Below are 70,468 nucleotides of genomic sequence, written 5' to 3'. Positions count from 1 at the left end.
CCAGGTAATGGGTGGAGAGAGAGCCAACTTCCTATCCTGGGCATGGACTGGACAATAATCCAATGGCAGGGCCGTGACCACTGGCTGGTGATGACTCTGGCAAAGTGTCCTCACTGGTCCTTCTCACTGTCCACTCACCAGCCCTTCCTGACTCAGGAAGAGGCCTTGTGAACCATCTCACCTCATCTGTCCCCAGTTCCAGCACCCCCTTGCTTACTCATCTTCCCCTTATTCTCCACTGAGGTCCCACCCCACACCCTCCTGGCCAGCCACATTTCTGTGTCTTTCTCAGTATATCTTGATGACCCATTAAAAGCCAAATGCAAATCATTAGCAGCAGATAACTGCCCTTCCCTAAAAGCTGGGGAGTGGGGCCGGGGTGGGGGCTGGTCTTCAAACCGTCCCTGGGAGGTGAGATTTGTACCCTATCCTGTTGGAGTCATGCCCTCCCAACCCCCACCACCCCCAGAATAAGCAGCAAATAAAAGAAAGAACACAAGAACAGACCAGTGTCCATAATAAAACAGAGGATGACTCCTGACCGCCCCCAGAAGGCCTACCGCCTCAGGAAGTATTAGTAACACACCAGCTGCCTCACATCAACATTTGCTTATTATTTGACCTTTATAAGGAGCCTTCTGGGACTTCATCTCTTTCACAGCCAACACGTGAGATGGATATTATTCATAACTGCCATTAAAAATCACCTACTGTGTGCTAGGTGCTTTCCATATGTTCTACGTAATCTGCAGGCTGACCCTGAAAAGGTGCAACTATTATTCCCACTTCACAGGTAGGACTCTGAGAGGCCAATTAGCTTGCCCCAGGTCATGCAGCTAAAAGGGGACCATGGTCCAGGTGGGTCCTCACTCCCGTGGTGTAGGTGCTGCTCCCTGGTTCCTGCCGTGTTTGCCCACAGACGAAGGCCCAGCGGGGCTGCAGGTCTAGGCTCGGCCGACAGAGGGCGATCAGGGGCTATGGACGGCCGTGGGGCCCGGAGTCGACCCACTCGCCCTGAAGGTGGCTTTGCCTGGAGCCGGGACCCCTGGGACCCGGGGCTCCTCTCTCGGAGGCCACCCTGAGGCCAGTCTGTGGGCAGGTGGGGGCCAAACCCTGCCAGGGCGTTTCTCTTGCATCCAGAAACTGGACGTGCCCTGGACAGCACCGCCTGCAGCCCCTGGGCATATCACGCCAGCCGCAGCAACAGGGAGGTGCCTTTCCGCGGGCTTGGCTCCCATTCTGGTCGGTGATGGAAAGGCTGAGGATTTCTCGGGGCGTCTGCTGAAATCGCAGGGTTAGGGTGCCCCAGATCCCTGAGTCCCTGCAGGCGGTATGTGTGGAGGAGAGGAAGGGGTGTCCTCTGCCATTTCAGAAAACCCAAGGGAAGGGACACATCTACCCTCTAGAAGTCTGCGGGGAGTAACTGAGGGACCAAAAGGGCCTCTGAGCCTCCCGCGGGAGCTGCCTGGGACTCTGGCTCACCCCAGGGTACCAGGAGCAGCATGGCTATTATAACCTTTCACCTTGACCTTTCACTGACCCCGCTGAGATAAGCGCACAGAAGCACAAGGGACAAGGTCTCTATCAGAGGAGAAAAGCTTTGTTGTTGTTATTTTTAAGATTTTATTTATTTATTTGACAGAGAGAGCACAAGCAGGGGGAGCAGCAGAGGGAGAGGGAGAAACAGGCTCCCCGCTGAGCAAGGAGCGGACAAGGGGCTCCATCCCAGGCTCCATCCCAGGCTCAGTCCCAGGACCCCGGGATCATGACCTGAGCCGAAGACAGACGCTTAACCGACTGAGCCTCCCAGGCGCCCCGAGGAAAGGTTTCTAAGCAAGGAGCTAAAGAGCTCTGGAGCGTGGTAACAGCTCTCTTGGATTCTGCAGCGAGGTGGGCTTCAGCATGTCCTCCAGCCCCAGCCAGTGGGGCTCGGGAAGTCAGGAGGCTCCATGCCCTGGTCACACAGCCGGTGATGGGCAAAGCCAGGCTTTGAACTTTCTTTGCTGATTCCCAAGTCAAGAAAGAAGGAGGGAGGGAGATAGTGAAAAAAGAAAAGCAAACGTGTTAGTGGCCAGAGGACTGCGAGCTGCGCCTTTGTGAGTCTTTCATCTCATGCTGGGCGCCAGGTGTGTGTGTGTGTGTGTGTGTGTGTTTGTGTGACTCTGCCCTCCGGCCCCTCCTTCTGCCTGGATTTGATTGCTCTGCAAGTTCGATGTGCTCTTCAGTGACTCCGTTCAGGGCAGGCCGGACTGCTCTGGTCCAAACACAGGTGCCCCCCCACCCTGAATTTATATGAAACCCCGAGACCTAGAGAATCCAGGTCTGGTGGTAATTTAAGGAGCTTGCTGCCAGCCCAGGGACATTCCAGTGCCAAATCCTAGAGACCTGTTGAACCCATAGCCATTTCTCCAGGGAGCATGAAAAGACAGAGTGCTCCAAGCCTCCTTCAGAGTCCTCTGAGCCCCTCGAGTCCCCCGCTGCCTTCTTCTCCCCACCTGCAGCAGCCCACCTCAGGCCATTTCTCGCCCTGATTCCCCAACGGCCTCCTCGCCTGCGAGGCTCCTCTTCCCCTGCCCCCCTGCAGGTCCTGCCTCCCCTAGCCCACTCTGGGGCAGCCCAGTGCCCGGTGCAAACACTCACCCCCCCACCCTCCCCACCACCTCAGCCCCTTCCATTGCCCTCCAGACTCCTTCTCCAAATTCTCCATCCTGCACTCTGGCTCTCGGGGACCCTGAACCTTCCCTTCCGGTTTTGTTCCTGTTCCGCACTGCCCGACTTTAGGCTGCCCCGTGCGCATTCTTGCTTTGTTCTTTCCCATCCCTCCTGACACACCCCTACCACCTAGAGCTCACACACTTTCCTCCCTCCTCTGGGCCTCCCGGGTCCTACCCCTCCTTCCTGGCCCTGCTCCAGCCCCACCCTCCCTGGACCTTCCCAGGCCAGCGCTGCCCAGGGAAGGTAGTCACTGGAGCCTTTCAGACTCTGAGTTTAGTTGGGCCCTGAAACTTCTACACCCTGATGCATGGAAACATTCTTGTTTCTACCAGATTTTTCCAACTTGGAGATCGGATCATGCTACACCCATCCCGACAGCCCTCCAGGAGGGCCCTGACCCCCACACCCCACGCAGGCCACACGACTGCTCATTCATCCCCTGCCTTCAGGGAGGAAGGCTCTCAGTGAGGGGCTGTGGAACCAAGGAAGGAGGAGTCAGAGAATCTCAAACAGTTCGCATGGATCAGGGGCTCCTTGGCCAAGCCAACCCTGTACCCAGGGAAGACTTCCTCCAGCCCAAGAGTCACACCACAAGATTCGGGGGGAAGATGTGGCCACCCTTTGATGGTCTACCTAAGAAAGCAGAGATTACCCCCAAGCTCCTTTGGTCACATCGCAGCATTTGAAAACAGAAAAATACATCATCATGTTTAATTCTCAAACCTGGTCCTTGAATTTAGTGGGACAGGAATTCCTTTTTCCACATTAGAGATGCCTGCTTACCGTAGGTGCTGTTGCAGGTGATTTCCTGGGCCTGCGTGGGCATGAACAGGGCAAAGGCAGGTTCTGCTAGCATCTGCCTTCCAGCTGTGCCACTGGGTCTCACTGGCAGGGGAAGATCAAAGGCCTGTAGTGAGGACAGCCAGTCCAGCCCACGAACTTTCACATGTCTTCCATTTAAAATCCAGAAAAGAGAAATAGGGGCAGACAGAAGTCTGAGGCTGTGTTGGAGGGGAGGGGTTCGGTAACCTGCAGGTAACTGTCTCCCCGCCCTCCAGGTCTTCATGCAGCTGAGGCCACAAGGGCCATAGAAGCTTGACACCCCGTCCTTTCCATACCATCTAGGGTCAGGAGCAGGTCCTCCCACTCTGGAAGAGGCAGAAGCTTAGGCCTGGGCCCATTGCAGAGTGTGCTGCCATTCAGCTTCAGCCCACCAGGTGGCGCCCCAGGGCTCATCGTTTTGTTCCTAGCGCTAAAATGTTTCAGCCTTAAACCCTGGAACCAGTTTTTCTTCCTCTTCCTCGCAGCGTAGGTGAAGGCTCTTCCAGAGGCTGTAAGGCAAGACCTTTGGATCAGGGTGTGAGAAGCTTCAAAGGTCCAAGAAGTGGGACATTGACTGGGCACCAAATGTGGGAGCTGTGATGTGAGTTAAGCGAACAAATACTGTTGCTGCTGGAAAATGTAACCTCATATCGGCACTCAGACTAAGCCAAGGCTGAGGACGTGCATCGGTGTATGCACGTGTGTGTGTGTGTGTGTGTGTGTGTGCCCGCGCGCATGCGCGTGTGAGAGACAAGAGAGCCTGTGACATCAGTGGCTCAGAGCTCATCTTTGTGTCCCACTGTCTGAGCGTTTGGACTGATGAAACGGTACTCCATGGCACCTGGTGACAGCAGACCTTCCCTTGTGTAGAAGGAGAAGGATGCGGGGACACTTCTGTCCTGCTGTGCCTCCTAGCACGTCTAGCTGTGTGTGCGTGTGGTTGGGAGGACCCTGATGGAGCATTTGTAGCTGCGCTGGGTGTGTGTGTGTGTGTGTGTGTGTCTGTCTGTCTGTCTGTCTGTCCCAGCCCCTGCAGGGGTCTTTCTGCCCAGATGACAGGGGCGCTGCCATCAGGGTGAGCAAGTACACTTAGTACCATCTCCCAGAGCATCTGTCATGGACTCACGGACACACATGCGGGCGCTGGTGCCCTGAGCCTTTCTGTATTCGGATTTTGTGTGACATGTGGCCCGACTATCTGGGCTCAATATAGGGACTCTCAGGGCCCAGGCAGGAGGTGTGTGCGTGTGTACACGTGCTTAGGTGTGTGGCGTACCCCTTGTGACCTGCTTGTCCTGGGGCTCAGGCAAAGCCAGCTTGCTCTCTATTTCCTCCTCCGTGACTAGAGTCCTGCCAGGCTGCTGCCCTCCTTGGCGACATTGCACCTGCCTTTCTCCGCGGCCAAGTGCGCCTTAGGGGGCATTGTTTATTTCTTCAATTAAAAAAAGAGAGGCCCTGGGAGGCTGCACAATTGAAATTACCACATTTTAAAATGCTCTGACATTCATGAAACCATAAACCTCATGGTGGGTTCGCCTCCTCTCTGGACTAGAGCAGCCCCTCTCCTGAGGTCTGGGGTGCTCTGACCTTCGCCTCTCTGTGGCCAGAGAGCTCCCAGGCATCTCTGTTTGCATCTGTCACCATGTTAATCTTTCCGTTCCCATAGGTCTCTTCGGCCTCGGCTTGCTGTTCGGGAAAGTCTAGGAAGTCGAAAACCGACATTCTAGCAGTGACCTTGGACAAGACCCTCACTTCTCTGGGCCTCAGCCTCCTCCGCAGTAAAATAAAGCTAGTACACACTATGATGGGAAGCTCCTTCCCACTCTGCTGCGAGAGATCAGAGCCCCTTTGTTAGGTAGAAGCTTGTACGGTGAGTACAGGAGGAAGTCAGCATTAGCCCCGTTGTACGGGAGAAGAAGAGGAAGGTTGGCAAGATCCGGGCTGGGACACGGCGCTTGCCCTGAAACAAACAAAGACGGAGCCAGCCGCGTAAAACAGACATGTGCTCTCCGTGCTCTCCGCCCCAAACAGCCAGGGGGGATGGATGAGAGCTTGTCTCCCAGCCCTACACAGTAATTATTGGTGTTCATAACGATGCCCTGAGGCATTACATTCCGTCAGAATCATCAAAGAAAGATTAAACCATGCCTCGTATAATTGCTCTTTGAAATACCTTCTATTCTCTTGCTTGGAAAATTGATAACCTATGGATTTTCAATTAACTTCAAGTTACGAAGAATATTCCGTTTACCCAAGTACCCCATCCATTTTCTGTTCCTTGTAGGAGGAGTTTATTATCCAGCTCAGGCCGTATCCCCCAAGGATGACAGGGTTTGGGGCTGGAAAATTGTAGATCTGGAATTGGAAACTCTGGTTCCTTCCTGACAGGATGACTCTGCCAGCCCCCTAGGTTCTCTAGCCTCGGTTTCCTCATCCGTAAAAAATGGAATTAATGCCAGACCTGCTCCCTCATCGTCATTGCCAGAATCAAGTAGGTTATGGGTGTGTTTGTAAATGGCATGTCTATACAAATGAGGGGTGTTCAGGAAGCACTTGAGAACTGCTTGGGAAGACTGCGGGCTCGGCCAGCAAAGAGCACTGGACAGGTTTCCTGGACCCACAGTTTTCCCAACGGCAACTGATTCAGCCCTGGACCTCAGCTTTATCATCTGTAAAATGGGGAGCAGGCCGACTTGGAGAAGACCAGAGCCTGGCAGTTCGAGAACTAAATCGTGCCCAAAGGCCTTTCTTAATTGACCAGTAGGGTTTGAAAGTCATTAGCAACATTTAAAAATTGAAAGATTACCTGTAAAAATCGAGAATCATGGCTCTTTTTTTTTTAATGGCAAAAATAGGACTACGTTCTTGCCGGGCAAAATTGGCAGTGCCCATGAGCTGCGGCGGCCCCTCCATCTCTCATTGCACCCCTCTCCCTCCCCCCTTGGCTGGCTTCCCTAGCTTGTGTTTACTTGCCTGGCCCCATGTGGGTTCGTGACCCTTAGACCGCGTGATCCGTAAGGCCCTTGACCCGTCCCAGCTGCCCCGGGGATGCCGGCCTTCATCCCAGGGAACGGAGAGCCGTCAGGGACCTGGCCAGAGCCACCTTCCCACCTGGACCCTGGCTGGGGAGAGGCACATTCCTTCAGCAACCTCCAGGCCCATGCAGAGCAGAGCACTGTGGAGGGGACCCCCCCCACCCACGCAGCCCTCACAGCCAGAGCCAACAACTCACAGCTGGGGTTACCCGCGTGCTGATTTCTGTTTTAAAAAATACTGCTGGATAAACAGTGAGGGAAACCTGAGCTGTTCCCACACCACATAAATCCCCAGTTTGCTGTCCTATCTGGTTAGCTGCTTCCCCCCCCCAATAATGGCACCGCTGCCTCACAAGCGAGGGCTGGAAAAGTGCACCCCGGGAAGTGGGCGGCTCTGGAGTCTCGCAGGCTGGCACCCTGCCCAGCCCCACGGCGGCCCTCCTTCTCTCTTTCAGCGCTTCCTGCCCAGGGGCGCTCACCTTTGTCCTCACGCCCTCCACCTGCACGCCCTTCCTCCTCCCTGCTGCTTTGTCTCACTCCTCCAAGGGAAACCTTCCTGGGGGACCCTGGGCTCCTCCAGCAGCTAGATAGCTGCCGCCAAAGGCAGACCTACCTGAAGGCCCGCTGCCCCTCCCCCTGGCAGGCTCCCTGTAACGCTCCTTCCAGAGCCTTCGGTTAAAGTGCATGTATCTTGGCTCCGAAGGTAAGGCCAGAGCCCTCACCAGCCCAAAGATGAGTTTGACCTTAGATGAGGGTTGCCAGATTTGGGCGGGGCAGGGAGGGGGCGCGGGAAGGATGCCCAGTTAAATTCGAATTTCGGGTAAGCAACAAACAATGTTTAGCCTAAGTGTGTCCCAAATGTTGCATGGGATATACTCACTGGGCGCCCTGTATTTTCTCCAGCTGCTCTACCTTAGCTCCTTTCTCCGAGGAAGGAGGGGCTCTGCCGGGGAAGAAGAGGCCAGGGTTGGGGGGCCAGCCTACCTTGAGGCTACAGGTGGCCAAGTGACGGGTGCTGGCCAATGGGGCTGAAGGGCAGTTGTTGACCAGGACTTCCAGAAAGCCCCCTTGAATGGGGCAGAGAGACGAGGCACTCTCATTGGTCCTCCCTCCTTCCTGCCACTTGAAATGCCAACATGACAGCTGAGCGTGAACCTCCAGCTGCATGAGGGGGCCCGTGGGGGCAGGAGGCAGAAAGAGTGACGGCGCGTGGGCCCCTGATGACTTGGAGGAGTGGCCATCCCTGGCTGGACTGCCACCTCAGTCTCCGTGCGTTTCCCCTCCTGTTATTCTGATAAAGCAGACTCTGCTCCCTGCCGGAGCCCCGTCCTACACCTGTACAAGTCAACAGGCCCCCGGACTCCTTCAGAAAGGGGTCTGTTTCCTGAGCACCTCCTGAATGTCCTCCTGTACATCCTCTATTTGCTGAGCTGCCGCTTTTCAGTTGGGGAAACTGAGGTCACCAAGAGCCAGGGCTCCGAGACAGGCTGCCGTGGGTACTATTGTGTTTTCCAGTCCTCCACCCACATTGCTGGTAGCAGACAAGTGACGGGCAGCACCACAGGTTGAAAGGATATGCACACAAGAGAAAACTCTCATCTGAAGTAGCTGGCTCTATTAAACTCAGTGTTATCGGGGACGTAGGGAAAGGCCCCATCGTTGGTTCCCGGGGGGGGGGATGTCTTGGTCCCACCTGGCAGGCTTCACGGGGGCATCTGTGACAGTCGTGAGAACTGTACTCTGTGCTTTATTCACTTCTCTCCCGACCATCCTATTATCCGAGTCTCACAAAGGTCCCATAGGGCAGTGGTAACCGTGCTGTCTCAAACCTTCTGAGAAGCGGGGCGCCTGGCTGGCCCAGTCGGTTAAGCGTCTGCCTCTTGAGCTCAGGTCATGATCTCGGGGTTGTCTCTGCGCTCAGCTGGGAGTCTGCTTGAGATTCTCTCTCTTCCCCTCCCTCTGCTCTTCCACCCCACTCGCATGCACTCTCTCTCAAATAAAATAAATAAAATCTTTTTTAAAAAGCCTTCTGAGAAGCAAAGGGCATCTACATTCCAGATAAATCCCAGGCCTGGGAGTAAACATCCTTATTCAGAATGATTGCTGCCATATTCAGAACTTGTCTGTCTCCTGTCCCATCCCTCGAGGTCTTGCTCAGGAACAGCTGCCTTGTCCAATATACATGTTCTACTATGTGAGTGAAGGCTAATGGCTTCATCTTGTCCCCTGGGGTGGCGTATAAATATTTCCCAAGGTCTTCTGGAATTGTCTTTAAGACAATAACCACAGGGTCATCATCGTCAACATCATTATGATCCAGATACTACCACTAAAAACTGTAAGCCAGACAATGGCGAGAGCTTTCCTAGGTCACCTCAAACACTTCTCTCATCAACTTAATGGAGAAGGAAGGAAAAGTTTATTCCCACTTTACAGATGAAGAGACTGAGGCTCAAGTGATAAAGTGAGTTGCTCAAAGCCATTCTGCTTATTTACGGCTGAGCTGGGATTTGAACCCAGACTCTCCTGGTTCCCAAGGCCAAGATCATGACCCTCCGTTGTGTTGCCATAGAAAAAGGTATTGAGGGGTGCCTGGGTGGCCCAGTCAGTTGAGCCTCTGACTCTTGGTTTCAGCTCAGGTCATGATCTCAGGTGCCCTGCGTTGGGCTCCAGGCTCAGTGGGGAGTCTGCTTGGGGACTTTTCTCCCTCTTCCTCTGCCCCTCCCCCTGCTCTCTTTCTATCTCTCAAAATAAATAAAATAAATCTAAAAATAAGAAGGAGGAGGAGGAGAAGAAGGTGGTATTGAGGGGCTAGGCTGGGCCGTCTTCATCCTCCAAGGAGACGTGACCTGCCCAGTGTTCCAGCAGAGTAAGGAAAGAGAAGGCATAATGATCCTCACATGCGCCACCGTTTCTGTCAGCCAGCTCTGGTCACAGCATCCGTTCATTTATCCCCACAACAGCCACACGAGGCTGGAACTGTCCTCTCCCTCTTGCCAGTGAGGAAACTGAGGCTCACAAGAGGGATGTGACTTGCCTGAGACCACAGAGCTGATGGAGGGCCAGGCCCCTCCTCGTGCCCAGGCTCGTGCCCCCAGGCCCCAGGCTCCCCTCGGACACCTGGGTGGGGTGGCCTAGCACGCACCGGAAGCAGGTCCATGGCGCCAAGGACAAGCCTGCTTGTCACACACAATGGGGAAATTCCAAAAGTTCCTTGGGGTGGCTCAGGTGTGGCCCGGCCGACCATCCTCCTGACGCACGCTTTTCCTCTTCCTCCTCCTGCCACCCCAACAACAACCAGAAGCGGGGTCCCCTCCCTTCCTGAAAACCCTGCTCCCCTTGGCCGTGCAGCCTCAGGGCTTTTTTTCCACAAACAGCCACTTCCATCCATCTCTGTCTGGGGGCCTGCGGGGCCTGGAGGGGGAAATGCTGACTTTGAGGAGGTTAAAGGTGCTGGTGCCCGGCCTTCAGCTAACAAATGGGCTGCCGTGAGGGGAGGGACTGTTGTTTTTTCCTGGCCTCCGAAGAGGGGCCTGTCAGGAAGATGTAGAGGCCAGCGGGCCCCCGGCCGCGCCCCGCGGGGCGGCTGACAGACGCAGGCAGCTGCGCAGGCGCGGGGGGGGGGGTGCAGGGGGGTGCTGGGCCCAGAGGAGCGCACCGCACCCCTGCCGCGCCCCTCTCACTGCCCCCCTGACCCCTCGGCCCACCCCTTCCAGGGGCCGCGGCTGGGCCTCCCCGAGCCGGGCCTCCCCGCGGCCGGGCTCCCCCAGGCCAGCTGCAGAGGAGGCCAGAGCAGGAGTCCGATTACAGCCGCGGGGCCAGGCCCCCCGGGAAGGTTTTCCTGGGGAAGCTGACAAGCCAGGGCTTCCTCCCAGCCTCCTGTGGATTCTTCTAGAGCTCCCACAGCCTGGAGCCCCTCGAGGGACAGCACGAGGCTGTGCAGTAGAATTTCCTCAGCGCTCCTCCCTCGCAGTCTCTTTTGGGAATCCTTCAGTTAAGGAGAACGAGATAGGCGAGGAAGGGACCGTGTTTATCTGTCACCCACTCGGAGCTCCATGTCCCAGAAATGACTCCTTTAGATGCTCAGATGTCTGTGGGGTGGGCATTCCGATGCAGCGGGGCCAGGCTGCTCGGGGTTTAGAATCCTGGGTCCTCCACCTCCTGGCTGTGTGTCCCTGGGCAGGTTACCCAGCCTGTCTGTGCTTCTGAGTCCTCTTCGGAAACACGGGGCTGATGAGAAAAGCGCCTGCCTCACAGTGCTTTTGTGGGGATCCCTTGGGGGAATGTGTGTGAGGTGCTGAGGTCACTGGGCGAATGTCAGCGAGGACTATCATCCCAGAGGAGGAAACAGAAGCTCAGAGAGATGGGGTGACGTGTCTCAGGGCATGGAGCTGGGAAGTGGCAGAGCCAGGATTCAAACCCGCACCTGTCGAACCCCACAGTCCACGCTCCTTCCTCTGTGTCAAGCTGCCCCAGAGGGGATGCCTGAGGGCGACTCCTCGTTCTGCCTTTTCTTAGCTGTGTCCTTCTGAGCTAAGCCTCATTTTCATTTGTAAAATATAGAACATAATTCTTAATTTACCCATAATAAGAGAGTCATGAGATCCAGAGGAGAAATGTGCGTGTGACAGCTAAGTCCCGGGCAAAGCAGAGAGATGAGTCTGGTTCTAGGCAGTGATGCCGTCTCCTCTCCTGGCCTCCAACACCCTGCCCGTTCCAGAAGCCCGATGCCAGTTTCATGGAGAGTGTGCGTGCGGCCTCCAGGCTGCAGGGCTGAGGCCCGTGGGCCCTCCTGGCGTCTTTGGAACTAGCCAGCACACAGTTATGTCCGTGCCCATTTCGGCCCTGATCCCGTGGCTCTGGGCCGTGGAAAGATTCAGTGGGAGGGGAGCTCTGGCCCGTGTGCTTGGAATGTCATCCTCCCAGAAATTATATTAACCCTCCTGAGAGACCAGCAGGGCGTGGGGATCGAGTAGCCTGATGGACCGATTGAAATGGCAGTTGGCCCTTCTGTGACAGGCAGTGGCCTGGAAGACCATGTAATCGTTTGCCAAAGAGAACTCCTTTGGGAACGAGAATCCCCCTGATCCCTATTTCCACGCCCCAGATTTCACAGAAGCCGTGGCCTCGGGGGCTGGGGTAGGGGAAGCAGGTGGGTGGAGGTGAGGGGGCCTGGAGAAACTTCAAGAACCTTATCTAAGAGCCTTCCCTTTGCCGTGGAGGAAAACGACTTGAAACCCCCCTAGAGAAGAGTGTGGCTAATTGGCATGTAAGTCGGGGTTAAAGAACGGAAGGAAGAATCTGATTGTTTTTTTAAGTTACTGAGAAAGTGAGAATGTCGCTTTGGGTGGAGAGAAATAATTTTTTTCTGGAGTGTGTCTTTCTTTATGCTGCAGACCCTAGTGGGCCGCTGAGACTTGCAAAAAAAAAAGATTTCTTTTAATCCACCTTCCTCTTTGCAAGCAGCAGTAGAAGGGCCTTTAAATCAAATGCAATCAGCAAACTTGTCTCTTGCACTTATTCCCCGCTTCACTCCCTGGAATTTGGCACTTGACGGATCCTGGATCTGACTTAAGGCTTTTTCCAAATCCAAGACTTGGGGAATTTTGTTAACAGTGCAATAAAATAACTTCATAGCGTACAGGAGGCACATTAAAGAAGTGGTGTGCGTGCACTGCTCTCTCTCCTTAAAATTAAAAAAAAAAGAAATACAGACCATGTTTCTTTAAAAGTCTCCATCTGCAAATCCCATTAGATGTGCATATAAGGTTTCTGATGATTAATAGTTGCCTGCTCGGGTTTTGGTTGGAGGGGACCGTGTGTGTGCTGGTTAACCCCTCCCTCTCCTCTCTCACGTTTCACTTCAGAAATTTGTCACTCTCTCCCCACCGCAGGATTTAAAAGTGTGTCTCACAGCCCCGGGCCAGCCCTCTGCAGGCATTCACCGCGGGCTCCAACACAAGCTCTCGTCAGCTGGCGCGTCTGGGCGGCGACAGTGAAAATGTCTAGTGTCATCGGCGACAAATACACGTCCAGGGGACCCCAATAGGCAGGCTGGTGTGTCGGGGGCGGGGGGACAGGCAGGAAGCCAGGAGTGAAGTCTGACATAGGTGTGTGCACGTACATCCGTGCAGCTGGCCACACGTGTGCGTATTTGAAGGAGACTTTAGTTTTGGTTTTTGTTTTGGTTCCTGGGGTGAATTTTCTGCTGAACATTTCCCCCTCTTATTTATTTATTTATTTACCTTTTTTTTTTTTTTGCATTTAAAAAAATCTGAATATAAACAAAGTGTAAGAATCCAAACTTTGAAAAGACTGAGGCGCGAGCAGCAGTAGACGGCAGATGGATCCGGTGGCCAGCAGCTGCATGAGGAGCCCTCACCCCCCGGCCCCGGGCTGGGGCTGCCTTCGAAATCCCCACGCTGAAGGCACTGGGGGCTCAGGGCTGCCCCACTACCCGCCAACACCGTTCTCCTTCCACCAGAAACCAGACTTCCCGGCGACAGCAGCGGCAGCGTACCCCGACTTCTCGGCCTCCTGCCTGGCAGCCACCCCACACAGCCTTCCCCGGGAGGAGCGCCTCTTCACTGAGCAGCACCCCGCTTTCCCACAGCCCCCCGACTGGAACTTCCCCGTCTCCGAGGCCCAGCGCAGGCTCAACCCGGGCCCAGCTCGGGGCTCTGGGGAGATGGGGGCCAGCAGCCCGGGCCTGGTGGACACCACGGGAGGCCCAGGTGAGGATTACGAGGTCCTCGGGAGCACTGCTCATGAGACAGAGAAGAAGTCAACCAGACGGAAAAAGGAGAGTCCAGGTATGTGACCGAGGAGCAGCTGAGCGTTCCTTTGCTAGGTCACTTGCCCTCTCTGAGTCGAGCTGACCATGAATTGCAAACAATATTATCTAATCTACCCAAAGGCAGGAGTTGCCTTTGGGGTTTCTTCTACTCAGAGTTCTAGGATTCTCTGGTCATGGGGGCTGTATCTGTGCCCCCAGCACTCCTGGACCCCAAGAAGGTTATGCCCGCAAGGGAATGAAATAAGATCCACAGAGATTGGGAGGGTACATGGGATGGAGGCTCGGTGCGGGCTGGCAAGGGCTAGAGAGGGGCTTTCTTGAATCGGGGCTGCCTCCGGGTCATGCTTCTCCCCACCGAGCCCCAGCAGGCTCCAAATGGTCCCGGAGCCAAAGGGTTTGCTCACCGGGGGAGTCAGCTGAGATGGGAACTTGGAGGGCTAGGACGGAGGCTGGGACCCCGGGGCATCAAGCAGAGCCAGGACCCTCTGTCTCTAGGATCCTAGAGGCAGAGAAGCAGAGGGCTGGGATGCGGAGGGGCAAGGGGCGAGGAGGAGATGGATTGCAGAGATTTGGCCCCCAAGGTGTCTATCATTCTGCCCATGTCTGAGCCAAGAGGGCAGCTCAGGGTACTAAGGTCTGGGCGACCCCAGGGAAGGCATTCCCTCCCCCCCACCCAGGGGTCCTCCTGAGGGATCACCAGCCTTGGGAAAGTCAGGGAAGCAGGCAGCCAAGGAGACCCAGAGGCCAGAAGATGGAGTGGCCTGCTTATTAAGATCCCAGCTCCTGTCCATCTCCTCCCTGTGGTGGGGACTGGTTTCCTCATCTCTCCATGGGGCCCTCCTGGCTTCTCGTGCTGCCCATTCACCTTCTGTCTGGTTCCCTGTCCCCACCTTGCCGCCCGTGTCCTCCTGAACCCATAGAGGACTTTTTTCCCAGGGCTAACCAGGGGCGGGCAGAAAACGAGAGTGTCAACCAACCAACGAGAACACTCTGTGCTTTGATTTTGCAGAGCACTTTCCATGTAGCACAACTTTCCCGAGCATCTTCTCTTTGCGGAGCACTGGCCAAGGCCTGGGGGGGGGTGCAGAGATGAATATGGAGGTCTCACCCCCAGAGGGCTCAGACTGAGAGGGAGGAGAGGCCTGCAGATGCTTGTCTGGCAGTGGATGTGCTATGACCAGAGAGGGGTTCAAGGTGCTGCAGGAAACACACGTTAGCTCTTTGGGGTCCCACCAGTGTGTGAAGTAAGCACAGCGGGTCTTACCAGTATCTCTGTGCTGTACGTGTGGAAAAGGAGAGACAGAGAGTTTGAGGAGGACCCTGCCAGAATGGGGTACAGAGAGCGCCCCCCTCATCTGGATTGGCCCAGGACTTTTCTGGGTTTAGCGTTGAAAGTCCAGTGTCCCAGGAAACCCCTCGGCCCCAGGGCCAATCAGGACACTTGGTAACCCCAGGATCAAGCTCAAACCCTGGACCTCAGACCCCAAATCCCACACCCTTCAGCAGATTTCAAGCATAATCCTCATTTTGAAATATTTGCTCTCCACGCTTAAAGAAGCCCCTCCCCGTGCTCACATGGATGGCCACAGCCTAATAGGAGGGCCCTTTAAGTCCCCGGCTGGTTAAATCCTCAACTCTTCCTAGCCCCGGCTGGAGATGTGCTGAGATGGGGCACTTTCTGCTTCTCCTCGCCGAGGGGCTCTCAGCGACTTGGCTCTGCGCCTGGCTGAAGAGCTCTCCCTGCCGGGGCCGCCTGCCCCTGTAGCTCCTCCATCTCTGCCCGCACCTCCCTGGGCCACATCCAGCCACTTTCCGGGGACCTGGGAGCTGAGGCACTGGAAGGCACAGGCAAAGGGCTGGGCTTAGGCGCAAGCATTCTGCGGTCCAGCAAGCCCCACATGTGCCTTCTTTCCTTTGGGTCGGTGGCCTGTGGCACTGCATTAGGGAGCGAGCCTACGTGCCAAGCAGCTGGCCGTCCCAAGAGCACGTGGACTCCCTCCACTGAATGTCCTGCAACTCTTCGGGGCGGGGGAGGGGCGGGTAGTTCTTATCCAGGAGCAGCCCTGGGATCCCCCCCTGTGTCCCCCCAGGAGCAGCGGCAACAGCAGCAGTCAGGCAGGGCACAGCAGGCTGAGTTTCATTCATTCTCTGGGGTTCCAGACCCGCTCTCTGTTCCGCATGAGAATCTTTCTGTCCCAGCTAGTTGCCTGAGCCTTCCTTTGGAATTGAACTGGAGGGGGAGGAGGCAGGAAAGATTAGCTTCGTAAGAGCCTGAAGGAAGGGAAAAGCAGAGGAGCAAGGCCCCCAACCAACTCTAGGAATCTGGAATCCAAGAGACAAACCCACAAAGAACCCCCATCCCACTCCACCAATTCCGAGCCACCGCGTGGAGTCTCTATTTAAACTTTTGATGTTTTGTTCATCTTGGACTTTTTGCATCAACTGTGATTTCTTAAAACATTGCATTAAAAATATTATTCCTCTTGATGACTGAGGGGTTCGGCACCACTTGCATCTTGCGCCCAACGTGGGCGCCTCACATGCCTCACCCCGGCCCGTGCTAAGCTGTCTCTGAAGCTTAACCAGCCATCCATCAGAAATGTGTTTTCCATAGTTCTTCATGGGCAGGCGGGCAGGTTGGCGTGTCGGCACCACAACCTTGGGCTGTGGGACTTTGGAAAACGTCTTAATTTCTTGGAGCCTCCATTTTCCCAGCTGTAAAATGGGATCGGAACCAAAGTACCTTCCCTACAGTCACTGTGAAGGTTAAAGGCAGTGATCCGTGAGATCAGCACGTGGGTTCAATAAATGGCAGCTGTGAGTGTTATTAGGCCCGTATTTCCAGAACCAGACTTCAGAACATGGTGGGGGAGGTGGTCCATGGAGTTGAATATTTAAATTACGCTGACTCAGAAATTCCTGAATCTGGGGTATAAGACCTGGGAACTCCTTGCAATTATTGTTGGTCCTCAAATCCAGTTGTCATCAGTTAGGAGCTTGGAACCAAGAGACCTGCTGGAGAGGTTGGGGGGTGAGGTGTACTTGGCGAAAGGGTCCCTTACTGGCTGGCCGAGGAGGCTCCAGCAACAGAAAGTTACTGAAAGTTCTTCTCAAGAGGAATGTTCTCTATTCTCCCCTCTCCTTCCGCCAGCCCCAGCTCCTCCCCTGTCATTCCCACTGGAAGTGGAGCTGATTTGCTCAAGTAAATGATGAGGAAAGCAGGGGCTCCCACTCAGAGACCTTCTGTTGGTTCACAGCACAGAACTGATTTAGGAGACCAGTGTGATGTTATCTCACCGCAAACACTCTCAGCCCCTGGCCCATGGGTGTCAAAGAGCCCTGCTGGCAGGGACAGCTGCGAGGCCACTGTTGCTTGCCCCCGATCTGTCCATCTGTCTGGCTACCGTGGTCGTCTTTAATTTATGGGAATGAGGGATTTCGCGGTGATTTCCTGGCGGGGTTCAAGGGAAGGTCGCGAGTGATCCGCCTGGCTGTAGGTGAATCCAATCGCCCGCCAGGGAGAGCCCCCCGTGCTTGGGCTCAGCCCTGCTCGCTGGTGCTCTCACGTGCTCCCTCTGCCTTCCTCAGACTCGCTCTGTCCGTCTCCTGAGGTTTATAAACCCTCCCCAGATCGGCCCCTTTCTCCCACCTGCTCTCTGCCCATAGCGCCCCCCTGCCCTCCACCCAGGCTTCCCACCTCTACCTTCCCTGCTGCAAGCTACACCGGTTCACTTGCCCCACAAACACACCCCGCTTTTTTCTCCCCCCAACCCCATTCGCCGAGGTACTTTCCCTTCCTTTCCTTCCCCCACTCCTCTGCCTATGGAAGTCCTTATTTTAACATCCAGCTCAAAAGCCACCCTCTCCAAGAATCTTTCCTCTCTTTTTTTAAATGTATGGCTCCTCTTGTCCGTAGCATCACTTCGGTGGAAGCCGTTGAAAAAGTTGCAAGTTTTAGTATCCACTAGAACCTGTGCTGATTTTCTAAATAGATAGCTCGTAACTTCATAAAGGAGTTCTTCTGAGATTTCTTTTTTTTTTTTTTAAGATTTTATTTATTTATTTGAGAGAGAGAGAATGAGAGAGAGCACATGAGAGGGGGGAGGGTCAGAGGGAGAAGCAGACTCCCTGCCGAGCAGGGAGCCCGATGCGGGACTCGATCCAGGGACTCCCGTATCATGACCTGAGCCGAAGGCAGTCGCTTAACCAACTGAGCCACCCAGGCACCCTCTTCTGAGATTTCTTACCATGGGACATCTTGTATTTGAAATCTCCTCTTTAAAAATGATGATCAGGGGCGCCTCACTGGCTCAGTCAGTGTCGTGTGTGACTCTTGATCTCAGGGTCTTGAGTTTGAGCCCAACGTTGGGTTTAGACATTATTGAGAAATAAAATCTTTGAAAAAAGTAAACGAGTAAATAAAAATTATGATAAAAAAATACATAACACAAAATTTACCATCATGATCATTTAAAAAAAATTTTTTTAAGTTTTATTTATTTAAGTAATCTCTACACCCACATGGGGCTTGAACTCATGACCCCGAGGTCAAGAGTCATGTGCTCCTCTGGCTGAGGCAGCCAGGTGTCCCAAATCGTGATCATTTTTAAGCGTACAGTACAATAGCGTTAACTATATGCACATTGTCCTGCAACAGATCTCTAGAACCTTTTCATCTTAAAAACTGAAACCCTATATCCATTGGAAGACAACTCACCTTTTCCCACTCCCCCAGGCCTGACGAATAGCGATCTACGTTCTGTTTCTTAGAATTAGACTACTTTAGGTTGCCAGTCCGCCTCAGGCTTCGCAGGGGTGGTGGCCAGAGCAGGGCTAATGTGGGACTGTACCATTATATTGGATGAGGAGTAAATCTAAACAGAACACGGAGTAACTTTAGGCCAAAGATAAACCCATCTCACTTTGTCTTTTAATAGCAAGTATTATTAAAGACTGATCTAAAAAAAGTTAGACTACTTTAGATATTTCAGATAAGTGGAATCATGCAATATTTGTCTTCCTGTGATTGATTTATTTTACTTAGCATAATATCCTCCAGGTTCATCTGTGCTGCAGCAGAGAACAGATTTTCCTTTTTTAAGGATGAATATTATTCCATGGTTGGCATAGACCACATTTTATTTATCCATTCATCTGTTGATGGACAGACACTTGGGTTGCTTCCAAGTGGGCTATTATGAATAATTCTGCAATGAACATGGGTGTACAAATATCTCTTCACAATTCTGCTTTTGAATTCTTTTGGATATATACCCAGAAGTGGAATTTCTGGATCCTACAGTAATTCTATTTGTAATTTTTTGAGAAACTCCCCTACTCTTTTCATATGAGACGATATCTCATCATGGTTTTGATTTGCATTTCCCTAAGGCTTGGAGATGTTGAGCATCTTTGCGTACACTTGCTGGCCAGTTGTAGCTATTCTTTGGAGAAATGTCTATTCAAGTCCTTTGCCCATGTTTCAGTTGAATTGTTTGACTTTTGTTGTTGACTTGTAGGAGTTCTTTATATATTCTGGATATTAATCCCTTATCAGCATATGGGTTGCAAATATTTGTAGGTTGCCTTTGCATTCTGCTGTTGGTCCCTTTGCTGCATAGATGTCTTTAAGTTTAATGTAGTCCCATTTCTCTGTTTTTGCTTTTGTTGCCTGTGCTTCTGGTGTTATATTCATGAAATCATTGCCAAACCTAATGTCATGAAGATTATCCCCCATGTTTTCCTCTAGGAGCTTTATAGTTTTAGATCTTACGTTTAAGTCTTTTTTTTTTTAAGATTTTATTTATTTATTTGAGAGAGAGAGAATGAGAGAGAGCACATGAGAGGGGGGAGGGTCAGAGGGAGAAGCAGACTCCTCGCTGAGCAGGGAGCCCAACGTGGGACTCAATCCCGGGACTCCAGGATCATGACCTGAGCCAAAGGCAGTCGCTTAACCAACTGAGCCACCCAGGCGCCCTTAAGTCTTTGAACTCTTATGTTTATTTATTTTTTTAGAGAGAGAGAGAATGTGTGTGGTGGGGGGAGGGGCAGAGGGAGAGGGAGAGAGAGAATCTTAAGCAGACTCCATGCCCAGCGTGGAGCCCAATACGGGGCTCGATCTCACGACCCTGAGATAATGATCTGAGCCAAAATCAAGTCTGATGCTTAACCGACTGAGCCACCCTGGTTCCCTTTAAACTATTTTGAGTTAATTTTTTTATATGCTGTAAGGTGAGGGTCCAGCTTTATTCATTTGCATGTAGATATCCAGTTTTCCCCACATCATTTATTGAAGGTTGTCCTTTCCCCTCTGTGTAGCCTTAGCACCTTTGTTGAAGATCCTTTGACCATATATGTGAGGGTTTACTTCATAAGTATTCTGTTCCATCGTTCTCTATGTCTGACTTTATGCCAATGCCATACTGTTGTGATTATTGCAGCTTTGTAATATGTTTTAAAATCAGAAAGTGTGAGGCCTCCACCTTTGTTTCTCTTTCTCGGGATTGTTTTGGCTGCACAGGGTCCTCCGAGATTTTTTCTATTTTTGCAAAAAATGCCATTGGGATTTTGATAGGAATTGCACTGAATCTGTAGATCACTTTGAGTCATAAGGACATTTTAACAATATTAAGTCTTCTAATCTAGAAACATAGGATGTCTTCCCATTGTGTTGTGTCGTCTTTCATTTCTTTCAAAATGTTTTGGAGTTTTTAGTGTATACATCTTTTACCTCCTTAGTTAAGTTTATTCCTAAGTGGGCTTTTTTTTTTCTTTTTGATGCCATTGTCAATGTAAATTATTTCCGTAATTTCCCTTTCAGATTGTTCATTGTTCATGGATAGAAACGCCACTGATCTTTGTGTGTTGATGTTCTATACTGCAACTTTGCTGAATTCATTCATTAGCTCCGAGAGGTATTTTTGTGGAATCTTCGGGGGTTTCCATATACAGGACCATGTCATTTGCAAACAGAGATCATTTTACTCCTTCCTTTCCAATTTAGATGCCTTTTATTTACTTTATTTTATTTTTTATTTTTTCACCTGATTGCTCTGGCTAGGACCTACAGTATTATGTTGACTAGAAGTAGCAACAATGAGCATCCTTGCTTGTTCCTGATCTTAGAGGAAAAGCTTTCAGTCTCTCATCATTGAGTATGAGTTTACCTTTCATCCAGAGTTATAGCATATGACTGCCTTTCTCCCTAAAACTGAAGTGTCTGGAGGGCCAGGATGGTATCTGATTCACCTATGTAATCTCCCTCGCGCCTGCTGGAGCATTTACCCCAGGAGGAGCTCATTCACTGTGTGATCGGTAGTCTCCATTACAGCCTGGTGTTCATTCATTCATTTTCTCCCGTTCTTTCTGAGAGGGCCTCCACTGGCTGGCCTGAGGGTTTCCACCATGTGTGATATCCTTCTGTAAAATGCATCAGGACTTTTATAGTCTCACTCATGAAACAGTGTGCAGAGAGCCCGACTTCGATCATAAAACCAGCCCGGGTCAGGGCTAGTGCTGGGGTCAGAAAGACACATAAACAGCCACATATGGAGGCTGGGCTGACTCTGCATGATTCCCCATGGGGTACTCAGGTCAGCTCCTAAGTACCAGGGCCACCATGGCTGCTGTGGCTGAGCAATGAGGTGGACCCCATGGCAGGACAGTTAAGGGGGGCGGCTGTGGCTGGGCAGCTGGAGGGCGCAGCTGTCCTAGGGACACGTGGCTATGTTTCCGGTCTAGAGGAAAGGGCAGCTTTTTCTAATTTGCAGAGAGGTCTCCTGTGGACTAGCATCAGCCTTGCCAAGCACCCCTCCTGGCCTTGCTCCCTCTCCTTAGTGGTGAGCACCGGCTATGAGGATCTGGGGGTGGGCAGGGCATGTGTCTTAGCCCACCCGGGTTGCCAAAACAAAAGACCATAGACTGGGCGGCTTAAACAACAGACATTTATTTTCTCACAATTCTGGAAACTAGAAGTCAAAGCTCAAGATGTCAGCCAGTTTTAGTTTCTCTGTAGGCTTCTCTCCTTGGCTGGCAAACGGTCATCTTCTTGGCATGTCCTCACTCGGTCTTTCCTCTGTGTGTGGGCATCCCCGGTGTCTCCCTATGTGTCCTAATCTCCTCTCCTTATAAAGACACCAGTCAGATCGGATCAGGGCCCACCCTAACCAGCGCTTCATTTTAACCTAATCATCCCTTGGGCGATACTATCTCCAGATACAGTCACATTCTGAGGTTCTGGGGGTTAGGACTTCAACATATTCACAGGGGAGGCAATTCAGCCCATAAACGAGAGGCACAGGGACAAGGACAAGGTTTTAGCAGTGGCACCAATGCTCCAGTCAAAAACCTTTAGTGAAAAGCAACATCTCACAGGGGTGCGCGACCTCAGAGTTTTCCTGGCCCCAGGTCTCTTTGGCCACTCCAGCTTTCCCACTCAAAGCATCGTTTCTGGCTACAAATAGATCCCTGCATGCTTATCTTATACCTATAGGGAGAGACACTTTTATTATTTATTTATTTATTTTAAAGATTTTATTTATTTATTTGACAGAGAGAGACAGAGAGAGAGACAGAGAGAGAGCACAAGTAGGCAGAGTGACAGGCCGATGGAGAGGGAGAAACAGGCTCTCCGCTGAGCAGGGAGCCGGATGTGGACCCCAGGATCATGACCTGAGCCGAAAGGAGCCGCTTAACGGACTGAGCCACCCAGGCGCCCCAGGGAGAGACACTTTTAGGAATGTATCTAAAGAAGTGGGCTGTTTGGCAGAGGAAGGAAAGGAGGTGATAATGAAATACACGGACAACGTCCGTGTCACTTGGGTCAGCAGAGGGACACTGAGTACCATGCTGGGTGATCTCCTATCCATGCCCACCCTCCTTGCTGGGCTGCAGCCTCGTAAAGGGGGGCGGGGCAGGGGGGCGGGGTTCAGGGGCTAATGTCAAGTGCACTGACAGGGCAGACCCAGACTGAGTCCCCATCCACAGCTTCCGTTCTGCGTGAGCTCGGGTGAGTCCCACACCTCAGAGTACTACTCTCTGAAAAATGATCGCGGTATCTACCCCATAGGGTTGCTATGGGATAAGATGGGATCACAGATGTAAAGACACAGCCAACACTTGGTAGCCCCTCAATCCATTGTTCCCAAACCCACAAAGGAGCCCTCCTCTTTTCAAAATCTTCCCTGATCCTGGCTGCATCCCAGGTGGCCTGTGCTCAAAGCCTGGCAAAGCAGTGACCCGAGGACAGAGGGGGCCTCGGAAGCCTGCTACCAGCTGGGCCGGCCTTTGTCTGCCGTCTCACTGGTCCAGGGTCACTGCAGTGCTGGGCAGGGTGTGGTCTGAGGGGCCACAGCGGCAGCAGCCTCTCTCGTTCCAACTCAACCCCAGAACCCCCAGCGAGGAAGAAGCCTTAGGAGCCAGAGTGGCCAGTGTGGAAGGAGAGACAGGAACTCCACGTTCCTCTTGCCTCCTGCCTCCTGGTCAGAGCTCCTGCCCCCTGTCAGGCAGAGGTTGGGGCCCCCATCAAGACCCTTAGCCACTGTCTGAACTCAGAGGCATCAGCACAAAACCCGTGACCGAGCCCGCTCAGGCCCCACCCAGATCAGTCTGGAAGTTCTGCAGAAAATCAGTATCCACCAAAGCAACAAAATTCTGACCAGCACCTAAGACATAAGGGCCCAAAGAGCCGTTGGGCTCTAAGAAGGTCAGTGGAGAGGTAGCCTCGGCCCTGCCTACCGCTGGCCAGGCTAGGGGCTCAGGAGTCCTGCCCTACTCGACTTTTTCTCTGGCTTGAGCAAGTCAGGGTGTCTGGGCCCAGGGAGGTGGGGATGAGCCCAGAGGCAGAGCAGCTCTTTCTGACAGCAGGACTCGAGGTCCCTGCAGGCCCCGGGAGGCAACCCCTTCCCCCCAGTGCCCTTTCTGCTCACTGAGCTGGGCTTCCTGGCCTCTGGCCAGGATTCCTCCCCCGCCCCCCAACCCAGCCTTTTCTAGTTCATGTTTTCCCTGTTTTCCTTGAACACAGTGGTGGAGGAACAGTGTGAGCAGTGGGGCCTGGTCCTAAAGCCCACACTTCCTTTGGTCACAGCTGAGGGCGACATCTGGAACGTATAAACACAAACAAAGTCCACACCTGCCCATGCCTCCCCCCAACCCATCTCAGAGGCTTGCTGCAGCTCCCCACCCTCATTTCCACTGCCTCCCTTCGCCTTCACCTCTCTGCTCCCCTCTTCCACGGTCCCCCACACCCTATCTCATCGCCCATCCATTCCACTCTCCCTTGTACCTCATAGCCTCACTGCCCCCACCCCACAGGGGTCCCTCAGCAAAGACTACTGTAGCACCAGGCGTTTCCATTCCAGAAGAATCTGCTTCTCTCCCAGAAAACATACTTCGAATTCCCCAGCCCCGCTGCTGGGCTCCTCAAAGAGGCTGGGAGCCCTCCCCATGTCTCTTCGGTCACCTACCGGAGACACAAAGGGCCCAGACATTGAGGTGGGTGGGCCTCACTGGGACCCAATGAGAAAGGAAGCCAGGGAGGTCCTGGATGCAAATACCCAACTGGTCTCGGGCTGGTTCCATCTGGGTCCTATCTATTTTGATGGGCTTTGACTCCTCCTGAAGTTGAAAGTATCAGAACTAACAAGGATGTCAAAGGCCAGCACTGTGACAGCCCAGGAAGCCCCAGACACCGTTTTCAGAAGGTTTGCCAAGGTCTCCCCTGCTGACATTATGCCCCAGGGATTCCCCCCCCCTCCCCGCCCCTGACCTGCACAGGGACACGTCCCTGGGGCGAGCACAGCCTCCATGCTGGCCACGCCCCTCCCAGGGCAGCCCCAGAGTGGTCCCGGGGAATTCCAGCAAGCCTTTTAGTCCCTGGGTCTTCATTTCCTCCTCTGTTCCATGGGCTGATGTGTACCTTATCTACCCTACAGTATACGTAAGGGGACGCAACAGGAAGCAGCCTAATGTGTGAAAATAGCTTCCGGTCACGGAAATCTGGGTTTGCGGTCCAGCCCTGCCTTGAGGCCCTCTCTCGCCTACTCTAGGCTCCCCTGTAAAATGGAAAGGTGCCCAGAGATCAGCTCTAAGCCTCTTCCGGCACTACGGTTCTATGATTCCGTAGTACATATGCAAGCCCCAGAGACGTTTACCTCTGGGGAAAAGAGATCCATTGTCAACTGCGGAAGTGTTATTTGAATGTACCGCATGTGACTTTCTATCTGGTCTTGGATAGGAATTTGTGTAAAACGCTGTGACCATTGGGGAGTAGGGATACAGGCCTCCAAAAAGGCGTGCTCCCCAGAGTCTGTCTGAACTTCCTTGCAGTCCGATAAAGCTGTCTGCTAACTTTAGGAAGGCCTGCCAAAACTGACAGCTTTTTGTGAAATAATTTACCTGGGATGGTGTAAAAGCTCACGGTGCGGACCGCAATCACACATACATCCTGTTTGCGTTGCTCTGGGCACGACGGCCCCATCACGGCCCGGCTGGCCGGCTCTGGCTCGGAGGGTCCCGCGCAGGGGCTGGGGCAGGACGGAGCTGCTCCTCCTGAGCCCCGGAAGGCAGCCTGCTGAGCACCAGCCTCCTCCCTCTGCACCCCTGCCCCTGAGAGAGAAGCAGGGCCAGGATGCCTGAGATGGGACTCTGGTCCGTGCTAGGGACTGTGCCTGGAACCACGCCTCCACTGGAAGGCTGACATAACAGTGACCAGACACAGACCCAAGCAGAGACGCAGAGAAGTAGCACCACCGTGCTCGGGGTTAACACGCGTGACCCGCGACATTTTACCTTCTCGGCAGCCTTCCGAGCATGGTGCATGGAGCTGTTCTTGTTTTGCAAAGGAAGAAACTGAAGTTCAGAGAACTTGAGACGCTTGCCCAAGGTCAGAGAGCTCTTTCTTGGAGCCTGCTCAGGCCCAGATTCTCCAAGGGCTCCTCAGACACATCTCCATTCAGCTCGGGGCGGGGAGCTTTGCACATCAGCAGGAGACAGAAACTCCCTGGCAGAGCCCTGACCTGTGAGCTGAGGACCTTGGGAAGGCCGGGGAGGGCCTGGGGACAGAGCACCCAGCAAGACTCCAGATCTGACAGAAGGGAGGAACTAGGAGCCCAGATAAAAATATTTGCAACCGGAGGGGCCTCAAATTCAAGGCCAGGGGTTCTTAACAGAAGAGAGAGTAGGGGGGCGCCTGGGTGGCTCAGTTGTTAAGCATCTGCCTTTGGCTCAGGTCATGATCCCAGGGTCCTGGGATCGAGCCCCACATTGGGCTCCCTGCTCCGTGGGGAGCCTGCTTCTCCCTCTCCCACTCTCCCTGCTTGTGTTCCCTCTCTCGCTATGTCTCTGTCAAATAAATAAATAAAATCTTAAAAAAAAAAGAAGAGAGAGTAGGGAGAGGAGAAGAGGATGTCAGGGCTGCATACTGGGCAAGGACTCTGACACCAGTCCAATCCCGTGCCCCTCCCCATGAGGGAACTGAGGCCCAGAGTAGGAGGCAGGCACCTCAACGAAGGTGTACTCCCCTGGGATCAAACTATCCTGAGGGTAGTGTGCATGTGAGCGGGCAGACTAACCCCCACCCCGCTCCCAGCCTGAAATGGCTCCTGGTTTGTCTCCATCCTTCTTTTTCTATGTTGATGACAATGTTGCAGAACAAAGAGAACCAGAACTTCCACTTCGATTGTCATAGCTAGCCTCCCATACTTCAGGCCCTCTTGTCATTTCTAACGGTGATGAGAGGCCTCTTCCCTGAGAGGCTGATGAGGAGCAGCTGTCCTCTGGGTGCCCCTCTCCCACCCCCCCCACCCCTTCGCGGGTGTTGCCCCAGGTTCATTGACTTCCCAGCCCCAGCTCCTCTGTCCCATTTCCTCTTCTTTCCCACCCTGAGGCCCAGCGCCCACCTCGGGACAGTAAGAGGAGTGGGGAGGTGGGCAGGGAGGGGCCCAGTAACCAGTCCAAGATCAGCTCAAAGGGGTCCTCTCCCTACCTCCCCTCATCTCTCTTGGGAGGCTAACGTGCAGGACTGGAGAGAGTGGGCTGTTTTCCGGGATTTCATAGGCACCCGTGTGCACCTAAGCAGGCCTGGGAGAAGGGGAGTGTGGGTGAGGGCATCAACCCAGGACAGGGCCTCCAGGAGCACTGGGTGTGGAGACTCCAGGTCCAGCCCTGAGCCTGCAGATGCAGATGAGAAACTGAGGTCAGCATTGACCACTGCACCTCTAGTCAGATGAATCTGGGTCCCAATGTCAGTTCTGCACCCCGCCCCCCCCCAAACTGCTGGACACACCAGGCAAGTTCCTGGGCCTTTCTGAGGCTGCTTCCTCCTCTGTATACTGAGTAGGATCTAGCAAATGTTTAGCAAGTACTGTACCAGGTACAGTAACAAGTGAGAAAAAGCAGTTTCATCCCTGGGGGGAGAAAGAGAGCGCTATTAAATTATCACACAACTCCACAGGACGATGCTAAAGGGGACAATAATAGTACCTTCTCCTAGGGGTGTTTGGTGGGAAGGACGAAATGGATCTGAGAACATAGAAGCCTTCAAGAAACCACAGCTGGTACTCTCCCAGCCCCTCAGATGGCATCTCTCAGAGTGGAAGAATTGGAAGAATATGTTTTTGTTTAAGCACTTTAAAGTTTTAAAAGCATTTTCCCCACACAAGAGCTGGTCCAGGCTTCCCAGTAACCCTGGGAGGTAGGTGCTTTATTGTCCCCAATTTCTTGATGAGGCGACTGAAGCCCAGAGAGGTTAAGTGACTTCCTCAAAGGCCCCCAGCGAGGAGATGGAGGCCTCAAACCCTGACACGAGTCATCTTGGTTTTACACCCCCTCAGTCGTGAAAGGGAAGGGCTGGGAACCACCCTGAGCCCTGGGACAGGAGTGGGTGGGAAATGAGCCGGGTCTCTGCCGGCCGGGATGTGCTCTGGGAAGGCTGACCTTCCTTCCCCGGCCGGTGGCAGCCAAGGCCGGCTCACTCCTGGGGATCCCCGGCCTGGGGCTGCGCGTCCTTCCCTCCAGCCCACGCTCCCGCTCCCGCTGGAGGGGTCTAGGCCAGCCTTCCCCCAAGCCCATGGGACGCGCCCCATTCCTGCCCCCGGGCGCGCCCCGCGGGCGGCCAACCCCGACCCCTGCAGCCGGCAGCCGGGCACTGGGGAGCCCCCGGAGGGGGGACGGCGCCCCTCTGCCTTCTCGGTTCCCACAGGGGCGCCCCGATCGCTTTACTATGCGCCCTCCACCGAGCCGCCACCCCAGCTCTGCGCCCGGCTGCTGGGTGGCGGGGATGGAGGGCCTGGAAACTGAAACACAAGAGACTGAATGGAAAGCAGGAGAAGGAACTGCGGAGAAGGGAACCAGGGGGCTGAGGTTCCTGACTGGACCGGGGCTGACGAGGGGTCTCCACCTCCCCACCCGCTCCGCAGTGTGGCTGGCTGCTTTGTGGGGGGGTCTTCCCTGCCCTATACCAACCCATCAAAAAGCCCCCACCCCCGGGCCAGCCCCCGACAACAGGGACTCCCCCCAAAACAAGGACTCCCCCCCAGCACACACCCTGGCACGGATGAGGTCCCTAAGGGGGCACAGGGTGGGCACACCGCTTTCAATAAAACACCTAACTCTGAGCCACGGGGCCTCCAGGTCTGTAAAAGGACAGTGAAATGAAAGACTTCCAAATTTTAGAGCCCTGCAAGAAAAATGGTTCCTGTAGCCATTCACCGAACACGTGGCCCGCATTGTTAATTGTGTGGGTGTCTTTGGTCTCCTTCGGGCCGCCTCCCCACCCAGCTCCACCACTGAAGTGAAGGTAGAGCCGCCCCTCAGCTTGCTCGGGGGGGTAACATATAGTCCCTGTCCTTTGTACAGCACTCTACAGTTTGTAACCCCTTCCTACGTGGATTTTACTTGAACAGCATGTGAGTCAAACTGCCTGGGTTTGATTTCTGCCTCAGCCAGTCACTGGCTGGACCAACTAGATGAACTTGAACAACTTGTTTAAACGTCTCTGGGTTTAGTTTTCTGGTCTATACAGTGTGGGACTAATACAAGAACTCACCTGGCTGAGTTACTGGGAGGATTAAGTGGCTGATACATGTAAGGTGTTTGCTCCCCGCACCCGTTAGCCGTTATGATGGAGCTCCTGCTGTCTCTAACGCAGAGCCCAGAACTTTCCAGCCTTGGCCCCTCCCGGTATCAAAGTGGGAAAGAAGCTTAAGGCAGCACTTCTCAGTTTACATGTGCACACAACTCCCCTGGGGATCTGGCTAAAATGTGATTCTGATTCAGCAGGTCATGGGTAGGGCCCGAGATCCTGCAAGTCTGACCAACTTCCGGGCCCTGCTGCTGTGGCCGTGGTACCCTCTGAGAAGTGAGGTCTTAGAGCAGGGGTTTGTAAACTTGACCGTGAAGACTTATTGCTGGGCCCCACCCCCAGAGTGTCTGATTCAGTAGGTCTGGGATGAGGCCCCAGGATATGCACTTCTGACAGTTCTCAGGTGATGGTGATGTCTCTGAGGACAGAGAGCCTCAGTTTTAGAACCTTTGCCCCACAAACTTATAGCCATTACTAATGTCAAACGGGGGGTGGAGGGTGGAGATTGGATAGTAGAAATCATTAAACAGCCAAGAGCAGCTTCTCGTGCTTTGGGGATAAGAAAAAGTTTGGGGTAGGGGCGCCTGGGTGGCTCAGCCCTTAAGCGCCTGCCTTGGGCTGGAGTCACGATCCAGGAGTTCCGGGATTGAGTCCCGGGATCGAGCCCGGCATCAGGCTCCCTGCTCAGCAGGGAGTCTGCTTCTCCCTCCTCCCCTCACCCCGCTCATGCTCTCTCTCTCTCTCTCTCAAATAAATAAATAAAATCTTAAAAAAAAAAAAAAGTTTGGGGTGGGGGTGTGGTGGACGCACCTGAGGTTGGGAGCCAGAAGACTTCCCAGTTCTCAGGGGGTTAAAGCACTAGAAGGAATGATAAAGGGACAATGTGGGTTCTTTCTCAATATCCTTTAAAAAACAAGAGAAACAGGGGTGCCTGGGTGGTTCAGTTGGTTGAGCATCTGCCTTCGGCTCATGTCATGATCCCAGGGTCCTGGGATCGAGTTCCGCATCGGGCCCCCTGCTTGTTGGGGGTCTGCTTCTCCCTCTGCCCCTCCCCTCTGCTCATGCTCATGCGCGAGCTCTCTCTCTCTCTCTCTCAGATAAATAAATAGAATCTTTAATATAAAATAAAATAAAAAATAAAAACAAGAGAGACAAGGAAAGGCTGCCCTGACTCTTAAGGACAAAAGAAAGGGAACCTCTGCGGCTCACATGTTCCCGTTTGGGATGCTTTCTCCCCAGACAACCAGGAGAGCCGAGGGAAGCCCGAGGGCAGCAGCAAGGCTCGCAAGGAGAGGACAGCCTTCACCAAGGAGCAGCTGCGGGAGCTCGAGGCCGAGTTTGCGCACCATAACTACCTGACCCGGCTTCGGAGATATGAGATCGCCGTGAACCTGGACCTCTCCGAGCGGCAGGTGCGGTCCAGGAGGCCCTCCTCCTCTGGCCATCCCTCCTTTCCTCTGCTCTCTCATCCCCCGACCTTCCCACCACTCCTCCCTGAACCTTCTCCTTTCTCTTCTCCCTCTGCCCAGTCCAGTGGTTCTCAACTGTGGCTCTACCTGAATCACCAGCAGAGAGTTTAATTAACACCGATGTCTGGCTTTAGAGATTGTTTTCATTGGTCTGGGATAGAGTCCAGACATCAGCATCTTTTCAAAGGTCCCCTAGGTGGTTCTCACGTGCAGCCAGGGTTGGAACCTCTGATCTGGTTATTCCCAAACTTGAGTGTGCACTGGAATCACCTCAGCCCTTGTTTAAAATGCAGATTCGAAGGGGCACCTGGCTGGCTCAGTCAGTGGAGCAGACGACTCTTGATCTTGGGGTCATGAGTTCAAGCCCCATGTTGGGTGTAGAGATTACTTCAAAACTAAAATTTAAAACTCAAAAAAAAAAAATGCAGTTTCCATAACTCTGGAGAGTGACTTTGCAGTAACAATAAGTGGGACTGGGAGTCTGTATTTCTAGTAGGCTCCCCAGGTGGTTCTGGGACACCTCTTAAAAAAAACTTCCTAGCCCTTTTGTTTGGGGTTTTCCCTCAGAGCATTCCACCCACACCCACGTTCTAACATGGAGTAAAGTATTATAATAGTAATAGTATTTGATAGCAGCTTTCAGTTGATGAGGGGCTCTGCCAGAGTGCTCGGTTTAGAAAACTAAGATTCAGATCCTGCCTCTACCACTTCCTAGCCCTGTGACCTCTGGGACTCGTCTCCTGACCTCTCTGGGTCTCCAGGGTCATGACCCCACCCTGCGGGTAATGCTGCAGCTGAGATGAGAAAATACACAGACCAGAGCTATCTAAACTGACAAGTGTTTTTTTTTTTTTTAAGATTTTATTTATTTATTTGAGAGAGAGGATGAGATAGAGAGAGCATGAGAGGGGGGAGGGTCAGAGGGAGAAGCAGACTCCCTGCTGAGCAGGGAGCCCGATGCGGGACTCGATCCCGGGACTCCAGGATCGTGACCTGAGCCGAAGGCAGTCGCTTAACTAACTGAGCCACCCAGGCGCCCTAAACTGACAAGTGTTTTATGAACGTGCCTAAGGATGAGACTGGTGATCCTCTGCTCCCAGACCCTTGGGTAACAGAAGCTAGAAGGAGGAGGTGTTGACACGGGAGGGGCGGGGCATGTGAAAGTGGGTGGGGCCAAATGCCAAGTGACTTTTCGACCCTGTCCCCAGACCGGCAGGATTTCTGACACAAAGACAGGGAGACACAAGAGAGGTCTCTGGGCAGATTGATGTGTCCTCCCTTTTGTTTCGATTCCTGGTGCCTTTGGAGGAGCTGGGCAGGACAAGCGGAGGTTCCAGCTGCGGTCCCTGGAACTGCAACCTGCTGTCTTGAGCATCTATATGGGGAGGTAGTTGCACCTCCCTTGATGACCAGGTTCCTTTGCTTCCTCCGTCAGGTCAAAGTGTGGTTCCAGAACCGAAGGATGAAGTGGAAGCGTGTGAAAGGGGGTCAGCCAATCTCCCCCAATGGGCAGGACCCTGAGGATGGGGACTCTGCTGCCTCTCCAAGTTCAGAGTGAGATTCTCCATGGAGAAAGAAAGACTGAGGACTGAGCCCCCCTACCCAGCTACCCTCACCCCAGTCCTCACCCAACCCCACCTTCACCTTCTCCCACCACCCCCCTATCCAGGGCAACCTCTCCACGTCTTGCAATGACTCTTAAACACGAAGCTGTTCAGCATCCCTGGGAGCCTTGAAGTTTCCCAGAAAGTTCTCTCCAGTTTTGCTCTGTCTTAGCAGCCCCTTCCCCAAGGCCGTTACTTCCCACAGTTCTCATGGAATCATACAGAAGCCCGACTGGACCCAAGCAAATCTGGGAACAGCCTCAGACACACTGCTGCTCGGGGTCTCTCGGCTGCTGCCCGCCCCTCCTGCCACCCGCTCCCTCCGATACCAGCCAGCCCTCCTCCAGGCCCGGAGGTCTGCTGCGTGAGGAGCCTTGGGACCAGCTAGTGACGTGTGAAAGCAAATGCTCCAAAGGAAGGAAATGACTAGAACACATACACACACCCTAGACCACCCTTCCTTTCTAGGTTCCGTATCTGAGGCTTTGGGGAGCCTTCAGTTGTTCCGAAACCCCAGGGAGAATCAGTATGAGGAGCGTTGAGGACAGAAACTCAGCTGCTGCCAATCAGAAACCCAGTCCTTGTCTCCCAAAGTTGTTGGCTGAGTGGGCAAGTTTATAACACGGGCTGGAGGAAGACGGTCGGAGAAACAGCCTGGTGTAGGTGGTCCCCATACGGGCCCGTTTGAACTGGCTTGACTGCGTGGCTGAGAACGGACCCAGGACAGCACCTGCCTCTTCGGAGTCGATTCGGGGATAAAGCTGGGACTGCTGAGCCGGCCCCAGAGCCACGGAGCAGCTATTCCTTTTAAATCCACAGTTTGGGGATTGAACACCTATCCAGACACTCACATTATTGAGTTGGGGGCTGGGAAGTGTTTCCATGTCCCGAGGATGAAGAGATCATACTAGGCCCAGTGAGTGACAGCCTAGAAATGTGGAACCCTGCAGTAGAAGTATCCTGTGCTTTCAAGGGACCCGGTCTGCAAATGGCGACAAAAAACCAATCCCTCTTTCTCCATGGGATGCATCTGAGCCCTTCCAATGTGTTCCACAATTGCTGTTATGACGGGAGGAGCTGCTAAGTTTATGTACGGGAACTGCCCAGATCTTCTGGGGTGACACTCCAGGACTGATGGCCAAACAGCCTGGGGTGACCGAAGCCTTGGAGAGAGACCCCTGCTGGCCTCAGTACTCTGTCTCCCAACACCAGCTCGTGTTGCAGAGGGAGGTCAGCAAGAGTTTGGAGCTCTTGCGTGTAGATTTAATCACTCACATGTAAAAAAAACCCCACCTCCCCATCCCGAAAGGACAACCGCTCTGGAAAATGATTGCCAAATGAGATGGCTGGTTAGAGCACGTGTCATTTTTTTCTAAAGCATATTTCATATATTTTCTTAAGATTATGTCAAGTTAACGGTGCAAGGTTAATTCACTTAGTAAGAAAACTCTTGGAGAAATAAAATCAATAAAAGAGCATAGTTCTCAGGCCTTTTTCTTTGCAGAGCTAAGAACCGTGTTCTCTCTGTGGGCAACCCTCTGATGCTCGTGTGATGATCAGCCGGACAATGTCTAAAAACAAAGAAAAAAAAGGGAAAAAATCACTTAGATCAAGGTATCCCCTTTTAGGTTCTTCAAAATGTGGGGGTGCAAACGTCATCATTGGAAAAACGATGCTGCTCTCCCTTGCAACTGCATTGTCCTCATTCCCCCTTATAAAATGTTAGCTGTCAGTTTCCCTAACCTACGGCTTATCAAATCATTGAAGTTCTGTAAACAAAAGATGAATTCTTTTGTTAATAAAGGAATCTTAGCCATAAACTAACCACCCCTAACTTGGGGGGGGGAGGAGCAGAGGGAGAGGAAGAGAGAGAATCTCAAGCAGACCCCCCGCTGAGGGCAGAGCCTGACACGGGGCTCGATCTCATGACCCTGAGATCATGACCTGCGCCGAAATCAAAAATCAGACGCTCAGGTACCCCAGGTGACTGAGGCACCCAGGGGCCCCCCCCCCCAATTTTTAAGTTCAGAATTTGTAGGTTTTGTGTCTCAGGATAAAACAATATACATCAATAGTAATAAAAAATGCCACAAGAAGAAATGTCCTCAATCCTATGTCTTTTTAATTAAAAAAGATTTGTCTCACCAAGATGTTAGCCATGGACAAAATAGAACTGGCTACAGAGAGGGGACGGAGGGAGCCAAGAGAGGAGACCAGGCCAGGTTTCGGCCTTGAGGCAGTCTGGGCCCAGCGTGGGCACTGACCAGAAATGACATCATCAGGAGCTAGCACAGGAAAGCAGACCCACAAAATCAAGGTGCCAAAGAGAAGGTTCAGGTTCAAAGACAAGCAAAACAGACACCCTCAAGCATTCCAACACTCCCTCCTAACTCTACTCCCCTGGCTTCAGAAGATATTGACCTCTCCTGCTTTTCCTTGTCTTTCCAGAATGTTCCTTCTCTGTCTCCATTGCTTTTGCCCCCACTGCTGGTTCCCGAGCTTTCTGCCTTCTACCTACTGCCTTCCCCACTCTTCACGCTCTGCCCAGATGGTCCCATCTACCTACAAGTTTTTTATCGAGGCAAAATATGCATAACATAAAATTTTAACCATTTTTAAACATACAGTTCTGTGTCGTTAAGTACTATCCCACTGTAGTACAACCATGTCACTATCCGTCTCCAGAACTTTTTCATCTTCCCAAACTGAAACTCTATACCCATGGAGAAAGAGCTCCCCCTTCCCTCCTCCCTTCCATCCACCTACATTTATATAGCGTTTACTCTGTACTGTGTTGGGCACTATTCTAAGTGCTTTATGTAGCCATCCCAAGAGGTAGTACCAGTATTCCTGTTTTACTGGTGACGTGAGCAAAGCAGGGAGAAGTTGAGTAAACCACCAAGGCTTTATAGCTGGTTAGTGGTTTTGGTAGAGCATATGATTGGGCCCAATTATTTCCTCCCTTCTCCACTAAGGTAATATGGCTCCCTGATCATTGCCATATGCTGTACCTCCCATGGGAGGAGTGTACTTCCCCACTTCGTTGACCCCAGGCTTGTCCGTGTGGTTGGCTTTGGCCAATAGAATGTGAACAGAAGGGCCAGGCACCCGGGCTAGCAGAAGTTTTAGAGTCCTTGTGTCCCTGCCATTGCTCTTTTCCCTCTGCACAAGCTTGGAATGGGGATTCCACCATGAGCCCGGGATCCAGAATGAGTAAGACGTGGAACAAAGTCAAAGCCAAACCTTCATATATGTCAGTGGGGACAGAAATGTTTGTTGTAAGCCATTAGATATGAGAATCATTTGTTACTTCCGCACCACCTTGTGAACACTGATCACCAGTGATAAAGCTAGGATTTGAATCCAGGCATTCTGGCACCAGGCCAACACTCCCCTACCGGGATCTGAGAGCTTAAGTTTCCATATTCCACTCCCTACTGCTCATGTCACACCCACCCCGTGGGTGACTACAGACATCTCAAACTCAAAATATTTAAGGGAAAATCTCCATTACCCCGATATTCTGAACTCCATATTCTGTATTCTGAAGCCTCCATTTTTTTTTTTTTTAAGATTTTATTTATTTATTTGACAGAGACATAGCGAGAGAGGGAACGCAAGCAGGGGGAGTGGGAGAGGGAGAAGCAGGCTCCCCGCTGAGCAGGGAGCCTGATGCGGGGCTCGATCCCAGGACCCTGGGATCATGACCTGAGCCGAAGGCAGACACTTAACGACTGAGCCACCCAGGCGCCCCCTGAAGCCTCCATTTTAGTTGGTGACACCACAACCTACCCATTCACACATACTGGAGACCTAGGACACGTTGTTGATACCGCTTTGCTTCACAGAGCTGATCAATTACTGGGTCTTGCTCATTTCACTTCCTGTGTAGGTATTCCTCATTCCCACTGTGTTCTTTGTCTGCCCGCCACCATTGCCTTTGTCCAGGCTGTCAACATCTTTCACTTGAATGAAAGCTTCCAGTAGTGCTCCCTCCTTCTGATCTGAGACTCCCCAAAGTCCATCTGTAGAATAATCACACACACACACACACACACACACACAAAATCCAACTTTGTCACCCCAGATTTAAAATCTATCAATGGCGTCCCATCATCGACAAAATAAAGTTCAAAACTCTTCACAGGCATCCAAGGTTCTCATGCCCTGGCCCCTTCCTGCCTCTACCACCTCGTCCCATCACCCCTGCCACAAACTCTGTGCTCCAGCAACAGCAAACCACTCACCCTTCTGTATATACACACTGTATATAAGCCCCACGTGTGATTTCTCTCCTTTGTTCCTTGTTCATTCCCTTCCCAAGGACTTAGGCATCTAGGAGCACTTAAAGGGACTACCAGAAAGGAACACAGAGCACATTTTAAGGTATATACATGGCCCTACTGATTTTCAACATCAGGAGCAACATTAACATTGATTTCTAAAATCAACAGAAAAAGAAAGTCTCTTTCCATGTGAGAATTTAAATCTTCCCAAGGAACACAGTTAAGAAGTCTGTTGAGGAGAGTCTCATGGAGAAATTAGAGGTGCACGCACACATCAATCAAGAGTCTTCTGGTTTCTTTGGAACACTCCCTGCCTCCTCCCACACTTCAGCTTTGCCATTTGATTGACCAGCGGACAGTAGTTGGGACCGGCCGCTCCTCAAGTGAGTAAAACTCCTCTGCTTTGTCTCGGGTACAAAGCTGGACAAGAGAAGCAAGGCCACCCACTGGCGACTCCCCAGTGTGAACCAGTGACTGTGACAGAGTTGATGGCTTGGTAGGAATCCAAACAGCAAGAATTCCCATATAGTAACTTCTCGGGAATGGGTTTCTTCATCCTTGAGAGAGCATCAAGGACAAGCAAGTGTTTAGCTGCCCTGCAGAGAGAGGCAGAGAGAAAGTGAAGCAAGTAGGGGATCCACTGCCCCGGGAAAGGGCCTCGGTGGGGCTCAGGGCTTCAGAAATGCATCTGCCTGGGCCGGGGGCTTGGGAGGGATGCCTGCATTTCTTTTTTTTTTTTTTTAAAGATTTTATTTATTTCTTTCACAGAGAGAGATAGCTAGAGCAGGAACACAAGCAAGAGAGTGGGAGAGGGAGAAGCAGGCTTCCCGCGGAGCAGGGAGCCCGATACGGGGCTCGATCCCAGGACCCTGGGATCATGACCTGAGCCGAAGGCAGACCGCTTAACGACTGAGCCACCCAGACAACCCGGGATGCAAGCATTTCTGATGGCTCCTCTATGCAAAGAAAAGAACGGGTGTCAGGCAGGGATTCGCGCTTTCCTATCTGTACCCCGAAAGCACCACACTTCCGGTAACCGGGAGAGCTCATGGTGGGCGGCTCTCTTTCCTTCCCTTGAAAGCTATATAGTCTCCAGCCAGGCAGAGGCCCCTGTGCCAGGTAATCCCTTATAATTATCAACGCAGCAATTGCCAATTGCTTCGTCTCCAGCTCTGGGCTGTCCCCGTGGTCCTTCCCTCACTGGTTGCACCCTCTCTGTCCCCTTTGCTGTAAACCCCGGGACACCTTCAAAAATATCTTGACACCCTTCTCTACTGCCACGTCATCCCCGGACCACTACTACCCTTTAATCTCTGTCTTCTCACCTGTGTTTCTTCCTTGATGGCTATCGCCACAATTTATAATTCTTGTCTTTGCTCTGTGCATATACATTTGTGGTCTGATCTCCAAGCCGGAGGGAGGAAAGGGGGATGTGTTTCTCTGACCGTTTTACTTCCAGCTGCTAGCATGATGCCCAGCTCATAATATATGCTCAATAGACGGTCACTGCTTGGATGGACAAGTGAGCGCAGGGATGCATAGATGGATGGATGGAAGAGGGAATTTTTCAACTAGAGGCATAGCCTGGCTTCTCAGCTCATGAGTGCCCATTGCTGGCCACACAGCCCATGACGTAGGGGAAGCTGTGGTCCAGAAGCGGGTTAGACGGGCTGGCTTGATGCAGTCCAGGTCTTTTGCGCCCACCAGGTCCGGCATGCCACGCCCCAAAAGAGGGACACTGGCCACCTACCCTGTTTCTGCGGCCCAAGGGAACGATCTCTGATTCTGGCCAAGGGACCGAGATTCTCTGTCACTCTCTCCCCCACTCCCAGCCCAGAGTCCTGTCTGAAGTCTAAACGAACTTCTCCCCTTTGACCTGCAATTGGCAAAGAAGCAGCATCACTGCCTGGCCCCTGACCACAGCAAGCTGAGAGGCATGCCTGATAAGAGCCTTGTGAGCAATTCACGCTCATTTCTGAGGGTGATGTTTAATAGCTTGAAGGTGACATCAGGGTCGGGACTAATATCCGATTGAACAGAAAGAGACATGACCTAACTCGTCTCTCACCGTGGGCCTGGCTGCAAGAGCTTCTCTTTCTTTATGAATTTCCTAACCGGAGTTGCTGGCTCCGAACTCCAGCCTGTGCCTGGACCTGGGGCCCATGGCTGGGCTTAACTCCAGTGTTATTGGGAAGGGAGCAGGTTCAGCTGGGTCTGCGGGCCCCCGTGAAGAGCTGTGCTCAGCTGGGCCAGAGCCCCACTGTGGGATTTCTCCACCATCCCGCAGATTGACCACACTTGGAGAAAATCCAGTAGGGCAAACTCAAAAGTCTCTACAGAATCCCTCGTGGCATAGAAGAAAACGTGCTGCAAACTTCCGTCGAGCTGCAGGCTTCCCCAGTGCCTGTAAAGGATGGGTTTTATTTATGTTTTTAAAAGTGATTTAAAACCAGTTTTCCAGGAACACAAATCCTGTCTAAAGCACCCAGCACACCTGGCTAGAGAGCAGCCTGGGTCTGCGTGGGCCGCCTGCCTCTGGGACCTTGCTCCCTTCACATTGCTTTCCTTTACTGCTCTCTGCATTGCTGGGGGAGGGATCCCTTCCTCCTGACCACCTTCCCAGCTCTGCTCCCCCCCCCCCCCCCCCCCCCCCCCCCCCGGGCTTCAGAGACTGACACACAGAAGCTCCCACTTGGGCTCTGTCACGGCCTGGCTGTGTGGCTTTCATCAAGTCGCTTAACTTCTCTGAGCCTAGTTTTCTCATCCCAGGGGCCTACTGAACTTGTGCTTGAAAACATCTGCTGAAAAAATGTTTCTATGAAGTAGAGATCGTGTTTTGCTCACCGGTTGATGGGAGGATTGGCTTCATTCATTCATTCATTCCATGAAAATATTTCTTGAGTGCCAATTATGTGTGAAGTCCTGGGCATGGTGAGTGGACACAGAGGCAGCCTGTCCCCAGGACAATGGGGCCCAGTCTGCAGAGAGCCTAGCACAGGGCCTGGTTCAAAGTGGCCCTCAGCAGGGTAAAGTTCTCTCCCTCTCTCTGTTTCTTGTCTCTCTCTCTCTCTCTCTCTCTCTCTCTCTCTCACACACACACACACACACACACCCTACGTTCTAGACAGAGTTTTCTTCTCCTTCTACAGGAAGACTGCAACCCAGTGACAACAAAGCACAAAGTAGAGAGGAGTCCTATGTCTTAGCATCTGCTCTCCTACTTGTTTGCTGTGTGACTTTAAGCAAGCCATTTACCCTCTCGGAGCCAATTTCCTGAGCGTTCTAAGAGCTTGCTCTGCCTTGAGTACAAAAGATAAACAGACACTTTGGGCAAAATGTTTTCAAAGCACCAAGCTGTCCAGAGAAGAAGCACTGCTGAGAAGCCCTAGAGGATAGTGGTGGAGGTCAAGGGCGTGGAGGCTGCTGGCTCCATATTTGCCTCTGATGTGCCGGCCCAGAGCAAAGCCCTGTCCACTTCCATGCTGTGACCACAAACACCACCCCCAAGTGCACCCTATGCTAGTGATTCAGCTATTAAAGCATCCCCCCAGCCAATACACACACACACTCCCCACGGGAGGCCCCCCTCGGGACTTGACCCGGTGGCCTGACACCTGGAGAGGAGCCGCCTCTTGGGAGGTGTCCCCAGGAGGGAATCAGAAAGTGGACACCCAGGGCATTGCTCGCCTGCATTCTTGGAAGTCTTGCAGTGGTTCTTGACCCCAGATGCCCCTCTCACCAGCCACTCTCCCTCCATCCTGTCCGGCCCCAGCACTGCCTCCCAGGACCCCCGTGCCCTGCCCAGAATGTCCAACCTGTGAAAGATCTCAGGCAGGAAAAACCAAGCATTACTGCCTCTTCCCAGCAGCCCACCCTGAAGGCCGCCGCACAAGCCTGCAAGGCCCCCCCCCCCCCCCGCCAAGAAGGGGAGACCAAGGGTTAAAGGCGGAGTTTCTTCTGGGAGAGGGTGGGGAGGCCCAGTCCCCTTAAAATGCTCTCTGATCCTCAGCCACTACCCCTTAAATGTTTTCCTCACCCCCTCTTCCCTGAAAGGCCTGAGGAGAAGCTATTCCAGAGCTTGGGTGGGGGAGGGGGGAACATGGAGGCCCGCTGGGAGGCTGGGGGACCCCTCGGCCCGGACCAAGCTCTTTCTGCTCAAGAATTTGTGGCCCTTCTGGGGGATGCGGCGCCTTCATCCCCCAAATCCCCTCCGTGCATCCCCCGACGGATCTCTGTGGAACAGATGCCAGGGGTAGGGAGGAGGACACAATGCCCCTCTTTGTTGGGGGGATCTGGGCCGGCAGTCAGGGGAGGAAATTAGACAGCGCTCCTGACAGCAGGCTCTGTCTGGGGTGTCCGTGAAATATGGGCCAGAGGGGCTCCTTCCCAAGACCCGTTCCTGGTTGCCGACCATCCCCACCCCCCACTTCGGGCAGAGAGGACACTGCCTGTTTGGAGAGAAATGATATATGACACCCAGCTTCCTTCCCTCCTCCCCTGAGGGGCTTAAGGGAGCTCTGAGGGCTCAAGGGAGCTCACTTTTGCTCTTGGGAGGTGTGGATGAAGGCGCATGTGTGTGCTTATGTGTGTGTGTGTGTGCGCACGTGTGTATGGGTGTGTGAGTGGGTACGTCGTGCGTGCATGTTCTCTGTGTGTGAATGTGTGTCTGTCCGTCTGTTCACTCCACAGCCAGAAGAAAGAGTTCAAAATGCTGCTCCCCCACAAAAACCAACTAAACAAACAGAATGCTATCCAAGATGGCTCCCTCTCTCAGCAGGCCTGCCTTTGCCCACACCAGCACGAGGGCCTTTAGGACCTAGGGCCTCAACAAACTAACTTAAAGAGTCGTGCTCTGAGGAGAAGGAAGGTGGCTTACCGAGCGAGCCCAGGCCCTCAGACTGCATCCTCCAAGTGGCCATCTCACACGGAGGAGCCGTTTTCAAGACGAACACAGCTCCTGCCTCCCAGAGGCTCTGGGGAGCTTCCTAATCCAGCCACAGCCTCCAGGGCCTCCAGTGGCCCCTGAGCCATTTGTCTTTGAGGGACGAAATGGCAGGACGTTCCCACCCACCCACCTCCTTTGTGGCCGGCCAGGCCTCCACATCTGGGCTGCAGCTGGCTGCAGAGCTGCCCTTCCAGGCCCGCTCTCTCCAAATGACAAGAAGACAGAGAGCTGTCCGTGAGAAGCGCCCCAACCCCTCGGCCCACTGGGAGCCATAAAAGATGGGCCTCAGTTTCCTTGACTGTAGACTAAGGCCAAGAGCAAGGGCGGCCCTGCCTTCTGAAAGGTCTGTCGGGAGAATTAAGGACTCTAGAGTGTGGAGCTATTTGGCAAACTTTAAAGGGCTGTCCAAAGGTTGGTGACTCGTATACATCCACCAAATGTCTGCCAGGCCTGCGCTGCAGGTGACCCTCGGAACGGGCACTATGACAGAGCAGGAAAAGGAGCGTTTTTATGTCAGAGCCAATGAAGCCTCTTCACGGTCGCTGCCTGTTAAGGCGGGCGGATGATTGGGCTCATTATGCAGATGAGGAAACCAAGTTCTACGAGTTGGAGAGACTTAACCCACGGTCACACAACTACCCTGTGTTGGAAGTGATGGCACCCTGCCTTATGCCATGTGGGCTGCTGTGTGGGACTCCTGATAGAAGTCGTCTCTAGTGAGCCAGGTTGGTCAACGAAACTGGGCACAGCCTGAGGTAGAAAATGGAACTGGTGCGAGGTCACATGCAGTGGAATCTTGGGCTCAGGTTAATTATTTTCACGTCCCATCCAGTTTCGGAGACATTACTTACCTCCCTCTTCCCCTGTCTCTGAGGAGGTAGGTCTTTGGAGGAAGATTCCATGCTCTACCATTCTGCCCTCAAGGAGCCTGGAGCCTCACCCCGGAAGGAATCTCGCCTAGGAAGAATCCAGATGGCTAAGTGACGCAGGGAAGGTGTTATATGAGGCAGCGGAAAGAATCTGGCCTTTAGAATCAAACTGATCTTGTCTCACCCCTTCCTAGTGTGGGAGCTTGGCCAAGCCAGGGTTTCTGAGCCTCAGTTTCCCCTGAAATGAGACTCATCCTTGGCTCTGAGGGGCTGCGAAGGTTAAATGAGCTAACATGTACAAAAGAGCCTAGCCCGGAGCCTGGGCTTAGGGCTTAGGGAGAGCAGATTGCTTTTCTCTTTCCCCAGAAAAGTGACATATGATATACAAGACTAGTGAGTCCAGATGAGGAGACAGGTGAGAAGGTGAGACTCCATCAGCTCTGGCAACCAAGGAGGGAGGGCCCGAGAAACAGAGTGAAGCTTCAGGGAGACGGGTCTAGAAAAGATGGCGGAAAAGACTTGCGACGCACGGCTGTGGGTCATTGGCCGAAGCAGATGCAGCTTCCTCCCCACTGAAGGAACGCTGTGAACAAACACCGCCAAGCAGCAGGGATGACAGAATCGTGGAGACCATCTCATCCAGCTCCTTTGACCCATGGGGAAACTGAGGTCCACAGAGGAGGAGCTAGTTCATGGTCATGCAAGGCACTTACAACAGGTTCCTGACTCCCTCCAAGACTCATTTCACCTCCCAGGAGGCCTGGGTGGGGCCTGAGGAGATAGCCTGCTCCCATCAGTTGGAGGTCAGGAGAGGCAGAGCTGGACCAGAGACAGCAGCCAAAGCCTGGGCTCCCCCCCGCTTCTGTCCGGCGCCTGATGTCCTCTCGACAGGTCAGATCTGCCAGCAGAAGCCAGCTGGCTAGCCCTGGAGGTCCCTATCTGTCTAGACTGCTTGTTGGCCCATCCCACCAAGAAACTCGACTCAAGGGGGCCGGGACGGGCAAGATGGCCTTGGAGGTCCCCGACAGGTCCGGAAGTCTGCACACAGAGTCTCTGGAAGACTGAGAGGTGTTGTCTCTGCAGAAAAGCCGTCGGACATTTCCATGTGACGGTGACACAAACCAGTCCTTCCTCCATAATCACCCTCCCTGCAGCACTGGCCGGGGCAGACAGCCCGCCGTGCAGGGGCTTTATTTTCAAATCCCTCTTGCTTTTTCTTTTCTTTTCTTTCTTTCTTCTCTTTTTTTTTTCAAATATCCCTGTGAATGCCTGAACGCCCAGGCGGACGAAAGCACTCAGATCTGTCCTTGAGTGTGCTGATGGTAATGTGATGGCTCAGACGAGACCCTCCAAGCTCTGCAGCAGAAACGAACTCCCTGCTGATGTCATTTAAAAGAATAACCTCCCAATTTTCTCATCTCCCTTCGCTGGATACACCTTATCAAATGACAAAAGAAGCCAATGTTTGGTTAAATGGTTCAGAGGTTAATACTCAACAGATGGGAGATTTTTTTTTTCCTCCCCCCCCCCCCTTCCAGGAGATCTTGTCTGCTGCCCGTGCTGGATATATGAGGCTGGGGGACCCAAGGGCATTCTTCCCATCATGCCCTTCGAGGGAGCGCATGTCCCCTCCAGCTGCCACTGGCCCTCACGGTGTCTCGGGCTGTGTCCACAGCCTCCACGGGATCTCCCTGCCAGCCAGGCAGGACTGTCTACACTGCAAGGTACCAACGTGGGGCACAGGCAGCAAACAAACCCATTTCCCCACAACCAGGGGAACACTGTTCTCCTGGTTTAAAAAATATTTTGTCCAGGGTGGGTGGAAGCAGGCAAGGAGAACACTCAACTTCTGCATATGGTTGGGCCACAGGCCTCCTGGGGGACCGTCAGCAATTCTCGGGCCCTCTCTGCACCCCAGCATTCCTTCTAAAGAAAAAGGGGCTTTTCTTCCCTGCTTCCCTGAAGTGGTGGGAGGATTAAAGAGCCCCCCCCTGGGCGCCTGGGTGGCTCAGTTGGTTGCGCGACTGCCTTCGGCTCAGGTCATGATCCTGGAGTCCCGGGATCGAGTCCCGCGTCGGGCTCCCTGCTCAGCGGGGAGTCTGCTTCTCCCTCTGACCCTCCTCCCTCTCGTGCTCTCTGTCTCTCATTGTCTCTCTCGCAAATAAATAAAATCTTAAAAAAAAAAAAAAAAAAAAAAAAGAGCCCCCCCCTTGTTTGGGGGCCACATTCTCCCGGAAGCAGACCCTGGGACAAGGCTTCGGGGGTAAATGGTTTATTTGGGAGGGGAGGCCAGGAAATGACAGCGGGGAAGGGAGGACTGGGGCAGGGAAGGGAAAGAGCTCAGTGAAGGGGGTGTCATGGCCGGTTGCCATGGCGATCAGAGGAAAGGGAGCTGGGAAACGAGTACGGACCACGCTGTCCTGCGCGGTCCCACTGGCCACGGGGTGACTCGTGGGCGTTTGAACGGTGGCTAAGTCTGCATCAACATGCACTGTGTGAAATACACACCAATTCAAAGATTAAGTATGAAAACAATGCCTAATATCTCACTAATAGTCTGTTTTATTGTTTACACATTGCAATGATAATATTTTAGATATATTGGGTTCAGTAAAATATAATATGAAAGTTAATTTCACCAGTTCAGTTTTGCCTTTTTTTAACATGACTACTAGACAGTTTAGAACTACGTGTGGCGGGGCGCCTGGGTGGCTCAGTCGGTTGAGCGACTGCCTTCGGCTCGGGTCGTGATCCTGGAGTCCCGGGATCGAGTCCCGCGTCGGGCTCCCTGCTCGGCGGGGAGTCTGCTTCTCCCTCTGACCCTCCCCCCTCTCATGCTCTCTGTCTCTCATTCTCTCTGTCTCAAATAAATAAATAAAATCTTTTTAAAAAACCCAAAAAGGGGCGCCTGGGTGGCTCAGTTGGTTAAGCGACTGCCTTCGGCTCAGGTCATGATCCTGGAGTCCCAGGATCGAGTCCCGCATCGGGGTGCCTGCTCGGCAGGGAGTCTGCTTCTCCCTCTGACCCTCCTCCCTCTCATGCTCTCTGTCTCTCATTCTCTCTCTCGCAAATAAATAAAATCTTAAAAAAAAAAAAAAAAAGAACTATGTGTGGCTCTGTTTCTGGTGGTCAGAGCTGGTGTAGACCACGCCACAGAGGTACCCCCAGGAACTCCCATTCAGAGCTGTCTCTAAACATAGTAATAAATCTAATAAGAAGAATATTAAAATGCACATGATAACTGTAGTTAACACTATTGTATGGTACATTTGAAAGGTGCTAAGAGAGTAGGTCCTAGAAGTTCTCATCACAAGGAAAGAAATATATTTTTTAAAAGATTTTATTTATTTATTTGACAGAGACAGACAGCGAGAGAGGGAACACAAGCAGGGGGAGTAGGAGAGGGAGAAGCAGGCTTCCCGCTGAGCAGGGAGCCCGATGCGGGGCTCGATCCCAGGACCCTGGGACCATGACCTGAGCCAAAGGCAGATACTCAACAACTGAGCCACCCAGGCGCCTCCCCAAAAAATTTTTTTTAAGATTTATTTATTTATGAGGGGCACCTGGGTGGCTCAGTTGTTAGGCATCTGCCTTCGGCTCAGGTCATGATCTCAGGGTCCTGGGATCAAGCCCCGCGTTGGGCTCCCTGCTCAGCGGGGAGCCTGCTTCTCCCTCTCCCTCTGCCTGCTGCTCACCCTGCTTGTGCTCTCTCTCTCTCTCAAATAAATAAAATCTTTAAAAAAAAAAAATAACCCAGGATTCTGAAAGCATCATATCCGTGCTCTACCACCCCAGTGATTTTCTGTGGCCAGACCCGAAGTTGTGGGGTCTGAAAGAAAAGAGGCAGGTGTTAATAGAAAGCGGTGTGTAGGCAACAAAAATGCTCAGAGAAATGCAACATCCTTCCCTCCACCTGCCTTCCCTTAGCTGAGGCTGGTGGCTGGTTTCCTGGGGTAGATGTGTGGCCATCAGTGGACACTTCCGTTGCCATCTTGGGGCTAATCTTTACTGCCACCGTATTCCAGAAATAGAGTCGGAACTCAGTGGAACTGTGAGGTGTTGCAGATTGATCCCCGACCTGGGAGTCATGAGATCTTCTTTGAAGTTGACTGGCCAACTTGAGCTCTGTGATCTCGGGTCCAGTAACCTCATGTTTCCGGTTCTCTCTGATTTCGCTATAAAATCGGGTCCCCTCCCCCTAGCTCCATGAGTCTGCAAAGATGACCCACCCACAGTCCTTACTCATTCCCTTCCCCTCCCACTCTTCCTCCTCTTCCTCATTGGGGTAACACCCCTCAATCCAGGACTGCAAAGTGGAGTGAGAAGTCTGTTCCTAAGCCCCTCACCCCAACTCCACATTCCCCACAGTGCACCCTCATGGCCCACCCACAGTGTCAGGATGTTGGAGGCAAAAGCCCTGATATATCACTTCTGGGGAACTGAGGCCCAAACATGAGCAGGGCCACACACAGCACAGTGGCCAAGCAGAGACCAACCCATCCTTCACTCCCTGGCTCCCAATTCAGCTGTTGTAATCTCCCTCTTGCACATTAGCTGATCAGTAACCAAGGGGCCACCATCCTGCCTGAAGACCAAAAGTCATCAAGACCCCACTCCCCGCCCAGTCCCTTTTGGACCAAATCAATACACTTACATAAAACGCCAGCTATGTGCCAGACTTTAGCCTCTGAAGCTGAACATAGCCCAGACCCTGCCCTCAGAGGCTTCCCAGCTACTGAGGAAGGAGACACGGGGCAGATATATATAACGGAGGTGACAGCAGGTACAGGAGAACAGCTGTGGTTTGGGAGTCAGAACACCTGGCTTCCATTCCCAGGTCCACCATCTACCTTTGCAGGAGGTATAACTGTCAGACCACAAACTTCAGAAGGGGATAATGAAAGCTGTATTTTCTATAACTCAATTGTCTCTTTTCAGACTTGATCCTGACAGGCTGCCAAGAACTTTAACCTCAGTGTTTCTGTTTTCTTCCCCATGTGCCCAGGGTTTGTGCCACCAAGCCAGCCTCTTACCCAGAGAAACGGGGGGTACGTGGACTTCAAGTGCCCGGTCTTCCTGGAGACCTTCTGGGATGCCCATTCCCTAGTGCCTGCTGTCCCCGTGGCAGGCTGGGGCCCTGGAATCTCTCATCTCTGTGTCCATGGGCTTGCTGGTCTACCTACAACAGCCAGCCTTCTGCCTGGGGGCTCAAGAAGTTGTTCAAAAGATGGGTATTGGAGGGGTACCTGAGGGGCACAGTCAGGATCCGAGTCTTGATTTCGGCTCAGGTCATGATCTCAGGGTTGTGGGATCGAGCCCTGTGTCGGGCTCCATGCTCTGCGTGGAGTTTGCTTGTCTCTCTCCCTCTGCTCTCTCTCTCTCTCAAATAAATAAATAAATAAATAAATAAATAAATAAATAAATAAAATCTTTCCCCCCAAAAAACAAAAAGCAGGTTTTGGAGGGGCTCATTCTATAGAGCATGTGACTCAATCTCAGACTTGTGAGTTCGAGTCACCCACTGGGTGTAGGGATTACTTGAAAACAAAATCTTTGAAAAGATAAAAATAAAATAAATTTAAATAAAAAACAAACAAGTATTAGAAACACTTGTTGGCTTATACTAGCATTGTGATTTGGGGGGCAAAATTCTTGTGTTTGGAAATGTATGCTCAAGTATTTTGGAGTAAATTGTCAGGGTGTTTGTTAAGTCCTTGAAATGGTTGGAATGGGGATGCGTGGGTGGCTCAGTCAGTTAGGCGTCTGTCTTCAGCTCAGGTCGTGATCCCAGGATCCTGGGATCAAGCCTCGTGTCAGGCTCCTTGCTCAGCATGGAGCCTGCTTTTCCCTCTACCCGCAGCTCGCCCTGCTTGTGTGCTCTCTCTCTCTGACAAATAAATAAATATAATAAAAAAAAGATTTATGAAATGGTTGGAATGGCTTGGTAGTTTCCTATAAAGTTAAACATATACCGTATGATCTGGCACTTGCACTCTGATTTCTACCTTAAAGAAATGAAATCTTATGCCCACATGAAAACCTTTACCTGATGTTTATAGCAGCTTTATTCATGATTACCAAAAACTGGAAACAACCCAATTATCCTTCAGGAGGTGAATGGATAGGTAAAATTGTGGTACATCCATACAGTGGAATAGTATTTAGCAATAAAAAAGAAAAAGCTACTGACAGACTCAACCACTTGGATAAAGCTCAGAGGTATTATGCTAAGTGCAAGGAGCCAGTTTCAAAAGGTTACATACTACGTGGTTCCATTTTTATGACCTTCTCAAAAAGAAACTGTAGGAATGGAGACGAGATCAGCAGTTGCTAGAGGGTGTGTCCCTAAAGGGGAGACACCAGGGGGTTTGGAGGGGTGACAGAATTGCTCTGTATCCTGATTGTGGTGTGGCTACACAAATCAATACACGTGTTAAAATTCATAGAGCTGTGCACCAAAGAACCAACTTTAATGTGTTATCTTATATGAGTCTTTTTTTTTAAAGTCAGCCCTATGCCCAACATGGGACTTGAACTCATGACCCCGAGATGGAGAGTCGCATGCTGCACTGACTGAGCCAGCCAGGTGCCCCGCCAACTTTATTGTATTATCTAAAAAATCTCTCTAACAAATCTATTCAGAGAGAAGAGAGAAATGAGGTGAATGTGGCAAAATGTTGACTGTTGTTGGGTCCAAGTGGTGAGCTACATGTTGTACTAGTCTTTCTGTTTTTTCTGTACATTTGACATTTTTCATAATACGGAGGAAGAGGAAGAGGAGAATTCCCTCTGAGGAGCCAGCCTGGTAGAAGCACTAGCTTCCTCTCCCCTGGGATCGCAGGGAGGCAGCAGGTGTGATCTCTCGCGCTCACATCCGTGGCCCTGAAGAACTGACCAAGTGCTTTCCAGGCCAGCCCCCCAAAGCTCAGCGTTTGACCAGAATCTTCTTCTGTGGCCTATGCCTGCCTGGTCCCTTACATCTTACATGCACATTCTGGGTACCAGATGGTTGGATCACTTCAGGGTGGCTGCTTGGTCGGGGTGCTCCCTCCCCACTCAGTAGCCCTCCTCTGGGCCCCCACTCCACTCCACACACACACACGTCACCGTGGCTTTTCAAGGTCACTGCTTTTTTTTTTTTTTTAAAGATTTTTTTAGTTATTTGAGAGAGCGAGAATGAGAGAGTACATGAGAGGGGGGAGGGTCAGAGGGAGAAGCAGGCTCCTCACTGAGCAGGGAGCCCGATGCGGGACTCGATCCCGGGACTCCAGGATCATGACCTGAGCCGAAGGCAGTTGCTTTAACCAACTGAGCCACCCAGGCGCCCCAAGGTCACTGCTTCTGAAACAGGAAGAAAACATCTCTGTTCCATGAAAGGAGCTGGAATCTGAGTGTCTGGGCACATGGGCAGTGTCTCTGGGGTCCACCTACCTCAGAAGCATCAGGTGCTGGTTGAAAGGCAGCTTCCTGGGCCCCACCCTGGACCTATTGAAAGCAGAGCCTCCGGGAATGAGGCCCAGAAGTCAGCACTGGAACCAAGGTCCCCACAGGAAGTCTAAGAGCCACCGGTCCTGGAGAGCAGATCGGTTCCTCTACAGATGAGAAGTGCTCTTCTAATGGGCCCATTAGGCTTGGAAAGAAAAGCTTTCCCCCGCCAACCTCCCTTACCCCCCACCCAGGGCATAAGTCCGGATTAGCTATCAGAAAACTTCTGTAAAGGGCCAGAGAGTCAATAATTTTGGCTTATGAACCACAGAGTCTCTGGAGCAACTACTGGACAATATGTAAATGACTGGGTGTGACTGTGTGCCAATAAAACTTTATTTGTGGATGTTGAAATTTGAATTTCATATAATTTTCACATGCCACAAAATATTATTCTTCTTTTGATTTTTTTTTTAAAGATTTTATTTATTGACAGAGAGAGACACTGTGAGAGAGGGAACACAAGCAAGGGGAGTGAGAGAGGGAGAAGCAGGCTTCCCGCTGAGCAGGGAGCCTGATGCAGGACTCCATCCCAGGACCCCGGGATCATGACCTGACCTGAGCAGAAGGCAGACGCTTAACGACTGAGCCACCCAGGCGCCCCAGATTTTTTTTTTTAAAAACCACTTAAAGGGGCACCTGGGTGGCTCAGATGGTTAAACGTCTTCCTTCAGCTCAGGCCATAATCTCCAGGTCCTGGGATCCAGCCCTGCATCAGGCTCCCAGCTCAGCGGGGAGCCTGCTTCTCCCTCTCCCTCTGCCTCTCCCCCTGCTTGTGCTCTCTGTCTCTCTCTCTCAAATGAATAAATAAAATCTTAAAAAAAAAAATGTGTATTACCTTTAAAAAAATAAAAAATAAACAAAAAATCACTTAAAAATATAAGAACTATTCTTGGGGCCCCTGAGTGGTTCAGTCAGTTAAGTGTCTGCCTTCAGCTCAGGTCATGATCCCAGCGGGGAGCCTGCTTCTCCCCCTCCCTCTGCCACTCCCCCTGCTTATGCTCTCGCTCTCTGTGTCAAATAAATAAATAAAATCTTAAAAAAAAAAAAAGATTGGAGGTGGCACTATTTAGAAAAATAATAATAAAAAAATAAAAACTATTCTTAATAGGGACAGAAAGTAGACTAATAGCTGCTTAAGACTGGGGGAGTAGGGAAGTAGGGAGGTGTCTGGTAAAGGGTACAGGGTTTCTTTTTGGGGTGATGAAAATATCCTAAAATTGATTGTGGTGATGGTTGCACATATCTGTGCAGATATTAACAACCATTGAAGTGTACACTTTAAATGGGTTAATTATACGATATGTGAATTGTATCTCAATAAAGCTGCTTTAAAAGAAAATGTCCTTGAGAGCTTGTTTGGAGGTTCCTCACAGACCACACTAACAGACAGTAGCTTGCTGACTCCTGACCTAGATAGGAAACATTTTGCATAACCAGATTTAAATGCTCTACATAATAAAGAAACAGTGCAGGGTTGGGGAGGGGTAGATGGAGAAAAGACAGGAAGAAAGGCCAGAAGAAGATGAGTTGATGACAGACCGGCCTGGTAGCTAGTTGGGGAGGCAGGGAACAGCTGATGAATGTCCCATGGTCCACAGGCCAAACCCACCTACCACCTGTTTTTGTAAGGCCTGTGAGCCAAAAGTGGTTTTTACAGATGATCATTTGCAATCAGATTGATGATGGGGAACACTGACTCTGAACACTGATTAAGCAAAATGTTTTATTCCTGCCCCCAAAATAATTCCATTCCTCTCATTAGTAGACCTGTATTACAAAGAAATTTACTCAATTATTATTATGCTTTGCATTTCATTAATTAAAAATTTGTGGAAATTTGCTCTCTCTATTGTTATATAAGTATATACTTGATATGCTTGCTTTTGCCTCTTGGTCTACAAAGCCTGACATGTTTACTGTCTGGCCCCTGGTGTGTTGACCCCTGGTCTAGCAATGGATGATTTTCAATTTCAAGTGGCTTCCTGTCTGAAAACCCCATATTATCTCAAGCCTTGAGTGAAAGCCTGTAAGACACACCAGCTCTGTTAGTGGAGTTCAGAAGGACTCCAGCAGGTGGAGGAGGCCCCAGACAGAACTGGGCAGGTTTAGAGAGGGGGAGCCAGGGAGAAGCTGTAGAGGGAAGGCACACAGAGGATTAAATGACCCCGGAGCCCACAGAGGCAGCGTGCTTGCCCTGAATGTTCTAGAAGAAGATGGTTCTAGAGAGAGGAAGGGAAAAATCTAGATCCTTCTGTTACCTGAATGAGGCCCTATGGGAGCAGACAGTGAACGACTTCCCCACCAGGAGGTCAGCCCCCTGAGCGTGGGAAGAGTGACTTATTCATCTTTGTTTCCACAGCATGCCCAACCTGGTATTTAATAAACATTGATGAATGAAGGAATGAAGGAACGAATGAACCAATTATTGGACTTAGCTGACCTGAGTGAAGAGGTTACTCAAATAGTGACTTGGACTAACCTCTGAGAGGTCTTCCCACCCGCTCCCAGCCACAGGCTAGTTTTTACAGCATTGCCCAAGCTGTGTCCCCCAAGACATTAAAAGGTGGAAAACAAAATGTTTCGAGGATCAAAATGTTTATAACAGGCTGCCTAGTGAATCCCCCTTCTGGACAGTCTCAAGATACACCGCACGGCAGCTTATTAAAGGCCCTGAGAAGTCCTGTACCACCAGCTGTTTGGAGTGTGGCAGGGATCTGACACCCTCAGATAGCCAACCCATCTCTCTTAGTTGAGCACTCACTCATAGTCCCCAGAGGTTCCAGGGGTTCCCAGTGTCACGGTTCCCCCCTCTAAAATCCAGGCAATGAGAATCCGGTTGATTCTCAGCTTTCCCTGCGGCTGATAGAAGATTGAGCTTTCTTCTGTTGTGGGTTGTTTCCTTCCTCTCCTGGTCTCTTTGTTCTTGTGGGTTTATGCCTTCAAAAAAATTTTGTTGTTGTTGTTATTTTAGTGTGATTTTGGTTTAGGAGGGAGCAAAAGTTGATGTGTGCACATTCATCTGCCCTTTTTCTTTTATTATTATTTTTATTTTTATTTTTAAGTAATCTCTACACCCAGCATAGGGCTCGAATTTACAGCCCCCAGATCTAGAGTCGTATGCTCCACCGACTGAACCAAAGGGAGAAAAGAAGGGCTCTACGGTGGTGTGTGTCTGGCAGCAGGAGAGATTAGGTGAAGGGAAATGAGAGGCGGAGGGTTAGGGAGTGGACCGTTTGCCTGGCTTCCCTGAAGCCCATGAGTGGGGGGGGGAGGGCTGATTGGCCGAGAGCTCTGCTAGGGCCTGGGAAAGCCAAGAGAAGATCCTCCCCTCGAGGTTCTTAGTGGGTGAGAGGTAAGTGCATGATTTTTTTTTTTTTTAATTGATCAGTGTTACATGATAGAGACAAGCACGGGGTTATAGGAGCCTCTATGAGCGGGTCGGTGCAGCCAGTGTGTGTATGTGCGCGTGCATGTGTGTGTGTGCGTGCGTGTGTGTGCACACATCCTGGAGGAGGGAAAGTCCCAGGAGCCACATTTCAGAGGACAGCACCGTAAGGGCCGCAGGGTGCCAAGGGGGCCCTGGGACAACTGCGGTTGGACAGGAGGACCTGGAGCACCACGCGGGAGCTTGGGCTTTATCCCGGGGCTGGTGCGGAGCCGCTGAGCGCTGAGCGGTGGCCCCGGGGGGCTCATTTGGGCAGCTGGGTGGAGGATGGGCCCAAGGCAGACAGCACAGGAGTCTGGGAGACCACTTAGGCAGCTGTTGCAAAATCCGGTGAGAAATGATGACGCCTGCACTCAGGCAGCGAGCGGATTCGTGATGGATCACTGGGGACAGAGTCAAGGAGGGGAAATCAGTCGTGTGTGAGCTGGGGCGGAGGGAAGGGGAGGGTGGCCTAAGGAAGCCTCCCAGGTTTCCAACTCCTGTTGGCTGTTGGGGGAGGGGTAGATTTATCCCCTCCTGCTCGCCTCCCTTCTGCCCCAACCCCCACCTTCCGCAGGTCTGGGAGGACACCCCCAGACCATGTAAAGAGTGCTGGCTACCCTCCCTGCCCCACCTTCCCTCCTCCCACTGTTTGCCGGGAGTCCCCTGGGAAGAGAGAGAAGGAGATGAAATCATGGAACAAAGAGGATTAGAGCCGCATTTCTTCCCTTTTCTACAATGGAAAACTCTAAGTTGGGAGAGGGGAGCTTTTAGGGGGGCCGGTGGGGGGAATTTGATGAGGTTATGGTTTTGAAATAGGAGCTGTCAGGAACTGCCAATCTGAAGGTCGACAAGGCTCTCATTTTTCCTTCTTCTAAGTAGGTGCTCTTGGTTGACCCCAGTTTAGAGCCTCCTCTGCCCGGCTGAGTCTGTCCTATTACATCGCCAGCTTGCAGGTGCCCCCTTCTGCCCGGCTAACCACTGGGCCTGCGCGCCCACAGGGGAGCGCAGCACCACCTCCGAAAGCTCCCCATGCGGGAAGGGGGTCCAGGGAGCAGGAAGGGCCAGATGTGGAGTTGGAGGGGCCACTGCCCAGCTTTGCAGACGCTCTCAAGTGTCCCAGACCTTCACTTGTAAGTGAAGATGATCAGACTCAGCCGGGTTTGCTGTGGTGACAAAACAGGTGGGAGGGGGCATGAGGGGGCCCCTGGAAACCAGGGCCACCCAACAGTGCAGGGCCTGGGGCGAGAATACAGATGGAGGCTCCCCTGCGTGTGTCTGAATCCTGGGGAGCTAAATATTAACGGGCTCTTACATGAAATATGTTGTATCCTCCAACTTTGATAAATATTCTGTCATAAGAACCTGGAAGGCCCCATCTGACTTTGCAGCTCCTGGACTCCTTGGAGTTCAACAGGAAACACTGTGGCATGGGGAAGGCAGCCTCCGGCCCCTTGGCCCGCAGCCCAGAGCCCCCTTCTCTTCCCACCGCCAGCTCCATCCTGCACCCTAAGGGCTTCATGCAGACCCATGAGCATAGCCCAGCCGTAAGGTCTAACCCATGCACATGCATGCGTGCGCGCGCGCACACACACACACACACACACACACTGCAAACAGCTGTAGAGCTAGAGGTACACACATCAGGGTATCTGGAGACAACGGATTCGGAAGAAGCTTGTGCAGATCCTGGAAGAGGGCTCCTCTGCGTGGTGGAGGAGGGGGCTGTCGGCCGGAGGTGGGCACATTCGCTTGGCCCCACGCACTGCTCGCCCCATGGACGGGGCGCGGTTAGAGGAACCAGCACTAGGTCAGGGGCCCCTTTGCCCCATTAAGACAATAGGTACTGCTCCAAATTGATAGTAAGGAAGAGGGATTCTTCTCTCCCCAAGATTTTGGCATTTCCTTCCTCATTTCCTTGCTCTGATTCTCTGCTCCTCTCTCTTCTATTTTCCTTGGGACAAATTTGGGGATAATTTACACACCAGCCAGTCAGAGAAGTGGGAGATCAGATGCCTTGGGGGACGTAAGAGCCAGGGGGCCAGGAACTCTTGGGTGAGGTCCAAGGCCTCCTTAGGCCTTGGAGTGGCAAGTATCTCCCTTCCCACATCTCAGGAAGGCTTCGAGGCTTCTAATGTATTGTCTGAAAACAGAGTATCCTTAGAGACTTAGATAAGAGCAGAGCAAAACCTGGAGGGAGGGGGCACTCCAAGCACTCACCGAGCACAGTGAAAAATGCAGGGCTGGACAAGGACACTTGGGGACATGGTGATGCCCACCCGGAGAGGAGATCCAGACCCGAGACTGGAAGCAAAGCCTTCCTGTCCCACGCCCCTCCATCAGGTGAGACTGCATACCTAAGCACTGGTGAGCCTGGAGTAAAGAGGAAGAGGCCATAGGGGGCAATGCAGAGAGGATTGGAGTCTGGACCAAGAATCAAGAGCCACGGGTCTGGGCCTGGCTGAAGCGGTGGTGAGCATTTTGGGGAAGAAGAACATGGACTCGGGGTGCCTGAGTGGCTCAGATGGTTAGGCGACTGGCTCAATTTCAGCTCAGGTCATGATTTCAGGGTTGTGAGGTCAAGCCCCACCTCGGGCTCTGCGCTCAGCAGGGAGTCTGCTCAAGGATTCTTTCTCCCTCTCCCTCTGCCGCTCCCCATGCTTGCATGCTCTCTCTCTAAAATAAATAAATAAATGTTAAAAAAAAAAAAAAAAACATGGACTCTGAGACCCCCCCAACCTACAACCAGCTCTCCTAATCCCAGCTACTGGCTCTTCGAGCTCAAGCAAAGTCCTATCCCTCTCTGAGCCTCAATTTCTTCATCTGTAAAATGGGGATAATGACATATTCTTCACAGAATGGTGGTGAGGATTTAATTAGGTAAAGCACAAGATGTGCTTAGCATTGTGCCTGGAATGGAGAAAAGGATCAATAAAGGTTAACCACATGATTATTACAATGATCACAAGGCCTGGGAAATGTCCGTCAAATGGTGGTTGAACTTGTATGAACTGCAGCAGGTCATGTCTCATTGATGAGTCTCAGTTTCCTCATCTGAATTTATTTTATTCTCCAGAAATATTTCACTATTAATGCCCAGAGTTCCCCTGACACAAGTCACAGTTAACATTTGCACCTGCTGGGGGCCCGGCACTCTCTGAAGCATTCCACACACATGATGTCATTTCATCCTCCCCTTTGGGGGCCTTTGAGGGGCCTTCGATTATTCCCCATTTGGCAGATGAGGAACCCGGGACATAGGAGGGTTAGGGACTTTGCCCTGTGTCACCCAGCAAGACTCAGGCAGCCTGGCTCCACGGTCCATCCTCCCGATGTCTCATCTACCATCCTTCCCTGTCCAGATGTAGGCCGTGTCCCCAGCCGGGGCCACCCAGCAGTGCATTCTGACGGAACCCTCTTGTCAATCCAGCCAGCTCATTGGTTTGGCTTCTATTCCCCACACCAAACTAGTAATGGAGCCAAATTAGTCATTTTGAGTCAATGATCCTGCCTCAACGTGTTTAGACTTTCTGACAATGACACATCCCCCCACCTCTGGGTTTGAAAGAATCAGTGGTAGGAAATACTGCTTTTGAATTAAAATGGGCAAATGGCCATCCCTCGAATCATTTACCTCTTAATGAAGGACACTGACCCACCTTGTCTCAGGAGGCACTCACCAGCGCGAGGTGAGATACACAGGTCTGGGACTGTTCCCCCATTTCACAGCGAAGAGGGGCAGAGGGGTGCAGTCGGCTACCTGGGATCTCACAGCCTGCTGCTGGTGGGGGCAGAGGTGATATTTGAACCCAGGTCTCCCGATGCACCTGCACCTTCCCGGCCGCCCGGCCCATCCCGCTGGTGACACACTCCGAGGGGCTCGGAGCCCCCCAGCTACCGGGGATGTCCCAGCGAAGGGTAGGAAGGGCTGTAGACCATTTGGCTACAGGGGCTACGGGGCCCCTCCCATTTGCTCTGCCTTTTGGCCATGGTGCTCCAGGCTACATTAAGCGTTCTTTTCTGAGTAGTTTGTGGGCAGAAGCAGCCTGGAAATTGCCAGGAACAGAGGCACCTGGCTCCCTGGGGACAATTTCGAGTCCATCTCCTCACCTTGTTTATTTGTAAAATGGGAACACAGACACAACTGCTATGTTTTACGTTAAACCGAATAGGAGCTTGTGACATTCCTGTCTGCACTTGAGACATGTTTATACTGCTGAGTCCATTATGAATCTGTTTAATATCCTCCAAATTCTGCAAGTCCTTCCATCCCTGAAGCCAGGAAGTGGATAATGTGCACATAGGGAAGAAATTTCCAGGCGTTCAGACCCTTAGGTAAATGAGGACTCCTTTTTTTTTTTTTTTTTTTTTTTAAGGAACAAAAGCCTGTTGCAGAAAAATTAAATTCTTCCTGTACAAAATGGTTTTTCCAATGATCCTTTCCTTGTAGGAAATTGCTTAGGTCCTAAAGAGATGCCGAAGAAACCATCAACTACTGGAGCCTGAGGCCCATGCTGGTGAGAGCAGTGTCCCTTTGCTCCGGAAAGCCTGGCCCAGGGTCCTAGAGGTGAGTGACCCTCCAGGGCTGAGAAAGACTTCAGGGATGTGTCACCAGAAGCTCAGGGGGCCCGAGGGCTGCCTTGCTTGCTGGGGGCTCCTGGGAAGCCAGCGGCAGACTAATCCTGCAGGATTGGGAACAGGCTTCCCACAGGACTGCAGGCAGCAGCAGCTCCCTGCTTGCTGGCAGAACAGAGAAGTATTATTTTAGGGAGAAAAATGAGATTCCTGTTATTGCTTTATTCCTCCTGCAGAAATGTTGGTGTGTCCCTGCCAAGGCCAAGATGAGAGGCGGGTCAGTGCCAGCAGAAGGGTGAGCTCATCACATGTGGGGATATAAGGAGTTTCCAGCAAGGCGAGTGTGGAAAAAGATCCCATGCTTTGAATCCTAAGTCCCTTGTCAAAGCAGAACCCTTTGACCCTCGCATCACCTCCCTCCCCCATCTCTGTCACCTTCCTGCTCCATCATCTTGCTCCTCCATTATCTGCACCCCCCTCCCATTTGATCCTTCTATATTCTTGCATCTCTGGCCAAACACTCCCCCTCAACACCCCTGCGGGTGTGGGCACATTCTTGTTTGGAGATTGCACAAAGGAAGAGCCCAGGCTTTGGAGTCTGAGAGACCTCAGTTCAAATCCCAGCCCTACCAGCTACTGGCTGGGTGGTATTGGCCAAGGGCCCTCAACTCTCTGGGCCTCTGCTGTCTCCATATTATCTGGCAGCTAGATGAGAAAGCAAATGGGAAAACGCCTAGGACACAGTAGATGCTCATTCAGTATTTCCTCCCTTCCGTCTTATGGAAGCAAAGGCTATTGTGTAATGAAGGAATTGTGAGACTTTGGGATTTCCAAATGTCAAATTCCCACAGGACTCTGGGAAATATGGGTCACAGGTTACCTGCTGTCTTCACCATCAGAGACTTGACATGGCCCAGGGCTGACACGTCACTGTGACCTGAAGCCAGAATTAAGAAGAGGGGTTCAGGGGGCTAGAGGGAACCTCCCTGGTCTCGGCCAAGAAAGAAAGAGGAGTGTGGCCAGGAGCCCAGGCCAGAGAAGGGAAGGAAGCAAGATGGCACTGCTTAGATAGAAGCAGGTTGACAGCCGGGGAGCAAGAAACTCCATAAAGTGGCCACAGAGCTGTACCAGTTGGACATTCTGAAAGGTGAGGGTGAAGAGGTACAAGGCCCATGGGGTGAGTCACCTACGGTAGGACAGAACTCCAACTGGCATTTTGGCTGCCACAGGCAAGGGCCTGAAACACTCTCCAACCAACGTTGATTTTCCATCTGTGATTCAACAAGGCCTGGAGGAGACAGGAGGGGACGACAGGCAGCCTCCTCACACAGCTGGCGTCAGAAGGTGCCTGCAACTTTTCCGCCCACCCCACTGGCCACAGCTTCGTCACGTGGCCGCATCTAGCTGCAAAGGAGGCTGGGAATCGTGGCCTCCAGTGGCACCATGTGCTCAGCTACATAAAATCTGGGGTATTCTATCACTAAAAAGAAGAAAGGGACAATGGATGATGGGGGCAATTGTCACTTTCTGCCATAAACCCAAAGAGGAAAGTTGGGGGGGGCGGGGGGGGGCGGGCATGGTACGTGGGCCTGAAGTGGAACTCTGGGACCAGCGAGCACACTTCTAGATTCTCGCTGAAGGCATAAGTAGGTTCAGGGCTTTGTTTTAAGGGAGGTTGTAGTAGACTGTTCTCAGCTCTTTGCTCTCACCCACCTTGTGACCTTTAGACAGGAGGGCGGGCAGAATATATTTCCCCACCGCAGTAATGTTGGGCTTGGACATGCGACCAGTTTGGGCCAATGGAATATGAGCAGAAGTGACAAGGTACCAGTGCCAAGTCACAGCCTAAAGGGACACCTTCTGCTCCCGCTGTTCGCCACAAAAAGGGCATGTCCCAAATAGCAGCTTGCCCAAGAAGATGAAGAAACACGTGGGGCCTATCTGACCCTCAGCCTGGAGCCAAGTAGAGCTGTGAACCGGGAAATATGTGAACACTGGTTGTGTGGGGATGGCTTATTATGGGATATTAGTGCAGCGAAACTGACCAGCACAGAAACTCTGGCCCCCTCTAATCCCTGATCCTGTCACCATTCTTCCCCTTACCCACACTTCCTCCGATTAACTCATTTAATCAGTAGTCATTTACAAGCCACCTGTCATGTGCCAGGAGCTGGTCCAAGTGCTGGGCTCCAAAAAACTTGAGGCACTTCCAGTCTAAGGAGAGGGACGGATATATAAATAAATGATCACACTATAACATGGTATGATACTGGGATTTCTAAGAAGAAACATACATGGTCTCTGTCCCCTTCCTGACTCAGAGCTCCTAAAACCTCTAGAATTTCCTAAGTTTAGAGTGATCAGCATGTCTTCTGTGATGTTAATGAGGTGCTTTGGGGAAGCACCTGGGTCACCAGAGGAAGGGGGGTGCTGGTCACCAGAGGAACCAATCACGTGATTAGAGGGTTGGACCTTTCACTCCTTCCTCTCCTGACCTCTGGGGAGATTCTGAGAGGGGCGGGAGATGGAGTTCAGTCACCAAAAGCCAATGATTGAATCATTCCAGGCAAGTGGCTCACTCAGAGGGCGGGGAAGCTCCACAATCCTTCCCCCATACGGAGACCTACGCACCTCTCCCAGCTGGCTGTCCCTACGTTATATATCCTTTTATAATAAACCAGTAATCTAGTAAGTAAAATGTTTCCCTGAGTTCCGGGAGCCGCTCTAGCAGATTAATTGAAACCAAGGAGGGGGTCACGGGAACCTCTGATCTATAGCCGGTAAGTCAGAAGCGCAGGTGGACTTGCAGTTGGGTTCTGAAGTGGGGGTGGGGGTAGAAGCCGCAGTCTTTCGGGACAGAGCCCTTAACCTTTGGGACCTGATGCTATCTCCAGATAGACAGTGTCAGAACTGAGGTAGATCTGTGGGACACCTGGTCAGTGCCCACGGAGACTTGAGCTGTTTAGAGGTGTGGCGATCTATTGTAACGGTAAGCACTGCAGGATTCGGTCTATGCCAGCGGCTGCATGAGGGGCAGCTCAGCACAGGGCTATGCAGACCAGGAGAACCAGATGAGCTCCCCTTGCTTCCTTTTGCTTTCAGCCTCTACCCACAGCCCTCCAAGCCATCCAGAAACTTGAGGCCTGGCTCAGAGTGAGTACTAGATTCCAGAAAGTTCTACAGAGACAGCTGTGACTCCAGGCAAATGGCTTACCCACTCTGAGCCTGTTTAGTCATCTTTAAAATAACATCCATCCCACAAGGTCAGGGGAAGATTTGATGGGAGCACATATGCAGCATGTCTGGTACAAGGCCCCGCACCAAGTAAGACACACTTAATCGGCATTCTCGGGACGCCTGTTTGGCTCAGTCGGTTAAGCGGCTGCCTTCGGCCCAGGTCATGATCCCAGGGTCCTGGGATCGAGTCCCGCATCGGGCTCCTTGCTCAGCAGGGAACTTTCTTCTCCCTCTGCCTGCCGCTCCCCCTGCCTGTGCTCTCTCTCTGACAAGTAAATAAATAAAATCTTTAAAAAAATAAAAAATAAATTTAAGAAAATTGAAGGCATTCTTAGCTCACCTAAACTGTGCAAGGCAAGTGGTAAAACCAGACAGAGGGGATCTAGTTGGAGGAGGTGATGTAGGAAAGATGGTGGGGTTCAGAGCTGACAGCCAAGAAAGAATTCTTGAGAGGTCTTTGGTGCAAAAATGCAGTTTTATGAAAGCACGGGGACAGGACCAGTGGGCAGAAAGAGCTGCAATGGGGTCATGAGGAGTGGCCCATTATATACTTTCAAGTCGGGAGGGAGTTAGGGATAGCGAAATTCTCTAAGGAAATTTGGGAGCAAGGTTTCCGGAGCTTGAGGGAGTTAGTTATTGTTAGGAAAGGGTCATTTATTACTGTCTAATAAAGCCTTAGTCATGAGATCCTTCAGCTGTATATCGGTGGGTCATATGCTTGGGGGATGATTGCCAACAAGTATCTTGGGGGGTAGAGATAAAGGAGGTTGCCAAAGGAATTTTTATATGTTAAGGTAGATTTACAGGATCCTGGGGGTCCGGCTAAGATTGCCTTTTGCCCCTAGCAAGGTATTAACATCGAGGCAGCCGAGTTCCTAAAGGAATGTCACTCTGTCTCAGGGACTTGTCAGCGGGCTGTAAGTAGTAGGGAAATTGAATTTTTCTTTTGCCTTTGTTTCCCGCATCATAGGTAGCTGAGAGAGCTCAGGCTTAAAGTCTAGCTCTGCCTCTCACTCACTGGAGAAACCTGGGCCAAGTGCCTACCTAGCACATGACGTAACTGTGAAGGCAGGTGGAGAAACGTGACCTGCGGGGCAAAATGCTGCTCATCCTCATTACTGGACCTTCAGGATGCTGTTCGTCAGGGTCACTACCATGCCAGTGGACCCCTTTCTTGCCTGTGTCTTTTGAATTATTTCCTTGGGACAAACTCAAAATCTTGTCTCCAACCCTTTCTGCAGTTGTCAGATCCCAAAAAAAGCAGGTAGCAGTAAATCCCGAGGCCCCGGACCACGCCGTGGCAGCTCTCCTGCTTGGAGCTGCCTGCAGCGGGTCACCCCCGCAGCTGCTCATTCCAGCTGGTGCCCGGGGGCCAGAGATGACATCATCGGGAAGGACAGGTTTGCAGCCAGGGCGAGGCGGGGGAGGGGGTGGCGGGGGGTGGGGGGAGGGGGAGGGAGGGGTGGGGCAGCAGGAACTTTTTAGTCTCCTGGGACTGCTACCTCATCCTGAGCGGGAGGAAAACTGGTACGAATGCAGCAAGCAGGCTTGCCCAGCAGTCCTTTGAGAACCATCCAGAAAATTCTCATGGGGGTGTAGGGATCACAACTCAGAGTGGAGTTAGAGGCAGCCAAGTGAGGTTGGGGCCTGCTGCCTGAGAAAAAGTGCGTGGATGGGGGCATCTGGGTGGCTCAGTGGGCTGAGCATCCGACTCCTGGTTTCGGCGCATGTCATGATCTCAGGGTCATGCGGTCCAGCCCCGAGTCTGGCTCTGCTGTCAGCGGGGGAGACTGCTCGAAGATTCTCTCTCCCTGCCCTTCCTCCCACTGGTGATCGCAGGCACACGCTCTCTCTATCTCTCAAATAAATAAATCAATCTTTTTTTAAAGTGAGTGAATGAGCATGAAGAAAAAAAATAACGGCCACAAAGAGGCAGGGTCCAAGATGCGGGCTCTCCACTGGATGGGTTTCAGGGCATCCTGAATCCACAGGATTGTATGATTTGGTGTGCATGATCCAGGTGTATCCAGTAAGACACCCAATCCTTTGAGTTTGAATAAAGTCAATGCCTACCCCGTTCCATGCACTCCTCCCAGAACCACCAGGGATACTGGGATGTTGCTTATGATTTTCCCAATTATCAGACCCCACCCTCTTCCAAATTAGTACAGTTTGTGAATCATCTCACCACCCTGCTGGTACTGGACTCACCCAGAGGTAGAAATCAGCCTCCCTCCATGACTTCAATCCACATACAGAATCATTCATACACAACACATTATATGGGTAAAGTTTCAAGGACCAGCGAGGTAGATGAGACATTTGTTTTGTTTTGATGTTGCTGTGTGTGTGTGTGTGTGTGTGTGTGTTTTATCTGCCCAATGTTCCTTCCACCATCCAGTAAAAACAAAGAACTGCTGGGCCGCCTGGCTGGCTCAGTCGGTGGAGTGTGCAACTCTTGATCTCGGGGTTGTGGGTTCGAGCCCCCCGTGGGTTGCAGAGATTACTTAAAAAAATAGAATCTTAACAATCAAAAACAAACAAACAGAGAACTACTCCCTAATTCCATGTTTCTGGAAATGTTGCTCTATATAATATCGTAGCCCACCAGCCAGGGGTAAGCACCTGACCCAGGCCCAGCCCAATCCAATGAAGGTACCCCATCCCCCGATACTGAGGTGACTTAGCTGGTGTGAGGTAGGCCTGGGGATGTTGGGACCATCTTCCCAACTATATGGAAGAGGCCTCTCTACAGGAAAGAGAATGAAGCCAATACCAGGAGAAGCCAAGCCAAGAGAGACAAGGAGATGAGAAGAGATGTGTTCTGGATCCCCTTGAGCCAATGGGAGAACAGCCACAATGCTAACGGCGTTCCCTTGAGTTCTGTAACTCAGTGGAACATTGACTCCACTGTCACCTTCCCAGTTAAGGGGACCAATATATTTCACTTTTCCTGGGTTTTTTCCCCTTAAGAAATTTGAGTTGATGTTTCATCACTTGCTACCAAAAGACTGAGTACAGAAAGCGTTTCCGCCTACTCTACTTTGCTGGTCCTCAAACCTTTAGCCAAGTCTGCAACACATTTTTCGGTATTGAGGTCATGGGGAAGTGCTGATTCCATGTCTAGGCCAACCAGGGCAGAGAGAGGGAGGTACCTGCCGGATGGCGAGAGGCTCCCAGACTGAGTGGTTCTCTCATGCAAGATAGTTGTCCCTTTGTTCTGCTCCCACCGTTCATACCCTGACCTGGGGCCTACAGCCCCATCAGCTAATCTCCGATGAAGGCATTTTCTTTCACAAAACGAATCTGGGGACGCCCGGGTGGCTCAGTCAGTTGGACGTCTGCCTTCGGCTCAGGTCATGATCCCAGGGTCCTGGGAGGGATCGAGCCCCGCATCGGGCTCCTTGCTCAGCGGGGAGCCTGCTTCTCCCTCTGCCTGCCGCTCCCCCTCCTTGTGCTCGCTCTCTGACAAATAAACAAATAAAATCTTTAAAAAAAAGGAATAGGGCGCCTGGGTGGCTCAGTTGGTTAAGCGACTGCCTTCGGCTCGGGTCATGATCCTGGAGTCCCGGGATCGAGTCCCGCATCGGGCTCCCTGCTCGGCAGGGAGCCTGCTTCTCCCTCTGACCCTCCTCCCTCTCATGCTCTCTGTCTCTCATTCTCTCTGTCTCAAATAAATAAATAAAATCTTTAAAAAAAAAATAAAAAATAAAAAAAAGGAATATTTTCATAGCACGTATGTATTTTTTTCTATGTGCATTTCTCTGGAGGGAGCATTGGTAGTTTTCATTCAATTCTCAAAGAGTCCCATGACTCAGAAAACAAGATAGAAAACAAGAAGGTGATGGGAGGGGGGCGGGGGGAGGGGGGGCCTCAGGCACAGGTGCAGGAGGGAGGAGAGCACTGCCAGGCAAAGGAAACTGGACTCCGGCCTAATGGGCACATCACACGCTGCTCCAACCAGAAGACCCCTGAGAGGTGTTTCAACATTGACAGGCTCAGCACCCTTGGTTCACACCAAATCTTAACAAGAAAACCCAATCTGTGGGGCATTGGGTGGCTCAGTCAGTTAAGCTTCCAACTCTTAGTTTCAGCTCAGGTCATGGTCCCAGGGTCCTGGAATCGAGCCCCGCATCGGGCTCCCTGCTCAGCGGGAAGCCTGCTTCTCCCTCTCCCACTCCTCCTGCTTGTGTTCCCTCTCTCGTTGTGTCTCTCTCTGTCAAATGAATAAATAAAATCTTAAAAAAAAAAAAAAGAAAAAGAAAATCCCTGGTCTAGCCTAATCGATTCATTTTACAGATGGGGAAACTGAGGCCCGCAAAGAAGTGTTGCTCAAATGGTCCAGTGAGTTGTGACATCACTGGGACTAGAATGTATGACTCCCGGGCTCCCGTGGCCAGGTCTTCTCTCTACTCTCTGCCTGGGAAAATGTGAAAGCCACACTTTCTGCCCCGAAAAGCTCAGGGTGTTCAGTCCCTCCCACAGCCCACACACGGGGGGCCTGCCTCCAGTCCCGTAAAATGGCCCCCACTCCAGCGTCCGGCTTTCCCCCACCTCCCTCCCACCCCCAGCCTCTCTGGCCAGTCCGGGGTCTCCTTCATCCGGGAGAGAGTTGTGGAGGAGGGGCTGGAAGCACCTCCTTGCTCATCTGGCTACGGGAGGCCAGGCTGCTGGCCTCTCGGCCTCTCCTCCTCTCCTCCTCTTAGGGGTCGAGCAGAAGCCAGTGTGAACCGGGGGCCTGGGGACAGCAAGATCTGCTGGGGCAGAGTCCCAAGACATCTCACTTTACAAGGATGGAATTTCACGACTTGTGTATTTTAATTAAATTTTTATTTTTATGCAATTTTAGCTGAAGTTCCCCTACTCCTACAGTTCACTCATTGTTATTAAAAACCATGACAAGATGAGAAAGAAAAAAAAGAAAAGAAAAATGCTGTCCGAGCAACGAAAATGAGGCCACTCTTTAGAAGAGGTCTGACCGTGTTGCGCACTTGAAGTCCACTCCCAGCCTTCGGATGCTGATTCCGCCCCCATGACTTCACAGATCAGATTTTAAGTCTGTGGCTTATTGCTTTCTGAGCCTCCTGGGGCTTATAGGATTATTTGGGATTTAATCCTTTAATAATTTTTCCTCCCTCCTGTCTGAGGGCCGGTTTTCCAGCTGAAATCAGCCTGGGTAAAACCACTTGCCCCAGCCCTTCTCAGACTGCTGTCCTATACTATGATATGAAAATTCAGGAGGGGATCTGTGGAAAGCCAACCACTTCTGGGACTGACACAGAGAAAGCTTAGGGACCCGATCCTGAAGAAGGGGGAAAGCAGCCACGCCAAGGCCTGGGCTGAAGCCTGGCACACGTTATCCTATTTATTTCTTACCACAGCCTTGGAAGTGAGGGTTGTTATCCCCATTTTACAGAAGAAGAAACTGAGGCTCAGTAACAAGTAACATGTTCAAGTTGACAGAGATGGTACGAAGCAGAACCAGGCTTTCCACCCCCTCCCACTGGACTCGGCATGCCTGCTTTCTGAGCCACACCAGCTGCTGGGCGCTAGCCACCCCTCCGCCCCCAACCTGTTATCCCTTTCAGCTGAGCACGTGGCTAGACAGGGACGCCTGTGGTATGGAGACTCAAGCTGATCCCCCTCACCCCCTCATATTCTCCAAGGTGAGCAGATGGGATCCGATTCAGAGTGCCCTGAGCGCCCGCTGTAAACCGGGCGGGAGGACAGAGACAGAGGCACAGGCAAGACTCTCCATGCGGGGCAGGAACCAAACCCATCTGAACTAACACAACAGGCCACGAGGTTGCTGCCGTGTGGGAGCCCAGCGGAGACAATGAGCCTCTGACCTGCACACAGGTGGCCACGTTTGGACTCAGTCTTGAGTGGCTATGATGGACGTCCACCAGCAAAGAAGAAAAAAGGGGAGCATGGAGAGGGGTGACAGCATGGGCAAAGGTGTGGGGGTCCGAAAGAAAGGGTGCATTAAAGGGGCGCCTACGTGGCTCAGTCGGTTGGGCGTCTGCCTTCGGCTCAGGTCATGATCCAGGAGTCCTGGGACTGAGTCCCGCATCGGGCTCCCTGCTTGGCGGGGAGTCTGCTTCTTCCTCCTCCTTCTGACCCTTCCTCCTCTCATGCTCTCGCTGGCTCTCTCTCGCGCTCTCAAATAAATAAATAAATAAAAAGAAAGGGTGCATTAAAGAAACTGCAGAAAACACAGTTCTAAGTGCAGAAGGGGAAGGGACAGCTCAAGGGAAGGGACAGGGTGCCCAGCATCCTTTTGCCATCAGGCATTCCCAGAGGGAGAAAATGAAATGGAAATCCTGACTCCACATCCCTCCTTCTGGCATCTCTGGCTCGCAGCTGAATCAGTGGCTCGCCTGTTTCCGGCTTTCTGGGAGAGGGGGTTGCACTCATTCACCTTGACTGGTGATTCCCACTCATGAGCCCGAGAGCCCCAGTAACCGGCCCTCCTGCCCAGCAGTGCCCCACTGGAAGACAGGAGCCAAGTCCTTGAAAGGGACTCCTGCCCTCCTTCCCTCAGCTGAGCTCTGCAACCGGCAAGTCGTTCTTACGCACAAACGTATGCACAGTTCATTCAATCAACAAATCTCTAGTGGGCAGCTTCACTGTGTCACAGGGGCTGTGCTAAGCATTGGGATGCAGAGGTGATGAAAAAGACAGCCCTGGCCCTCCTGGGGAAAGGAAAGGACAGATAAACAGGTCATTGCAACCCAGTAGTTCTGGGTTCTGTCAGCAGAGGTGGTCACCGGGGGAGGGGGGTTGACAGCAGCATGATCTCGTTGGAAATGCCAATTTGCAGATCTATTGATCTATTGATCTCCAGATCTATTGATTCAGAAACTGGGGGTGGGCCTAGCAGTCTGTGGTTTAACAAACCCTCCATGTGATTCTGATGCAGGCTACAGTTCTCCTCGAGAACAGGGAGCTATCGGAATACGGAAGAGGGAGTGGTACTTCTCCCTGAATGGAGTGATGGGGAAGGCTTCCTGGAGGGAGAAATTCCTGCAGTGGAACCTTCCAGAACAAGGTGCCGTGTGAAGAGGTAAAAAGCTGTCCCAGGTAGACAAAGCTGTGCATGCAAATGGGTAGAAGGTGAGGAGGCTCTGGGAGTCTTCAAAGAATTTACGGGAGTGGTGGGTGAGCAGCCAAACGGCTGCAGATGAGACTGGAGAGATTGAGAAAAGAAAGACAGAGTCAAAGATTTCAGAATTTCTGATGGAAGGAAGGTGAGAAAGAGAACTCAGGTGGGCAGGTGGACGCCCTGCAGTAAACAGCCGAGCCTGAGCCATGCAGGACACATACCCTCAGGGACCTGGAAGCTCCCCTCCCCACCCCGTCTCCCCAAAACTTAACGAAAAAACGGCATGACCTCATGTGTTATGGCTGCAAAGGAGTGGGGGAGGCCAAATCCGGTGTTTGTATTGAAATTAATTGGGGGCTCCACAGATGATGAAGGCTTTGAGGAATGCACAGGCTCCCCGTGTGATCCCATGAACAGTGGTGTCGCTTACGACCACCGGGGCCCCCGGAGGCTCACATCTGCACGTCCGCAGCCCTTCTCGATGAAATAATCATCATAAGCAGACACGAATATTTAAAATCCAAAGCAGATACCTACAGGACCTTGGGATGAAGAGGGCTTTGGGCAAGCACCCCAGAGCTATTTTTAGCCTAGGAAATGAAGCCCCCATTTTACTCGGGGGCAGCCGCTTGTCAATCAGGAAAATCCCTCTGCTCACCCCCGGCCCTGATTTACGGTGATTCAGAGAGGAGACGCTGCCAGGAACAGGGCTGGGGCCAGGAAAATTTCATCTGTCTGGAATCCGACAGGAAAAAAGAGGCCTGGAAATTTCAGAGGAAGCTGGGATCTGTGCCTGTTCCAGCCCCTCTGTTTGTGTTCGCTCAGCTGGCTCCTGTTAGCGAGTTAAGGGTCCACTGAGGAAAAGCGTCAGGCCAGGTTTTTCCATCACTCCAGAACCTTGAGCTTGATCCCCAGGCAGCGGCTGCCCCTGCGACCTCCGACCCCAAACAACAGGAACCTTCACCAGGTTCCCCCGGCCCCCAGCCCTGGGCCGTATCTTAAATGAACATCTTTGCTGTTGTTGTTGTTGGTTTTTTTTCCTTTTCTCTTACCAAAAAAAAAAAAAAAAGGTAGCAAAGTGATTCTATCTTTTTTGTTGTTTGTTTAATCAGATTTAGCACACTCAAGAAGTAGGGTTCAATATGAACACTAATTAATTCAATTTAGTTTTAATTTCCTCCCCTGGAATGGCCCAGCTGTCCCAAAGCAGCTTCCTCATCTGTCCTCCCCGATGCTGGGGCACCAGGAACCCCCTAACTTCCAAATCTGATGCTATGAGCTCTAGAAGAAAGCCAGGGATTAGGGCTCTGCTCAAAGTCTTGCAGTGTGGCAAGTCCTAAAGGGGCGAACAAAATTATGTCCTTTGCATGCGTGCATTCCCTCGTTCCCTAAGAGCCTATCTTGTGCCAGGCCCCGTACTGGGGGTGTGGTATGGGACAGGGGGGATACAAAATGGGCATGACCTGCCCTTGAGGCACTCACACTTGGGTGGGGGGCAGAGCCCTGTAAATAAAGAACTGCACTGTTCTAACTACCTTACAGAAGAGCAAATGGGATCACCCAGGTAAGCAGGAGAGTCACAAAGCACAGAGGAGAAGCCCCTTGGGCTGGCTCCGAAAGTAGTTGAAAGGGGAGAAGATGAAGGGGACAAGTAGATCCAAGGGGAAGGAACCATGTGTGCAAACACAGAGACGCAGGAAAGAAAGGGGACAGACACACGCCCATATCCCGAGGAGTCCGGTGTGCCTGGGACATAGATAGGATCTGAGAGTTGGGCTGGCTCAGGAAGGGGGTTTGTTTAGGCTGTTGGGACTTATGCCAAAGGTGCTGGAGAGTTTAGCTGGGGAACACTGAGGTCTGATGTGCACTTTGTCCAGGTGACCTCGGGAGCACTGTGGGAGCTGGAGGCAGAGGGACCAGGGGCTGTTAAGACAGCAGAGACGGAGGGAAGGGCAGGGTTTATTTTTTTTATTTTTTTTTATTTTTAAAGATTTTATTTATTTATTTGACAGAGAGACAGCGAGAGAGGGAACACAAGCAGGGGGAGTGGGAGAGGGAGAAGCAGGCCTCCCGGCCGAGCTGGGAGCCCGATGCGGGACTCGATCCCAGGACCCTGGGATCATGACCTGAGCCGAAGGCAGATGCTTAACAACTGAGCCACACAGGCGCCCAAGGGCAGGGTTTAGAGGACATTTGCAATCCCAATTAGAATACCCATGGGGGCTGGCAGATGGGAGTTCAACATTCAGACATGGGTGCGCAAGGGGAGACCTAACTTCCTAGAGAAGCCAAAGCAAAACCTCATGCCATAATGTCTGAACGACAGAAAGCATTAGGCCCACGGCTCCTTCGTACAGGCAGCCAGGGACCCAGGGGAAGTGAATCTCAGTGGCCTGGCCCTGACCTGTCTTGGAACCCAGGGTTTTCAATAAGGCACTTGCCTGGGACATGAAATTTAAGGCTCAAAACTCAGAAATCAAGGGGCGCCTGGGTGGCTCAGTCGGTTAAGCGGCTGCCTTCGGCTCAGGTCATGATCCCTGGGTCCTGGGATCACCCCGCATCAGGCTCCCCACTCAGTGGGGAGTCAGCTTCTCCCTCTGCCCCTCCCTGCCCCCTGCTCATGCTCTCTCGCTTGCTCTCTCTCTCAAGTAAACAAAATTTTTTAAAATAATAATAATAAAATTGGTGCGCCTGGGTGGCTCAGTCATTAGGCGTCTGCCTTCGGCTCAGGTCAGGACTGAGCCCCACATCAGGCTCCCTGCTCTGCAGGCAGCCTGCTTCTCCCTCCCCCACTCCCCCTGCTTGTGTTCCCTCTCTCGCTGTGTCTCTCTCTGTCAAATAAATAAATAAAATCTTTAAAAAAAAAAACAACTCAGAAATCAAGAAATAAAAATATTTTAATGCAGTACTTTTTAAATCAAAATCAATGCAAAACTTTTGGATAAAAAATATGAAAATTTTAAATAAAGATCCAACTTCACATCCAATCTCCTGCCTCATCCACCTCACCCTAATCCCA

General features: G+C 52.0%; 1 protein-coding gene across 2 annotated transcripts; it reads left to right on the top strand.

Annotated features, from left to right (window-relative positions):
- Positions 1-12,896: 12,896 nt before the first annotated feature.
- MEOX1 (mesenchyme homeobox 1) lies at positions 12,897-31,545 on the top strand. 2 transcript variants are annotated; one of them, XM_021681650.1, is made up of 3 exons: positions 12,897-13,384; positions 29,687-29,859; positions 31,352-31,545. In XM_021681650.1, exons 1-3 carry the CDS (start codon positions 12,916-12,918, stop codon positions 31,472-31,474), a joined length of 765 nt encoding a protein of 254 aa, XP_021537325.1. In that variant the 5' UTR covers positions 12,897-12,915; the 3' UTR covers positions 31,475-31,545. The 2 variants fall into 2 exon arrangements, with proteins under 2 accessions (XP_021537325.1, XP_021537326.1); XM_021681651.1 differs by lacking the exon at positions 29,687-29,859 and having other exon boundaries at positions 31,352-31,501.
- The last annotated feature ends 38,923 nt before the right edge of the window (positions 31,546-70,468 follow it).

Source organism: Neomonachus schauinslandi, chromosome 15 (genome assembly GCF_002201575.2).
Source record: "Neomonachus schauinslandi chromosome 15, ASM220157v2, whole genome shotgun sequence".
In the NCBI taxonomy this organism is placed as follows: Eukaryota; Metazoa; Chordata; class Mammalia; order Carnivora; family Phocidae; genus Neomonachus; species Neomonachus schauinslandi.
This window is presented reverse-complemented; position numbering and strand designations above follow the sequence as displayed.

Excerpts from the sequence above, each read along its gene's own strand:
- MEOX1 (XM_021681650.1), top strand. The coding sequence starts at position 12,916 with ATGGATCCGGTGGCCAGCAGCTGCATGAGGAGCCCTCACCCCCCGGCC. Across the intron at positions 13,385-29,686 it reads ACGGAAAAAGGAGAGTCCAG|ACAACCAGGAGAGCCGAGGG; the intron begins GTATGTGACCGA and ends CTTTCTCCCCAG. Across the intron at positions 29,860-31,351 it reads TGGACCTCTCCGAGCGGCAG|GTCAAAGTGTGGTTCCAGAA; the intron begins GTGCGGTCCAGG and ends TTCCTCCGTCAG.